The sequence below is a fragment of the Loxodonta africana genome, chromosome 23 (assembly GCF_030014295.1).
Source record: "Loxodonta africana isolate mLoxAfr1 chromosome 23, mLoxAfr1.hap2, whole genome shotgun sequence".
In the NCBI taxonomy this organism is placed as follows: domain Eukaryota; kingdom Metazoa; phylum Chordata; class Mammalia; order Proboscidea; family Elephantidae; genus Loxodonta; species Loxodonta africana.
This window is the reverse complement of record NC_087364.1, coordinates 46860024-46932112: the sequence shown is the minus strand read 5'-3', so window position 1 is coordinate 46932112 and position 72089 is coordinate 46860024. Positions and strand designations below refer to the sequence as shown.

Sequence of the window (72089 nt, the reverse complement as noted above, 5' to 3'; positions counted from 1 at the left end):
GCTTGAGCCCATTGTTGCAGCCACTGGATCAATCCATCTCATTGAGGGTCTTCCTCTTTTTTGCTGACCCTCTACCAAGCATGATGTCCTTCTCCAGGGACTGGTCCCTCCTGATAACATGTCCAAAGTATGTGAGAGGTAGTCTCACCATCCTTGCTTCTAAGAAGTATTCTGGTTGTACTTCTTCCAAGACAGATTTATTTGTTCCTTTGGCAGTCCATGGTATGTTCACTACTCTTTGCCAACACCACAATTCAAAGGCGTCAATTCTTCTTCAGTCTTCTTTATTCATCATCCAGCTTTTGCATGAGGCAACTGAAATCACCATGGCTTCAACATTTTAAAGAGGTCTTTTGCAGCAGATTTGCCCAATGCAATACGTCGTTTGATTACTTGACTGTTGCTTCCATGGGCATTGATTGTGGATCCAAGTAAAATGAAATGCTTTACAACTTCAATTTTTTTTCTCCATTTATCATGATTTTGCTTATTGGTTCAGTTGTAAGGATTTTTGTTTCTTTTTATGATAAAAGTAATCCATACTGAAGGCTGCAGTTTTGATCTTCATCAGTAAGTGCTTCAAGTCCTCTTCATTTTCAGCAAGAAAGATTGTGTCATCTGCATAATGCAGGTTGTTAATGAGTCTTCCTCCAATCCTGACGTCCTGTTCTTCTTCATATACTCTGGCTTCTTGGATTATTTGCTCAGCATACAGATTGAATAAGTATGGTGAAAAGATACAGCCCTCACCCACACCTTATCTGATTTTAAACCAGTATCCCCTTGTTCTGTTTGAACCACTGCTTCTTGGTCTGTTTACAGGTTCCGTAGGAGCACAGTTGATTGTTCTGGAATCCCCATTCTTTGCAAGCTGTCCATAATATGTAATGATCCACACAGTCAAGTGCCTTTAAATAGTCAACAAAACACAGGTAAACATCTTTCTGGCATTCTCTGCTTTCAACCAAGACCCATCTGAGGTCAGCAATGATATTCCTTGTTCCATGTCCTCTTCTGAATCCAGCTTGAATTTCTGACAGTTTCCTGTCAATGTACCGCTGCAACTGTTTTTGAATTACCTTCAGTAAAATTTTACTTGTGTGTGATATTAATGGTGTCATTTGATAATTTCCACACTCTGTTGGATCACCTTTCTTTGGAATGGGCACAAATACGGATCTCTTCCAATAGATTGGCCAGATAGCTGTCTTCCAAATTTCTTGGCATAGACACGTGAGCATATCCAGCGCTGCATCTGCTTGTTGAAACATCTCAATTAGTATTCCATCAGTTCCTGGAGCCTTGTTTATCACCAATGGCTTCAGTGCAGCTTGGACTTCTCCCTTCAGTACAACTGGTTCTTGATCATATGCTACCCCTTGAGATGCTTGGATATCGACCAGTTCTTTTTGGTAAAGTGACTCTGTGTATTCCTTCCATCTACTTTTGATGCTTCCTGTGTCGTTTAATATTTTCCCCATAGAATCCTTCAATATTGCAACTTGAGGCTGGAATTTTTTCCGCAGTTCTTTCAGTTTGAGAAATGTCAAAGCTGTCCTTCCCTTTCGGTTTTCTAACTCCAGGTCTCTGCACATTTCATTATAATACTTTGTCTTCTCGAGCTGCCCTTTGAACTCTTCTGTTCAGCTTTTTTACTTCATCATTTCTTCCATTCACTTTAGAGTCTCTTCTGGCATCCATTTTTGTCGTTTCTTTCTTTCCTGTCTTTTTAATAACCTTTTGCTTTCTTCATGTGTTACATCCTTCATGTCATCCCACAGCTCTTCTGGTCTCCTATCATTAGTCAAATCAATGCGTGGGATTATCTCTAAATTCAGGTGTGATATACTCAAGGTCGTATTTTGGTTCCTGTGGACTTGTTTTGATTTTCTTCAGCTTCAACTTCAGCTTGCATCTGAGAAATTGATGGTCTGTTCCGCAGTTGGCTCCTGGCCTTGTTCTGACTGATGATATAGAGCTTTTCCATTGTCTATTTCCAAAGGTGTAGTCTATTTAATTCCTGTGTTTTCCCTCTGGTGAGGTTCACGTGTATAGTCATCATTTATGTTGTTGAAAAAAGGTATTTGCTATGAATAAATCTTTCGTCTTGCAAAATTCTGTCTTGCAATCTCTGGCATTGTTTCTATCACCAAGGCCATATTTTCCAACTACAGATCAGTCTTTGTTTCCAAGTTTTGAATTCCAGTAAACAGTAATTCTCGATGCATCTTTTTTTTTTTTTCCTCCATGCTGTATTTTTGGGTTTCTTTATTATAGCAGCTTAGCTATGATAAAATATCTAATACTTATTTTTTTAATGGGCTATCATCATTTACTTATTTATTTTTATTGTGCTTTAGGCAAAAGTTTATAGACCAAGTTAATTTCTAATTAAACACTTAACATACAAATTATTTTGTGACATTGGTTTCCAACGCAAGGATGTGTCAACACTGTCCCCTTCTCTACCCAGGTTCCCTGTTTCCATTCGTTCAGTTTTCCTATCCCTTCGTGCCTTCTTGTCTTTGCTTGTGGGCTGGTGTGCCCATTCGTCTTGTATGCATGATTGAACTATGAAGCATGACTGTCACGTGTGTTATTGTTGTCCCTATAGACCAATCTAATCTTTGGCTGAAGGGTGAACCTCAGGAGTGACTTCAGTACCGCATTAAAATGGTGTCCAGGGGCCATATTATTGGGGTTTTTCCAGTCTCTGTTAGACGAGCAAGCCTTGTGTTTGTATATGTGTGTGTGTGAATTTGAATTTTATTCTATGTTTTTCTCCCTCTCTGTTCAGAACCCTCTATTGTGATCCCTGCCAGAGCAGTCAGTGGTGGTAACCAGGCACCATCTAATTGTTCTGGGTTCAGTCTGGTGGAGGCTGTGGTAGTTGTGGTCCATTAGTCCTTTGGACTAATCTTTCCCTGTGTCTTTGGTTGTCTTCATCCTCCTTTGCTCCAGCCGGGATGGAACCAGTAGATGCATCTTAGATGGCCACTCGAAGGCTTTTAAGATCCCAGATCCTACTCACCACAGTCAAATGTAGAACATTTTCTTTATAGACTATGCTATGCCAGTTGAGCTAGCTGTCCCCCAAGACCATGGTCGCCAGCCCTCAGCGCAGTAGCTCTGTCCCTCAGGGCTTTTGGTCATGTCTGTGAAGCTTCTATGACTTTGCCCTGGTCAAGTTGTGCTGACTTTCCAAGTTTTGTGTACTGTCTTACGCTTTACCAAAGTTACCTCTTATCTAGTGTCTAGTTAGTGTTTTTCCCTGCCTACTCCTCCCCTCACTCATAACTATCAAAGATTGTTTCTTTCTGTGTGGAAACATTTTCATGTGTTTTTATAATAGTGGTCTCATACAGTAATTGTCCTTTTGTGACTAACTTATTTCATTCAGCATAACGCCCTCCAGATTCATCCATGTTGTGAGATGTTTCGCAGATTCATCATTGTTCTTTATCGTTGTGAAGTATTTCACTGTGTGTATGTACATAGTTTATCCATTAATCTATTGATGGACATTTAGGTTGTTTCCATCTTTTTGCTATTGTGAATAATGCTGCAATGAACATGGGTGTGCTTATGTCTCTTTGTGTGGTGGCTCTTACTTCTCTTGGAGTGGGATTGCTGGATCATATGGTATTTCTATTTCTAGCTTTCTAAGGAAGCGCCATATCGTTTTTCAAAATGGTTTTATCTTATTGCATTCCTACCAGCAGTGCATAAGAGTTCCAGTCTCCCCACAACCTCTTCACCATTTGTTATTTTCTGTTTTTTTTTTCATTTGTGCCAGTAACGTTGGGGTGAGATGGTAACTCAATGCATTTTGACTTGCATTTCTCTAATGGTTAGCAATCACAAGCATTTCCTCATTTGTCTGTTAGCTGCCTGAATATCTGCTTTGGTGAAGTGTCTGTTCATATTCTTTGCCCATTTTTTAATTGGGTTATTTGTCTTTTTGTTGTAGGGGTGTTGGATTTCCCTACAGATTTTAGAGGTTAGACCTTTGTCGGATTTGTCATAGCTAATTTTTTTTTCCCAGTCTGTAGGTTCTCTTTTCACTCTTTTGGTAAAGTCCTTTGATGAGCATAAGTGTTTAATTTTTAGAAGATCCCAGTTATCTAGCTTACCTTCTGGTGTTTGTGTACTGTTAGTTATGGTTTATAACCTATTTATGCCATGTATTAGGGTCCCTAATATATTAGGAGAGCTGGTGGCACAGTGGTTGAGAGCAATGGCTGCTAGCCAAAGGTCAGCAGTTCAAATCTGACAGCCACTTCTTGGAAACCCTGTGGGTCACTTCTACCCTGTCCTATAGGGTCACTATGAGTTGGAATTGACAGCACCAGTTTTTTGTTTTTTTTTTTTACTAGGACCCCTAGCATTGACCCTGTTTTTTCTTTGGTTTTATATTTAGGTCTTTGATCCATTTTGAATTAGTTTTTGTGTATAGTGTGAGGTATGGGTCCTGTTTCCTTTTTTTAAAGATAGATATCCAGTCTTGTCGGCCCCATTTGTCAAAAAGACTGCCTTTCCCCACTTAATAGACTTTGGGCCTTTGTCAAAGATCAGGTGGCTGTAGGTAGGTAGATTTACATCTGGGTTCTTGATTCCGTTCCATTTGTCAGTGTGTCTGTCATTTACCAGTACCAGGATATTTTGGCTACCGTAGCTGTATAATTCTGAGATCAGGTAGTGCAAGGCCTCCTATTTTGCCATTCTTCTTCAATAATGCCTTGTTTATCTGGGACCTCTCGTCTTTCCATATAAAGTTAAAGATTCTTTTTACCACCTGGTTAAAGAATGCTGTTGGCATTTGGATTTGGGTATCAATGCATCTCAATTGCACGTTTGATCAATTTCAGACTGCAGAAGTTGGTAAAAATCTTCAATTTCTTCATCTTTGGCATTAGTGGTTGGGGTGTAAATTTGAATATTAACTGGTCTTCCTTGTAGGTATATAGATATTATCCTGTCACTGCCAGTGTTGTACTTCAGGATATATCTTGAAATGTTCTTTTCATTTCAAGGCGTCAATGCATGTGATGCCATTCCTCTTCAATTTGTCATTCCTGGCATAGTAGACCATATGATTGTATGATTCAAAATGGCCAATACCAGCACATTTCAGCTCACTAATGCCTAGGATATCAGTCTTTAAGTGCTCCATTTCATTTTTGACAGTTTCCAATTTCCTAGATTCATACTTCATGCATTCCACATTCCGATTATTAATGGATTTTGGAGTTGTTTCTTCTCATTTTGAGTTGTGCCACATAAGCAAATAAAGGTCCTGAAAGCTTGACTCCATCCACGTCATTAAGGTCGACTCTACTTTGAGGAGGCAGCTCTTCCCCAGTCACATTTTGAGTGCCTTCCAACCTGAGGGGCTCATCTTTCAACAATGTATCAGACAATGTCCCGCTGCTATTCATGAGGTTTTCACTTCTAATATTTTGAGAAGTAGACCACCAGGTCCTACTTTCTAGTATGTCTTAGTCTGGAAGCTCTGCTGAAACCTGTCCACCATGGGTGGCCCTGCTGGTATTTGGAACATTGGTGGCATAGCTTTCAGTATCACAACACACAAGCCACCAAAGTACAACAAACTGACAGATGAGTCAACTGGAGAATAAGAATCCTTGAAAAAGATGAGGAGTGAAGGGAAAGACACTTTATCTCAAGATACTTGAGAAAAGAGCAAGATGAATGAAATTAGTTCTTGGAAAAGAGAAGTTCGAGCACATTTGTAGGCTAATGGACAGAAACCAGTGGAAGAAGCCACTGGAGTACATTCTTCCCTCACCATGACATTTAAGGTATCCTGAGATACGATTCCCGCATGGCTTTCTAGATTCAATTCCTAATATTCCCTATGATTAAGCCAACCAGGACACTTACTATTTCCCACAAAACACCCATTGTCTGCTTTTCCTTTCTCTATTCTTTTTTTTAAACTCATGATATAGGCTTGGACTGGAAGATTTTCATACATCATCCTATTCATCCCACTGGTCCTCCAAAGGCTCAAACACCATCTTAAAGCCTTTTACTGATCCCTCATGTGGGCATGATTTCCTCTGACTTCATAATATCCAAAGCACCTCGTATCTTTCTTACCATCTCTAATCAGATTGTGCCTTGAATTATAGTTGCTTGTATACTGGTCTTACTCTCTCTCTTTTAAATGTGAGCTCCTTGATGGCTGGAGTTGTCTTCCCTGCAACGCTCACACAACACAAGGATTTGCACACAGGAATTGCTCAGCAAATACTAGTTGAATTCCCAGTGAAAAGAACAGAAAAAGTTTAATAAGGTTTGAAGTACAATGATCAGAGAATTCACTGGAAATTATTCTTCTAACAAGAAATACACCCTCAGTGGATAATGGTGGCTGTTTATCCAATGCTGGATTATGAAGCAGCACTTGGAGCCCCATCTCTGGGACACCTCATTCATCTGTGTAGTTCTCTCACCCAACCAGAATGCGATTAATCATCTGTGCAAAGAAAATGAAGGAATGACTGCTGCACACACTATGGATCTTACAATGTTGAGAGAAAGAAGCTGGACACAAAAGAGTATATGATATGATTCCATTCACATGAAGTTCAAAAACAGGCAAAACGAATCCATGTTGTCATAGATGAGGATAGAGGAGAGGGGAAGAATCAGGTGGCTGAGAGGGGGCCCGAGAGGTTTCTAGGTGTTGGTGTGAGTTATGGCTCCGTGAGTGTGTTCATTTTGTGACAGATAATTCATTGACTCTGACACTTATGATTTATACACTTTCCTGTGGGTATGTTACACTTTATTTCAAAAAATTCACTGTGCATGTGTCATGCCCTAAACAGACTGTTGTTGGCCCCTGACTCATGGTGACCCCATGATGCCCAGTCCTGTGCCATCCCCATGATTGGTTGGGGATTGAATGGTTGTGATCCATGTAGTTGCCACTGGCTGGTTTTGGGAAGTAGTTCACCAGGCCTTTCTTCCTCATTCATTTTAGCCTGGAAGCTCCACTGAAACTCGTTCAGCATCATAGCAACATGAAAGCCTCCACTGATGGATGGGTGATGGTTGCATGTGAGGTCCAGTAGTTGGGAATCAAACCCATATCTTCCACATGGAAGGCACGAATTCTACCACTGAACCACCACTGTCCCCAAACAGACTGCAACGGAGGACAAAAATCAATTAGGTGTTCCATATTCTTAACTTTGAGCTTTAGTAAATGTTTTAATGAAACAAAATCAGCAGCATGTATATTTCTTAATTAGTTATTCAATTAAGCTGTACTAGTAGCAGAATGGAAACCCTGGTGGCGTAGTGGTTAAGAGCTACAGCTGCTAACCATAAAGGTTGGCAGTTTGAATCCACCAGGTGCTCTTTGGAAACCCTATGGGGCAGTTCTACTCTGCCCTGTAGGGTCACTATGAGTCAGAATTGACTCCATGGCAGTGAGTTTTAGAGAGTGAGTAGTAGAATATTAAAAGGCAACAGGAAGTTGGTCACACACAATGTTAAAGCAAACCACTCTCTAGCTGCACAGTTCCTAGCTGCCTTGATCTGCAGGGAGCTTACTGTTGCTACAGGAGGGACTGAGCTTATAGCAAAAATTTGTCTGGAAGTAAGAACTACACGTTGTATCAAGGAAAAGCAGCCAACAGGAAGGACATGGAATTGTTCTCAGCAGCATAGAACAATGTCTTGTTGCTTCCTTTTTGTAATGTGCCAGGTAGGGTTAGGATAAACAAAACGAACATTTATTTTATTTTATTGTGCTTTAGGTGAAAGTTTACAATGCAGTTAGTTTCTCATTCAAAAATTTATACACAAATTGTTTTGTGACATTGGTTGCAATCCCTACAATGTGTCAGCACTCTCCCTCTTTCCCTTTCCACGCTGGGTTCCCCATGTCTATTCCTCCAGTTTTCCTGTCCCTTCCTGCCTTCTCATATTTGCTTTGGGGAGGTGTTGCCCATTTGGCGTTGTATACTCGATTGAACTAAGAAGCACGTTCCTCACATGTGTTATTGTTTGTTTTATAGGTCTGTCTAATCTTTGGCTGAAAGGTGGACTTGGGAGTGGCTTCAGTTCTGAGTTCACAGTGTCTGGACAAAATGAGCATCTTGTTGAATTTTATTTTAAGAAGGCTTAACTTTAACCATTGTAAGCACAAAATAGTACTAAGCCTCGTGTTTGTAAAAGCGCTATGGCTTAGTTGGTTAAAAGTCTTGGAAACCCTGGTGGTGTAGTGGTTAAGTGCTATGGCTGCTAACCAGGAGGTTGGCAGTTCGAATCTGCCAAGCACTCCTTGGTAACTCTATGGGGCAGTTCTACCCTGTCCTATGGGGTTGCTGTGAGTCGGAATCAACTCGATGGCAGTGGGTTCTGGTTTGGTTTAAGCACAAAATACTTAAGAGATAAATAGAATGTTTATTTGAGATTGTCCCAGATGTTACGGCTGTGCGCTGGAAGCCTCTATAACAAAAGGGCCCAAGGGGTTTACTCTTCTTTTTTCCTTTCTGCTCTAAGTTTGTGGTTATTTTTCACTTGGATTTTTAAACTCCTACAGGGAAATTTCCCCTGTTTTGGAAAGTACCTGTTCATGATAAAAAGGAAACAGGGAATAAGAGGGGATGGCTGTAAAATCCCCGTTTGTTAGGCAAGTGCTATCTTATCAGTCTTCTTTTGCCTCCCCACTCTCCTCTTCATATCTCTTTCTCTAAGCTCCACAGCACTTGGTTTATATCTCTATGGCACTTATGTTCTGCTTTGTACTTTCTTATCCCCAGGCAGGCTGGAAGCTTTTAGATGGCAGAGATTGTAGCTTGTGCAATAGAAGATGGATCTCTTCCTGCATTATGTTTATGTGTGGGCACACAGTAGTTGCTTGCTCATTCCCTAGACTGTGAGCTACTTGGGGGCAGGGACTGTGGGCTCCTTATCTTTGTATTCTAATTGTTTGGAACACAGAAGGGCTCAGTAAATTGTTGCTAAATGAAGAAAAGGGAGTGGTGGTGGATCAGGCCTCCCAGTTTCAAGGCTCTTCAGGTTGCCTGCCTCCTGAGTGGATGCAGAAAACTGTAACTGCCTCCTGAAAAAGCTGTCTGTATTGGGAGTCAGGAGCCTGGATGGCACAAGTGGTTTGTGATCGGCTTTGGACCTAAAGGTTGGTGATTTTAACCCACCCAGTGGCTCCGTGGAAGAAAGGCCTGACAAACTGCTTCTATAGAGATGATAGCTAAGAAAATTATATGGAGCAGTTCTACTCTGTAACACACAGTGTTGCCTGTGAGTCGGGGGCCAACTCCGCAGCAGCTAACAACAACTGGGAATTTAAATACAGCCTTTCTGTCCCTACTGATCACTGCACTCCCCAATCTATACACCCTGTTCCCCTGTTGCCATCAAGTTGATCCCAACTTATAGTGACACTACAGGGCAGAGTAAAACTACCCCATAGGGCTTCCAAGGGGTGGCTGGTGGATTCAAACTGCCAACATTTTGGTTAGCCACCATACCTCTTAACCACTATGCCACCAGGGCAGAATAAAGAATATGAAGTGACAATGAGGCTGAAAATTTGAGCTCATTTCCCAGGAGTTGGTTCCCTTATTAAGGGGAAATTATCTCTGTGTAGTTGTAGCTTGGCATTGATGGAATCTTTAAAACAAACATCCTGGCCCCCTTCTAATAGTGTTATTTATAACTTTGGTTGGAGGTTGAGGGAAACACTAGATAGTTTCAGATTCCTTGCAGGTTTTTTTTTTTTTTTAATTTTTATTGTGCTTTAAGTGAAAGTTTACAAATCGTCAGTCTCCCATACAAAAATTTATATACACCTTGCTATATATTCCTAGTTGCTCTCCCCCTAATGAGACAGCACGCTCCTCACCACCCTCTATTTCCATGTTCAGACAGCCAGCTTCTGTCCCTGTCTTCTCATCTCTCCTCCAGACAGGAGCTGCCCACATAGTCTCATGTGTCTACTTGATCCAAGAAGCTCGCTCCTCACCGGTATCCCTTTCTATCCTATGATCCAGTCCAATCCCTGTCTGAAGAGTTGGCTGTGGGAATGGTTCCTGTCTTGGGCTAACAGAAGCTCTGGGGACCATGACCTCCGGGGTCCTTCTAGTCTCAGTCAGACCATTAAGTCTCATTTCCCTCAGGGGTTCTCTGTTGTATTCCCTGCCAGGGCAGTCATTGGTTGTAGCCGGGCACTATCCAGTTCTTCTGGTCTCAGGCCGATGTAGTCTCTGGTTCATGTGGCCCTTTCTGTCTCTTGGGCTCATAATTACCTTGTGTCCTTGGTGTTCTTCATTCTCATTTGATCCAGGTGGGCTGAGACCAATTGATGCATCTTAGATGGCTGCTTGCTAGCATTTAAGACCCCAGACGCCACTCTTCAAAGTGGGATGCAGAATGTTTTCTTAATAGATTTTATTATGCCAGTTGACCTGGATGTCCCCTGAAACCATGGTCCCCAAACTCCCCTGGCCCTGCTACCCTGGCCTTTGAAGCATTCGGTTTATTTAGGAAACTTCTTTGCTTTTGGCTTAGTCCAGTTGTGCTGACCTCTTCTGTATTGTGTGTTGTCTTTCCCTTCACCTAAAATAGTTCTTGTCTACTACCTAATTCGTGAATGCCCCTCTCCCTCCCTCCCCCCGCCACTCTTGTAACAATAAAAGAATACTTTCTTCTGTGTTTAAACTATTTCTTGAGTTCTTATAATAGTGGTCTCATACAATATTTGTCCTTTTGCAACTGACTAATTTCACTCAGCATAATGCCTTCCAGATTCCTCCATGTTATGAAATGTTTCACAGATTCATCATTGTTCTTTATCGATGCATAGTATTCAAAATACTCCTGTTGTATACTGGGTGACTAGAAGACCTGTTCAGAGGCCTTCTGGTTTCTATGTTCTCTATGCTCCCTTCTTTTTCCAGTGAACTTACATTCTTCTTCTCTCAGAGTGAGACAGGGCATACTGTGAGTGATTTCCATGGATGAAGTACACTCGAATGTCTGCAAGGCACTGAGAGAACAGAAGCAAATATTAAGGATTCTAGACCTTTGCTCATGTCCTTATTCCCTCTCTGTCAAGCAAGTTTTTCTCCAGTGTACATTTTATGTACTTTATGAAACTTATTGTGACGATTTCAACCCACAGAATACTGTTTATTCTGGGGACAGCTTTTACATTTTTGCATTCCATTGTTATTTAAATTTCCTGTGCTTCTCTGTTAAATTCATATTGTAAAATGCCTCTTTGGTGTTCGGCCACAAAGTTTTGGTTGTGAAGTCCGATAGCCATTATAAGGACTCTATATAAATATAGATCAGTTTCTACATACTTCATTGCTCATTCTCAGTTATAGACTAATTTGGTTAAAAATTAGCTTTACTTTTTCTTTCCAGTGCAAAGCGGCACTAACTGTAAGAGGTGAAGATGTATATTCGAAGATGTGCGGATGTTAATCACGAAATCCTTGTCTTCTAACCCCCTCCACATTGATACACCAAATACGCTATCAGGTGAAATACGTAGGCTATAACATGCATTTGGCATATATTCAGTCCAAGGTTAACATGAGTTCACATTTCAAAGCTTGGAGCTGATGAGCAGAAATACAATTTAAAATCATAAGCTGGTCAATGATTTGTTCTTTGGGGAAAATGTTGTCTTTGGTTTTACAACATGTCCTTTTTCCAGATCATCAATTTCTGCATATTTTACATGCAAGCTGTGTACAGCATAATCCTTTTTTATACATCTTCCCACCTCAATAAATACACAGGTACACGTCACACACGTAAGGGTTTATTTGGAAGGATGTATAAGTTTTACCAGTAGTTGTCTCTATAGGGTAAGTTTTGGGGTTTTTTGTTTCCTTATTTTTGCTTGTATTTTCTGAGTTTTCAGTAACAATAAAACATTTAAAAAGTTATTTTAAAAGAGGGGAGCTGTGGTTGGAAAGTGTATATCTAAGATTAGAAATTTCATAAGAATTTGATGATTACTCCAATAGCCATTGTTCTCTCTCCCTCTAGACATGCCCCTCACCAACCTGTTTTCCACAGTGTCCTCTAAGTAGCAAATTTGATTGTAACTTCCCCACTCTAAGTCAATATCCTCCAAAGGTATTCTGCGTACTGTTCATACTTATTATCATGTAAACCAGTTATCTTTCATTTCCAAGTGAAGAAACCTAACTCAGAATAGCTTAAGCAAAAAATGAGGAATTTCTGGCTCACATGCGTAACTGAAAAGTCTAAGGGTGGCTTTAGGCACGGCTAGATCTAGGAGCTCAAAGATGGCATCAAGGCCTTGTTTTTCATGGTCCACTCCTTGGCTGTTTTCTTCCTGTTGATTTTATTTTTAGGCAGTCTCCACCCACATGGAGGCAACATAGCCAATGGAATCTCCAGGCCCACATGGTCCTTAGAACTCTAGATCCCTGAGGAAGTGAGATGACTTAGGCCTGGCTTGGGTCACATGCCCTTCCTAGGGGTCAGTCACCCTAGAATGGGATGAGGAGTTCTACAGTCACCCTAGAATGGGATGAGGTGTTCCCCAAAGAAAGGGATTTTAGGCAAATGATGACCTGTGTCCCGTATCCCTCTCCAGACTCGTTTCTGCTCTAGCTAGACCTGAACTATTTTCATTCAGGAACATGGCAAGCCCACTCCATTGTCTCTTACTCTGTACAACTTGCTCCACTGACCCAGAATGTTGTTAGGTGCCGTCGAGTCAGTTCCAACTCATAGCGACCCTACGTACTACAGAATGAAACACTGCCTGGTCCTGCACCATGCTCACAATCGTTGCTATGCTTGAGACTATTGTTGCAGCCACTGTGTGAATCTACCTCTTTGAGGGTCTTCCTCTTCTTCACTGACCCTGTACTTTATCAAGCATGATGTCCTTCTCCAGGGACTGATCCCTCCTGAGAGCATGTGCAAAGTACTACCCAGAGTAGCATTCCTCTGTTCTTTTCCTGGCTAGCAATTTACCCTTCAAGATCTAGCTCATGATACTTCTACAGGATGCCTTTCCTGACCCTCCCAATGTGGGCTGGCATTCATTTCTGTGATACCATAAGCATGCCATATTCTTGACATAACACTTAACACTCTATTGCAACTGTACTTCTTGTCTCCCCTCAGTAAACTACAGCTCCTTGAGTTCAGTGATTGCACAATGCTTGGCACATAGTAATCGCCCCACAAATGTTTGCTGACTAAAAGATAACCTCCATATGGATAAGATCCCTCCCTCATGCCATTTTAAAAAATGGTGCAAAATATCTTGGATTTTTTTTTTAGGAGTAAGATATAATCTTAACACTCACACATGTGATTTGCTAAATTTGTGCTAATGAAAATGTAAACATTAAATGCTAAGTTATCACTGATCCTTAAATATAATCTTATAGTCCTATTTGAAATATTGGCAGATCTAACTAGCTAGGTCAGGGTTTTTTAACTTGGAATCCACAGGCCTCTAAGGAATTCAAGGATAAAATTTAGAGGACACATGAACTTGTGGGGAAAAAAAATTTTTTTTCACTAGACTATAACTGAAAATATTTCCTTCAATTATAAATGCAGACAATCCATAGTTGTATTAGCTATAACTGTGATTAAGTATTTTTGTTACACTACACTTGTTGTAAAGATCTCAATATATTGTTTATGCTACTTCAACGTCATAGCAATTACTAGACCCCCAGCTAGACCTGGTTATGTGATGCACACATATATTACCATATCACAAATGTTTGATAACTTGTACTTCAACATAATTGGCTTCCTTTGTAATCCCATGTATTTTCTTCACTTGAACTCTGAGTTGGCACGAAGAAGTCGAAGTGATCTAGGCATTTGCTTAAAATGAGGTAATGGACCAAGTGTGACAACTGACCTCACCCCAGGAAAACTTAGCCTACCCTGCCCTCTCATTCTAGTGTCATGCTAACAGTAGAGACCATGAGCCTTTTGGACAACTCTAACACTACAACTAAAGAATGTCTTAAGGTGAAAATTTCATCCAGGCGGAAAAGACAGAGAGGTTAGGCAGGAAAAGTGGAGTAAATGCATTTGCATCTATTTAGAAAACTCACAACTAAATGCTGGTTTGGGGCTCGTCAAACAAATTTAATTTCCTCTCATAATTATCAGCATACACATCTACCAGAACAAGATATTCTGGTTATCGAAACTCTTGAGAGGCTGTAACTGAAAGTTATTGAAGGTTGTAGAATCCTTCCTAATGTTTGGTGAGAAGAGCCTGTTGAAGAGTTAAGTTCCTCACTGGAATTCCTGTTCACCTAGAAATTTCTCCTTAGTTTATCAGTCTGGGTTCTAATAACAAACAGGTGGTCCTGACTTTGAGATGCTATACAAAGGTGTGTGTGTAGGGGAACCACGGAGGAAAGCACAGTAGCTTCAGCAACTCAAGTCTAATAGTAGTTGAGCAGACATCATCAGCCTCGGCCAGAAAGGAACAGAGCAGAGAATGGTAATTTTAAGGAGAGTGGTGAAGGGCAGTTTGGGAGCCGTAGTGACTACTAAAGGGCAGCCAAGAGAATAAACACCCTGAGGGTCCTCAGATCTTTGGCCAGGACACTCCTTGGCCAAACTGACCTAGAAGCCAGAAGGCAAAGGAGCCTGCTGCTGTGGTCCATTCAGGTCGGTCTCGTGGGAGAGAGTGGATCTGGAGGGGTAAATGAGAGACATCCAGCACGTTTGGCAAATCCCTACTATAGCACCGTTCCATGCTCCAAGAAGGCAGAACTGTTTTTTAATTCACACCTATGCCTTGTAAAATTCTGGCACATGTAAGTGCTCACTAATATGGAATGAATAAGCAGGTATGATTGAGTCAACAAAGAGATGAAATATTGCTGAAACGAAGAATAAAAGCAAATTATCTAGGATACACCATTAGGAACTAAGTACTCTCAGACAGAATGGATATTTAAAATGTTACTCAAATACTGGATCATCATTCAGTAATGAATTCTATCCTGTAGATAAGGTATATATGAGCTTTATAATACAGTAAAATATTTGCTCTTTTCCAGTTCCTAATGGTAAGAAGATTCAAAAAGGAAAATTCAATTTACAAATAGATGATTCTCCCATAGTCACTGGTTAACTAGAAAAAGGGGGAAGACACCAACCCATCAGCACTACATAATTTCAGTTTAATATCATTTATTACTTTCTGATTAGCATTCTTCTCAATATGGATTTTCAGTTAAAGTTTAGAAAAGGCCTTATAACTTGAAAATTAAAAACTCAGGGAAAGAGAAAAGGAAAGACATTCTATTTAAGACACTGATTTAAGGAACACCCACATAAGCTTTAGTCTTACCGTCTGGACTCAACCTCTGGTTACTCCAATCTTAGTTAGGCCGCTTATACCCACTTCACAATAAGGCCTACATCATCCAAAAGCATCATGCTTCTCCTTACAGTAGCAGGGCAAACCTTAAGTTTTTAAAATCACTATGCCATTGAAACTAGTGTACGCAATTCCTGTGCTAGCACAAGAGTATTTAATGTCAGCCGACAAAAACTGCTGCCTCTTCTTCTGAGGGCTGTGATAGTGGCAGCCTTTTGATTTTTATGTATTTGTTTAAAGTATACAGCCGTGAATAGTAAAACAGGCACTGAGCTCTCTCATTTTCTTCCCATAGTAATAGTGACATTTCCTCCCCCAGGAATCACCAAATGTACTAACCCTCTGTAACAATCTACAAACATCAGTAAGAAGCTGACTATCCTGACTGCCATGCTCCAAATGACTAGACACAGTACATACATTATAAAGAGCTTAAGGTAAATATTGGATACCTGGGTATTATCATAGTAGCAAAGGTTTACTAAGCCATTTATGAAAAACGCTTCTGGTACCATTTTCGTACCCCAAAATAGCTATTGTTACTGGTGATTAGGCTCACAAGCTATAAATGCACACGTCTTTACTGTGGAAATCAGCAACAGTGCTCTATAAACGTGAGGGGAAAACACCCAGTCACTTGATTCAATAAACATTTGCCAAGGGGAAATCTCTTAAAATCACTGACTATATCCTTGATAAAGTTGTACTGACATTGAATAGCCACATTTCTGTCCACTTACAAGGAATACTATAAAGAAGCAATTAAGCCACATTTAATAAAATGTGTTAATTTACAGAAAATGCATTTTTTCACAATTAGAAAAATCATAACATCTTTAGTCAAAGCACTTTGATGGGAAACAGCCTAAACAAAAATAAAAACCTACACACACCACCTATTTCAACTACAAAGCAAAATACTCACTGTGACTGAAGGAAGAAGATAACTTTATATTCATTATTTCAGTTCATAAGAATGTAACTCCAAGGAATGATTTTAGAATGTTCATAAGTAAACACAAGATTAAAAAAAAAAAACTTATAATTAAGGTATACAAGACATAAAATTGAACTGCAAAACTAGTTCAAAGCAATTAGAATCCAATGGTTCTCTGGTAGCCTTTATTTTAAATTGATATTTTAGAACAGTAAATTATCTTTCACAGCAGTGCCTCCTGGTCTGATAATACAGTACTCCATTTCTGAATGTAGAGATTTGAGATAAAATGAACATTAAGGCGTACAAACAGCTACTTTAAGTCTGCTCTTTTTTTAATAAGGATCAGTTTTTACTCATTGAAATACATGGAATGTTGGCACAAAACTGAAGCTGCTGTAGAAAGATCGATCACAGATATTCTGCGGGTTATCGAAACTTGCATTTCTCTAAAAACATACCCTTACATGGTTTTAATCTTACAAATTTAAGTGTTGAGAAAATGTCTAAATAATAAGTAACAATTAAAATAAAATGTTTATTTGTAAATTATGTACAGAATACATTTTATGTTACGACAAGGAAATGGGGAAGGCGGGGAAGAGTCACTGCAATGTCGGTTGGAGATGACCATTTCCTCTGAATCAGATGTACAAACCAGTTTGGATTTCCTAAGTTGGAAAAGGAGAATTTGTAGCTAACCTAAAAGTGTTGCATTATTACTAGTTGGCATGTTTCCACAAAACGCTTTTGAACTCTGCTAAATCAGAATCTTAAGAGAAATTTCCTGGTTACTTTTATAACATTAAAAACAAAAGTTTATCAAGAGAACAATGAGTTGAGTATTTCATCTTACAGAAAACAGACAAATGGCTACATAACTATGCATAATCTGAAATGCTGGTCTTTATCCTTTTTATTCTGATTAGTCTAACAGTAAAAAGCCATACAACTATCAAAAATGCCATTAATCTAAATGTCATCGTGGAAACTGCATCATTGATAACTATCAAAAGGAATGAGTCCTGCGTACTGTAAAATTATCATCAAACAGATAAAACTTAGGTTTTGATGGCTTTAGACTGTACCAGTAATACCAGTCTGTAACATGAAGGACTGAATAGAACTGTGTGGATGTCAAGCTCATTTCAGCAAATGGATTAAAAGGATGCTACAAACGCCAAGTGTACATTTTGATGATCAGCCAACAGAGAAAATCCAACTTCTTGCACTTATTCAGTCCCAAAATTACATTAAGTTTATGATTTTTCATGTGAAGGTTTAGTTGTCTCTCCGTCATTGTCTTCCTCTTCCTCCTCCTCATCACAATCCCCATCTGTCTGCTGCTCTAGTTCCTCTTTCGTGATCATTTCAAAATCGTTCCCGTTTCCACTACTGTGCTGGGATCGGTCATCTTCCCTCCTGTCACTGTCCGTGTCCGAGTGTCGTTCTCCACCTGAACCTTCCGTCCCATTATTTCCTGGTCCTACTTTCCCCTCCTCATCTTCCTTTTTCTCACTGTCTGATTTCTCCTCACTGTCGGACTTCTGGTGCTTTTTGGCTTCAGATTTCTCATCTTTCTTTAAGTCTGCTTTTGGTCCTTTGTATTCATGTGTGTACAGAGGCCTGAAGGAGTCAATGAAGCCGACGTCAGCAGTAAGATTTGGCAAGAACCAAAAGTGATGCCTTCCTCCAGTTATCAGCCAAATGATGAGAAACAGAATGCAACGAGCTGTGGGGAGAAAAGTTTCTCTAACTGAATGATTCAAGCACTGAGCCAGATAGGGAATAATTGTTAATTAGGAAAAAACCTGTGAAAACATTTAGTTTATTATCTGCATGTTACATACACCTTGAATATGAACACTTAAATCCTAACTCGTTTAACAGGGATCACAGTATTCTAGGGAAAGAGCATCCTCTAAACCTGAGGGCACAATGCTATGCTACTCTCAAAAACTACCTTTAAACACTATAAATTTCCTCCGTGGATATACACTTCAGGATCTTGCTATGTTACACTTCAGAAACCAGCAATCAATCAGTTGGAAGAAAATATTCATGGGCACTTAGTATTAAAAAAATAATAAATGTGAGTAACGGATGAAGGCTATCTTATGAAATAAACCCTTAAAAAGCAGGGCTTCATTATGAATTTCTTAGGCCCTACGTACTTCGCCCTACGTAATCCCCTTCTCTCCATTAAAAGAAAAAAGAATTGTACCTTTAATACATTTGGTATAAAGTCAACTATAACCCAGCCTAGGCTCATTATCATGTATACATTAATATCATAATTTTTTTCCTTCTGATTTTAAAAGAAAGAAAAACATTTCAATGGGTCCCTGAAAGTATTATGAGCCTGAAGCACTGTGTCAAAAGGCGAAATTGGTGCTGAGACAAAGGATGCCAGTATTGGTGAGTTTCCATGTTCATCTTCTAGTAAAAACACATCTGAATAATAAGAAAACATTTCCTGAAGTGACAATCCTGTTAATATGGTAATTATAGTACTCGTTTATTTAAGAACCAGCCCTCACCTGTTATCAGGAAACAATACAACACTAACGAAAGCCAAATCCCTTAAACACATAAGGTTTATGAGGTTACTCTTTTTGAACAATATATTATGACAAAATTGTGCGATAATGGAAGAATTAAGTAGGCTGAAATTAAGTTTGTTGTAATGGGTTTCCACGAGATTCCATATAGTTTTCTCTTTAATTTGCCATTGTGTAGAGGTGAACACTTTTTAAGATCATAGTGATTAGGTGAATGTTATGGCTTCTATTTTGTCTTTAAAGACAATTATGTCAGTGTTTTTATATAAAGATTGAAAAAAGCTCATCTATATTTCTTCCATGGACAAATTTCAAGGAAATGGCTATGACTGCCTTGACTTTTTTTTATATAAAGTAGCTATTTTTATTTTCACAAGAGAATATAAATATCTTGAAATACTCTCATACATTAGAATCCAGTGGTTGAAACAGAAAAGGCAAATATATTTTAAATTGATTAAATACCTCACGTCATTATTTTAATTTTACTGATTTTTTTTAGTAATGAGCACTCTTCATACATTCAAAAGTCATTTCATTTTTATTTCCTCTTCTGAATTGGGTCTTCACGTCTTTGTAATTCAACCTTAGGGACCTATGGTTTCTCTTATCAATGGGTATGAACCCAGTGCCGTCGAAGTCAATTCTGACTCTAGCGACCCTATAGGACAGAGTAGAACTGCCCCATAGAGTTTCCAAGGAGTGCCTGGTGGATTCGAACTGCCGACCCTTTGGTTGGCAGCCGTATCGATGGGTATGAGGAAATGGGAAAGTTAATCTTCAGCCAGTGCTGTGAGTCTGAAGCTCACCTTTTAATATTGTTTTTTATTCTTATGTGATCAAATCTATTTACCTTTTGGTTATGAAACACCTCAATCATCCTAAAATGTGAAAACATTCACTTACATTTTGTCGCTTGATGTTTATAAACCACTCAAGTCCTTAACTGTTCTAAAACTAGTTTCATTTGCCTTAAGTCAAAACGTAAAGATGTTTTACCAATGACTTCTATAAAAGCAAAACAGCCAATATTTTTAAGTCTTTGCCACTGTTAAAGTACATCTACGTGCATTAGATTATGATTAAATCCTTTGTCTTTAGATCATAGCCAATCAAGCACATATACTCATTCCTTCAGCCTGCATTATTTTTTGGGGATTTGTACAAAAAGGTCCATATATTTAGTGTAACTTCTTGACTGGCCCACAATTTTGCTATAAAGCTTTACTGAAGCTCCAGATCAGTATTACAAATTTGAATTTACAGAGTCCAAACTGCTCAATACCTACCTTACTGAGGTCAATTTTACTAATAACAACACTTACCAACAGCAAGAAGAAGAATGCTGGCTACGAAACAGCCTGCGCCCACACTGAGGTAATAAACACCCACTCTCATTTCTGCTGGCCAAAGAGGGAAGAGAGTTGCGGCTATCACTGCAATCACTGGAACAACAAATGACAAAGTTACAGTTACAATACCACTAACACGTTCCTAGGGAAAAAACTCTGAAATACTAGGTTGAAACATAAAACAGCCACTTTCATAGGAAAAAAGAAAAAGGTCAGTTACCAGCAATTTATACAGTTCAACCTAATGTGTAGGTATGCCTGACTCAAGTCATGATATTTTCAATTGCCTCATATCCATGTGAAAGCTGGACAATGAATAAGGAAGATCAAAGAATTCAATTATGGTGTTGGTGAAGAATACCGAATATACCATGGGCTGCCAGAAGAACAAACAAATCTGTCCTGGAAAATGTACAGCCAGAATGCTCCTTAGAAATGAGGACGGTGAGACTTTGTCTCACTTACTTTGGACACGCTATCAGGAAGGATTAGTCGCTAGAGGAGGACCTCATGCTTGGTAAAGTAGAGGGTCAGTGAGAAAGAGGAAGACCCTCAGCGAGATGGACTGACACAGTGGCTGCAACAATGGGCTCAAGCACAGCAGTAACTGTTAGGACGGCACAGAAGCAGACAGCATTTTGTTCTATCGTACACAGGGTCGCTGAGTCGGAGCTGACTTGACTGAACCTAACAACAACAACATTGTTCTTAAATTAGGTTAGGATTTTTGTGGTATAAATTACTCCTTAACGTGTTAAATTATCTCCTTAAATTATCAACTGCAGCTGTTTTCATGCGATGTCCACCTTATGTTTTGTATAATAAAACATCCGTCTTTTGAATTAGAAGAGTGAAATAACAGGATTCAGGGAACTTCCCTTCATTTCAAAATTGTGCTTTCTTCTATTATTACTGAGTCTGCTAAGTATTACTCCAGGACATCGTTCATGACCTAATATAAAAGCCAAACCACACAGGACAAGTTATATAAATTACTTTTTAAAAGAACAAAAGCAAGATATTAGATTGACGAATTACAAACAATTCAGATTTCAAAGGGCATTTTTAAATAATATTTTTGATCAAAGATTGTCCAACTTTTTTTTTTCCAATCAAGGTGGGGCCACAATGAATAATTATTACCAATAATTCATGTAAGGAGCATAAATGCACAGAAACTAGAAGCATGGTTATTACGTCTTTGGTGTTAAGTGAGACCAGGATTCAAATTAGAAGCTGAGTTACTTGGGCAAGTTACTTAACCCCTCTGAAGCTAAGTTACCTTGTATTTAATAAGTGGGTAATAATAAAAAGCTGTTGGGAGGATGAAATGAAACACATGTAAGATTTAGCAAAGGGATTAACACACAGTGATGGACAGATATTAGCTATTTGGGTTGGGTTTAATTAAGATACAAATAGTTTTAACTCTATTAAAGTTAACCCTACTTCTTCAAAAGATATTTGGCATTCCACGGTACAGCTGTACTATCATTTATTTCACCATTCTATTGAGGACCTTCAACTGTTGCCAGTTTTATCCTTTTATAGACAATACTGCAATAAACACCCCCTGCAACCTGCAACAAACAAGACTATCTGTGCAACTATGTGAGTATGGCATAGGAAAATTCCTGGACTGAAACTGTTAGGCCAAAGGGATGTTGTTGTTGTTAGTTGCCCAGGTGATTCTAACTCATGGAGAATCCATGTGTGTCAGAGGAGAACTGTGCTCCATAGCGTTTTCAAAGCTGTGACCTTTCAGGGGCACGCTGCAATGTGCCGAGGTGCCTCTGCGTAGATTTGAACTGCCAACCTTTTGGCTAGTAGTTGAGCTCCTACCAATTTGTGCCACCCAGGGACTCCAGATCAAAGGTATAGGCATTTAAGAATTTTAAGATATTTGCTAAATTACTCTCCTGAATATATTCTACTGAGGGATTCGCGATTTTCCAATATGTCAATGTGCACTCTTCAACAGATGCTTCGTGTAACTGTATGAGAATACCAATGGGCTCAATTTCTAGAAGTAGACTTGCTGGGTCAAAGAACACACACACAGAGACAGACGCCGGCAGACGCGGGCAGACACACATGGAGTACACCCACTCCTCACTTACATGGTTAGGTGCCAAAGACCAGATCATTATGCAAAAATTGGCTTTACGTGAAAATGGAGGGTTTTGTTTTTAGACCATCCATTTTCCCAATTTTATTTAGAAAATACGTTCACAGAAATAATAACACCTAAGATTTACTGATGTGCTCATCACTGTGATGAGTCCAGTTGTGGATTATTCCTCTGGGGAAGAGGCTTGGGGGAGACAAAGCTGGATAAAGCTGGGCTGTGTGACTAGAGGGCCTACAGCTTAACCATGTCACCTTCCTCCTGTGCTGGGTCAAAGCTTCCCTTGGAGAGTCACCTCCAGGCCTCCACTCCTACCCCTCTGCCCTCCAGGCGTGGCGAGTCACCAAGGCTCAGGGCTTCCTGTGAGAGTACTGGGAGCCTGGTCAAGCACCCAGCTCCATCAAGGTAGAGGCTTCAGGCCCAGTTCGGCTCACTCTGGGACATCGTTAAACCCACACACATTTCTGTCAAACGCCTTCCTTGATGCCTCTTTCTTTCCTTCCTTCTCACCCCACAGCAATTGTGAGCTGCAGGGCTTCAGGCCACATACCCAAAACCAGTGCCCTCAAGTCGATTCCGACTCATAGGAGCTGGGAAGTCAGAACAGGTGCCTGCTGGCTTGGTGCTGCCTGGGCATCCAACCAGAGACTAGGGCCACGGAGGAGGCAGGTCCCAAGCAGCAGCTGGACGCAGGAGGGAGTGGGGGGCAACCCAGCTTCCTGGGGGCTGCCTGGAGACCCTTCTAAAGGGAGGGGGCATTCCACTGCCATTGCCACCATGCCCACTGCCTTGTTAATGTGCTAAACAGTGGGATAATAGATTTTTTACTGTTGTAGTAAATGTGAAATGTCGGCTAATGAGACAGTCGACAAGTTAGTAGGTATAAATGCATTTGATATTTGAAATAAATTTTCAAACTGCCCTCCATAAAAACAAAGTGGATGTGTTATCCACACCTAGCAATCCATCAATTGTTAGAGTCCTGATTTTTCCCAAAGACTGGTTACTACCAAATTTTACAATCTTCTTAATCATTGTTGTTTTAACTTATATTTAGTGTGCATGAGATTAAGTATCCTTTATGATTATTAGTCACTATTTCTTTATGACTTGAGAGTGCTGGGCACCTTTATTTCCCTCTCTAAATTTCTGAGATTGTACTTTAAAGATACACCCTGTTACTTACCAAGAATTAATCCCATGACAAATGTCTTGAAGTGAACTGGGTCATAGATCCACACAAATACCTAAAAGAATCAAGAAGCCTAAGTGCTTAAAAGTTCTACGGCCACATGAGAAAATTAAGCTTAATTCTGTATTTCAGATCCTCTATAGGAGTCCCTTCTAACCTCTTAAGCGGCAGAGATTGATAGGTGACCCATCAATCACTCTGCCCTTCTTTCTTGGATGGTAACAGAAATCCTACATTTTACTTGTGTACATGACCGCCTGGTTTATAAAGTACCATTTCTAAGCCTTCACTGCAGGTAGGCATGACTATGCGACCAGGTTCTTTCCAACGGAATCCAAGCAGAAATGAAAACTGTCAACCCTTTGTAAAGTGTCCTTAAAGAGGCATGTCCTGTAGTCTCCCTCCCTCCTTTGGATGCAGATATAAGGCTGGCAGTCATTTTGGACTATGGGGTAATCTTTGCTTCTAGATTCACAAAGAGGAAAAAAATAAAAGCAGCCCCGGTCTCCTGACACCATGGAGCTGCCATACCTGAACATGAGAGAAACAAGCACTTTTGTTAAAACCACTGTTATTTCAGGTTTCCTATCACTCACAGTTGAACCTGACTCTGACTGACACAGAATCTTTTTTTTAAAATCTAAATTCAGAGGAAATATTGGTTTTTAAAAGTAAAGTAGCTTTTATATACTTAAGTGCAGGGTTAGATTTATATAAACTATCTTCCTTAGTGACATAGAAAACATAATCCTTAAACCTACTGAAATCTGGATTCTAATCATAGGCTATCTACACTCACCTCATTTCCATCCAGAAAAACTTGATCATCATGTGGTTCAAGCTTGAATTTTTTCTTAGTTTCCTTCTTTTTGGGAGTTCCTGGAGTTTCTTCCTATGAAAACAAACATGATTTTATGCAAAGGAAAAACACAAACAAGCAAAAAATGATACACATACAGTCAAGAAGGTCTGACATATGTGACACAGAAATAATAATTCTCAACCATGGCTTTTATAATAATCCTAAATACGGATCATTTATATGTAATGACTTTTGATTCTTACTTAATTTTAGTTGAGCTCACCTTTTTGGTTTCTTCCTTTTCGCCATCTTTCTTTTTCTCTTTTTCCTTCTTCATCTTTTCTTCCTTTATATTTTCTTTCTTGCTCTTTTTATCATCTTCTTTTCCACTTTCGGCTTTTCCTTTCTCTTTTTCTTTCTTTATGTCTTTATCATATTTCATTTTCATCACTTTTAGTGCTCGATGAAAGAACTGCTTCTTTAACAGCCTTGGAAACAAAAGATAAATGACGTTCTACTCCCTACCCATTTTACAGATATAGACTAAAATATGTCCACACACCAATAAAATGAGCAAAGGAAGACAAACTGGCAACTTACAAGAGAAATTACTAACATTAAGTCCATGGAAAAATATTCAACCTTACTACAACTTTAAATAAGACTTTCTTTTTTTTCCTGAAAACACACACACACTCCTGATGCTAATCAGATTAGTATGAAACTGACTCTCCTACACATTTGCTGCTATCAACATCAACTGTCACTTTCCTACAGAAGTGCTTATATGCATAAGGTTTAAGGATGTTTACACTTAACTTTAAGTAACTCCAATTTTTGAATTAGAAGGAAAAATCAAAATATGGTTATTGAAAACATACACTAAGACACAAAAGGACACGAATTTACAGAACAATAAGAATTCTAAATACATTAAAAAGATGCCTACGAAAAGATGGAAAGGACCTGCTCAGAATGACTGTGCTAACAGATCAGTATCGGGACTATGTTAGGGTGACAGTACATGGGTTCTTCTTTCCGCAGTCATAACGATGTGCATAATGGTTTTATTCCTTTTATAAAATAAAAAGTTAGAACCTCTGGAATTTATGTCTATTGATCATAATCTATACTATAAAATCTAGTACCCAATCGGTTTATTTACCTATATTTATAGTAACTCATAGCTTTAAGAAACATTTTGAATGCATTATTGCCAATGTCTATTGAAACCTGATTTCACTCTACCTATCCTGGGACTTTTGTCCATACCAATAAGAATAAAATATATCACTAGATTCTTTCCTGCTCATCCCTGAAACTTAGTTTCATCAAATATAGGATGGAAAAGAGAAGTGATCAGGCTCCTCACTATTCAGATTTCAAAGCTAGTATCATATCCCTCATCCTTTCCTTCTGCTTCCTTCAGAAGTAGAATAGGAAGCATTTCCTATACAACTTCTTAGGGGGGAAAAAGCCTCCTCTCTCCTGAGTAGAGAGGTATAGAATGGCACAGCCCCAGCAGGACCATTTGCTTCTGTCATTCCTCCTGCACAGCTGCCCCACCTCCAGTAAAGAAAAGGCGACGTTAAACTTTCACATTCAGGAAGGGTCAAATACTACCTCTACCACTTAACTAGCTGTGTGATGCTGCTTAAGTTACTTAATCTCTAAAATGGGGTTACTAATGGCATCTAGCTCATAGGGGCTGTTTGCAGAATATGTGCCTGGCGTGTTAGCCATTATTATTATTGCTAAATAACAACATCTTCTGAATTTCATTAATAGTTACAGAATACACACACACACGGGTTCAAAATAATTAAAGCATCATTCCATTCTGTATTAAACAGAATCATTGGCTTATTCCTTGATTGGTCTTTAGAGAGACTATCTGGTTCATTTTAGGCCTACAAAAGGGAAATCAACATTATTTAACATTCGTAATAAAATCAGAGCCCCATTTGGCTTTAAATGCATGATACTCAAATCACTTACACAAAGCTCTCTGACATTTTCATACAGCAACTCACACTACTCAGTATGCTCTGCGTCTTTTGCCTTGAATGCATCTCCTGTCTCCCCGTCTGCTGATTTGTTTCAAAAACTGATTATAACATTTTCTCTGTGAAGCTATTCTTGACAGGTTCTCCATCTATGTCCTTCCTTAATATAACTCCTTACAGACCTTATACCACTTCATTGTAATTAGTTATGTATCTCCTTCCCCAATAGACTGGAATGAGCTTTGCGGCAGGGACCAAGCTACAGCCATCCTGTATTCCTGATGTCTGGAATATAGGAGGTATTCAATTTCATTGTTGAATTAGTAAATTGAAAAACAGCTTGTTAAGCCATTGAATTATATCTATACTTTTCCCTCATCTCAATTTTTTATTTCTGGTTTTAGAAACATTTACTGAATGCCAGACGAGTGTCAGGGACTCCACTACGTGGCAATGGTGAGTTTCTATTAAGTGTCCACATTATGCTAATTGCATGAAGTTACAATAAAGTACAAAACAGTCCTACAACAGTCTTCAGATTTAGCTGGAAAAAATTAATTTAGGCAGAACAACTCTAAAACAGGTAAAGGTAAAACTGTGGGAGAACTTGAGATACAAAGATTAACGTGGGCTGGAGGACCAGGTAGAGGTGGGACTTGAGGGATGTACTTGTTAATATTTAGAGACAGGCAGGATAGAAGAGGGAGAACCATTCAGGGGAAGTGGCAGGTTATGATCAAAGAAAGACCAGACAAGAGAATGGGCGTGGCATACATGAGTGAGAAAGACATTACTGGACTGGGGGTTGATGACGTGAAGACACAGGGAGCTAGGACGGTTAAGATTAAAGGTTGAAGAATCTGTACAGTAAACATTTGTTTCTAGACACATTAGAAAATAGTTTTGTGTGTGATCCTACATCTTCTTGTTTTCCCTCAAACTCCGTCAAGCCCACTTCGCAGTTTAAGAAAATGGCTGTGGTTGGGCAGGAACGCAGGAGGGCTAGCCACCATAGGATATCTGTGGTTGTCTTAGAAGCTACTCTTATGACTTATGCTTCTCTCTTCTATTTTAATGCAGAAAGAACACAAAGCAGATTAACCTGACATGAAGACAGTATAGTGCAGTGGTTAAGAGCACGGACTATGAAGCCAGACTGCTGGATTTAGAATCCTGGCTCTGCCGCTTACTTCCTCTGTGATCTGGGCACAGGCTGCGGGCAAGCTACCTAACTTCTCTGGGCCTCAGTTTCTGCCTTTGTAGCATCTCCTAATTTTTGCACGATACATAAAAATAAATCTATTTTGAGGCAAGCAGAGAGCAGGAAGTTTGTACTTTGGTTAATTCTAATTATACAAACCGCTGTAAAGGAAAGGCAAACGTGAACTATACCACTGCTGGTTCATCCCTACTCCTAACAATGAAACTTATGTTCTGAAAGGTCCATTTGTGATTCCAGTCTTTGGTAACTAATAACTTTAAGAAACACCTGATAATTAATTTCATAGTTTAAGAAAACAGGTTGTGAAACAGTGACTTTGAGAGGGTTCTATCATGTGGCTGAGATATTTTAATGCCATTAAACAAAATACAGTAAATACTATGTGCACCTACCTAGCGAACACAGAAGATAACCTAAAATCTCAATTCCCATTGAATTTAAGCTTTAGCGTCATGAAAGCAAAACTCAGTCAATATCTATTAATAAATATATTTAATTATTTAAGTATTTAATATATTTATTTAAGCAAATCAAGAGAAAAAAAAAAATCAGCACACTTTTTTCCAAGAAAGAAGACAGTGATTTTTGTTTTTTACGTACACAGCTTACCATAGATTTTTTCAAAGGACAGGACCTGTTATGAAAGCCATGTTTACTGAACTGTCTCTACTTCCTCTTAGAATCCTCAAGATAAGACAATGTAAATGATGCAGTTGTCTTGATTTTACAACGAGGTACTGTATTAGCAATCATTAAACAAGCAAACAGAGAAACAAGTCCGGCTTATAGCTCGGGGAATAGGCACTAAAAAACCAGGAACAACAGTTGCTAGGAATTCCTGCTAAAGGTTTGGGGAAAGAGACCTCCCTCTACAACCATCTGCTCTAGAAAAGAACTTTTTTGATGTAGGCACTGGTGTATGATTTTACGGCTTACCCTTCAGGGAATTCTACATGGTTTCTGTCAGCCTGGCAAATGTACAAACGGAATGGAATGGAAAAAATAAAAATTATAGTTAAAAACTATAATACTCATACATAAAAATAAAAAAATATCTCCAGAGGTACTGAATAAATACAGGTTACACGTAAAAGCTATGCTTGAGCTATACTGCAATACTGCTACATTTAATGATGAGAATAGTTAAGAAGCTTCAATATGCATAACATATTTTAAAATTACTACTTATGTTATTCTTTGCTAAGAAATAAACACTACCTGTTGCAGTAGTCAACCACAGATTCCCGAGTTGTAAATAAAGCTTCCTCTCCTTTCTTGGCCTTTGCCCACTTTGAGTCCAGAAGGCAATCCACTGCTTTTGAAGCTAAAAATACATTATTTTACATTTAGTATACCTGGGAATTCACGCCTATGAAGGTCAAATTACATAAAGCACATTACAACACTCTGGCAACAGAAAATAAATAGCGGCCCCATGTGTCAGGGCAGAACTGCCCCCACAGGATTCTCTAGGCTGTAATATTTTTGGGAGCAAATCACCATGTCTTTCTCCTGAGGAACCAGGCTGGGTGGGTCCTGACTATAAACCTTGAGTTAGCAGCTGGGTACTTAACTACTGAGCCACCAGGGCTCTTTACTGCTGCTGCTACTAGAGATAGCTAAATATGTTAGATCTGAAGGGAGTGGCATGTGTACTTTTCTTTTTTTAGTGAATAGCAAAATCAATTGTAACACTAGAGAGAAGATAAAAGAATTTCTTTTCTGTAATGGCATTTCAATTTTAATTGGTGAAATAGGCAAATTTAACCACTATTTAAGCTATGTGCTCTATTACAGATGAGTTCAACTTATAATGAGGTTATCTGGATAATGTGAAGAACCGAAGCTCCTGAGTTGGTTCCAACAGACTGAAGTGTAGTTTCACACTGAATTCTACTCCAGAGTTTTATAAAGATTAACCTTAAGTACACATACTACCTGAACAAAGGTAGTATAACAGTGGAAATAAATCCCATTTAAAAATTTTCCAACAAATATTTGTTACTGGAAAGCACTTTTACCTTATTATAGGAATTTTCAATCATTTTAAAAAAGAATAATAAATCTCCACAAACCCATTACCCAGCTTCAACAATTACACTTAGAGAGTATTAAAAGAACTTCCAAAAATCCCAAGTATCTTCATAAGATATACACAAATGGTTTTACTGCTATAAATAATCCTACCAATAAAGTAATCAACCCGGTGACCCATCATATTGGTGGACTTTGTTGGACAGTTGAATCGAAGATACTTGGCTACAGCCTTTTCTTCTTTAGATGGTTCACCAACTTCCTGCAAAATAAGAGTATTAATTTAGTGTAATTGTTTATTTAAGAAATTCATGCACTGAAGAAAAATTTATAGGTCTGTTCCATAAATCTTTTCAAGTACTGGCAGTCCCCAGATTATGAACCAGATCATTCCTGAGTCTGCTTTTAAGCCAGAATTTGTAGGTAAGTTGGAGCAGGTGCACACAGTCCTTATTTAGCCTTACTTTAAGCGCAAGATAAGGCTCAAAGCCTTCTCAATGATTTAAAAAGCTGCACATGCAGCAAAGGAAGGTGAGAGTGATGAAGAATTTGTTTAGAGTAGGGGTTGGTTCAATTGTTTCAAAGTCAAGGCAAATTCACCTAACGTTAATGAGCAAGGTGAAGTTGTCCATAAATCGGACTTTCATTTGTAACCTAGGGACTTACTGTATAGGCCTTGCTGTCAAGCTGTCTCTGGAGCAGGCCTAGTATTATATACACAAGAAAGAACTGAGATTTAATTAAACTGTATGTTTTTCAAACACAAGTTAATAGGGCCAAAGCCTGCCTGCCTCTTGCCCTCAGCTAGACGACATTTATTTTCAGTTGTTTTTCCAGTAACTACTTTGTACCAGTTCACCTTCACTCTTGTCAAAGCTATCATTAAAAAGATAAGAGGTTGCCAACAGTGACTGCCCAAACATCCAAGAAGCAGGTGCCATAAATAAATGTTAAACAACAACATCTAAAGCTAAGCTATGCACCCCGAAAAATGGGCAACAGACCATAGGAGGAGTTTCAAAAGAGCCAAATACAGCTACCATAGCATGATAGCCATAAGAACTAGTACCCCAGACGCTGAAGTTTTATTATTCCCTTTCCTCTCCCCTTGTGGTTACAAATCTCAAGATACTACCTGAGACTCCTTCCTGACTTTTTTTTTTTTTTTAAAACTAATGAGGCAAAAAGAAAAAATATAATAGGCAGAGAAATTACAATCTCAGTTGAAGAACTAATTAATGGAAGTGAATTAAAATAAACAGTAATTTTAGAAAGGCTGCTTTAACCCTTGTTTCATTTCTCCCAACCATTCCTTTTCCCTATTACTTTCTTCACTGAGTGCATCAACCCCCATATTCACATCTTCTTTTACTTGCATTTATTCCCTTTCATTCTGAACTTCATCGATCTGACAATTCCTCCTGTGTAGTCTTCCCCACCCATGCAAGTACTCAAGGAAAGCAAGACAGTCCACATCTGTATACACCTGATGTACATACTTTCAAAAGTTGCCTTATTGCGCCATGCTGTTGAAGCGCAAGTATTCTTTAGTTTTGTAAGCATGTGCAAATTGTTAGCTGCTGTTGGCCCCTGGCCCAACTCATGCGACCCCATGCACAAGGGAACAAAATGCTACGTGGTCCTGCGCCATGGGACTAAAGAGCCTTCAGAGCAGGCTGAGAAATTTCAATTTTACCCTGTAAGTAGCAGAAAGACCACTAGGAAATTAGTTACAAGACTACTACTGTAGTTCCAAATAAGATGTGTTATAATACATGTTAGGAATAGTAACAAGAAGGAAATGTGGATATTTGAAATATTTCAAAGGCAGAACATATAGGACTCAATGAAAAAGGATGAATGAAATAGATAAGTAAATGATGCCAAATTTCTAATTTGGTGGATCGAAAGAAAGGTTTTAATAACAGGAAATTTGGGAGAGAAGTGATTCTGAGGAAAAAGCAATCACATCAACTTCAGGCATGACATTTTACACTTTTACTAACAAACCCTTTACTAAAAACAGGCATAAAGGTAGTTATCTACCATATTAATTGCTGACAGAAGCATCATATGTAAAATCTGATTAAAAATTAGAATACATAAAAAACTGCAAGTCGATTATACAGTAGGGAAACTGATACTACATGAACTCACAGAAGTTTTACATCTCACTTTAACAATTAACAAGTTCACCAAACTCTTTCCTAGAACTTAGTAAAGGCGCTACTAAACAACAAAGAACAGAGAAGACCCGGAAAACACGGAATTGGATAATCTCTCCCAAATAGATCTAGACTTACCTATCCCCCTAATACTTTCCTGAGGTATCACTAAGCTCCCCTGAAACTGGGACTACAAAATGAGGAGCAGTAAATTCTATCAAGATACTGGTATAAGAACTGAAACTTCTCTTGCTCCTTCAAGTTTTTTCCCTTGTGAAATATTAAGAAACACTTAACGTAACTACCACACTGTAGACTGATGGTGATGAAGATTACAAAATTTGTGCATTTGCTAGGGTTTGGGGGCCATGAAGATTGTTTTAGTGTAGCAAAAACATGACCAGGGGAAGCTGGTTTTATAGGAAACCCTGCCGTGAGTCTTCACTCTCACTGCTCCCCTGAAGCAGCCTGATCATGAGGCTATAAACAGTCTTACCTTCTTCCTGTTTAGACTATACTGCCTCCCCTCTTTGTTCACTTTTGATGTGAACAGGCCTTCAGAATGTTTTCATAGTTCTAGAAGCCTTCTGGAGCCCTGGTGGCACAGTGGTTAAGACCTTGGCTGCTAACCAAAAAGGCTGGCAGTTTGAATCCACCAATCGCTTCTTGGAAACCCTATGGGACAGTCCTACTTTGTCCTATAGGGTCGTTATGAGTTGGAATCAACTCCACAGCATGGATTGTGTGCTGAGAAGCCTTCTAACAAGTGAAGGCCTTTTGGGAACAGTAGCACCTACTAATAAAAGAGAAACCAGCCAAACAATGCTCAAAGGAAGAAAACTTGTTTTAGCTCAATGAATGAGCTCAACTGTCTTAGATGGAAGAAGCTTAAGAAGAGTCAGTAAGTTGTGAAGCTAGGTTACCTTTCTTTATACTCAAATCTCAAGATTTTTGCTGCTGCAACTCACAATCCAAAATTACTTGAAAGTTTGGTTAGCAGAAGAACTAGATGGTGCCTGTCTATAACCAATCACTGCCCTGACAGGGAACACAACAGAGAATCTCTGATGGAACAGTAGAACACTGGGATGCAGGTGTCAAATCCTCATAAAAAGACCAGGCTTAATGGTCTGACTGACACTGGAAGAACCCTGACGGTCATGCTCTCTGCACCGTTTGTTAGCCCAAGGTTGGAACCACTCCCGATGCCAACTCTCCAGACATGCATTGGACTGGACTGTAAGACAGACATTGATACTGGTAAGGAGTGAGCTTCTTGGCTCAAGTAGACACAAGAAACTATGTGGGCAACTCCTATCTGGTGGCAAGATGAGGAGGAGAGAGGGACAGGAGCTGGATGAATGGACACGGGGAATACACGCTGGAGAGGAGGAATGTGCTGTCTCATTAGGAGAGCAGCTAGGAGTACATAGCAAGGTGTGTATAACTTTTTGTATGAGAGACTGACTTGATTTGTAAACTTTCACCTAAAGCATAATAAAAAAAATAAAAAGAAAAAAAGTTTGGTTAGAACACTGCTAAAATTATTTAACAAATACTATTTTTACTACACAACGATCATATACTATAATGAAACGGGAGTTACCATTTCCTACAGAATTTCTGGTTTAGAGGAATTCTTACTCTATCCAGTCTTTACTCAGGAGGAAACTGAGTTTGTTAATGGTGGTGGAATAATTTGGAAATGGAAGAGGTGAGAACTGTACAACCTGATGAACACGACTGTCACTGAATTATATATTTTATGACTATAAAAAAGTAAAAAAAAAAAAAAAAATTCAATACATATTTGAAGATTCTTTTCAAATATAAAATTTCATAACAGGATTCTAAATCAAGCCTTCCAGGAAGCAACACTTCGTTAACCTATATACAGTTACTGTATGTTCTTAAAGTTACAAAATTGCAGTTCTTAAAAAATTCTTTATTTTTAAATTTTTCATTTATTTGGATTGGGATTACTCTCAATTTGAGAACCTCAATCATGAAAATTATATGATGTCAGTAAACATGCAGCTCACTTCTGGTTTTCAGGGGCCAGTAAAGTGAACCCAAGAAGGGAATGTGACAAAATACTCCTTACTTCCAACTTTGATGGGTATTTTAGTCATCTAGTGCTGCTACAACAGAAATATCACAAGTGGATGGCTTTAACAAAGAGAACTTTATTCTCTCACATTCCATTAGGCTAGAAGTTCGAATTCAGGGTCAGCTCCAGGGTAAGGCTTTCTCTCTCTGTTGGCTCTGGAGGAAGGTCCTTGTGATGCGGCAGTCTTCTGTTGGCCTGGGAGCATCTCAGCACAGGAACCTCAGGTCCAAAGGACTCGCTCTGCTCCTGGCACTGCCTTCTTGGTGGTATGAGGTTCCCCATATCTCTCTGCTCGCTTCTCAAAGAGACTGGCTTTAGACACTACTGAATCTCACAGACCTCATCAATGTAAGTGCCGCTAATCCATTTTATTACATCACAGTGATAGGATTTACAACATATAGGGAAATCACATCAGAAGATAAAATGGTAGACAATCATACAATCATACAAGGAAATCATGACCTAGCCAAGCTGACAGATATTTTGGGGGGATAATTCAACCCATGACAATGGGACACCAATATCTGAAATTATGCTTCACTAGAAAAAGCGGAAGAATTAGCTGCTTTTTTAACCCTGAACTTGTTTGCTTCAAGCATTTTCCCCTTCAAAGTACAAATATAATTCAAGGTCAATTCAAATCTGTTAAACAAAAATCTTTTCTAAACATGAAACATCAAGTAACAAATGACAGAAAATTCAGTTTATATTGCAGACCTTTCTGTCTACAAGTCTTTACAATAGAATCCTTTCTGTAACTCAAAAAACTCTGAACTTCTAATGGACTACATCTACCATAGCCTCCATCAGACTGAGTGCAGTACAACTAGATGGTGCCCAGCTACCATCACTGACTGCTCTGACAGGGATCACAATAGAGTGTCAAGGACAGAGCTGGAGAAAAACGTAGAACAAAATTCTAACTCAAAAAGAAAGACCAGACTTGCTGGCCTGACAGACTGGAGAAACCCTGAGAGTACAGCCCATGAATACCCTTTCAGCTCAGTAATGAAGTCACCCCGAGGTTCACCCTGCAGCCAAAGACTGAACAGACCCATGGAACAAAACAAGGCTAAAGGGGCTCACCAGCCCTGGAGCAGGACTAGAAGGCAGAAGGAACAGGAAAGCTGGTAACAGGGAACCCAGGGTTGAGAAGGGAGAGTGTTGACATGTCATGGGGTTGTTAACCAATGTCACAGAACAAAGTGTGTAATGTTTGATGAGAAAACTAGTTTGTTCTATAAATCTTATCTAAAGTACAATTAAAAAAAAAACTCTGAACTTTGTCATTACACTTGATTTCTTGTCTTAGAAAAATTAATAAAACCCAATCCACTGCGGTCGAGCTAATTCCTACTCATACCAACCCTAAAGGACAGAGTAGAACTGCCCCATAGAGTTTCCAAGGAGCAGCTGGTGGATTCAAACTACCAACCTTTTGGTTAGGAGGCGAGCTGTTAACCCCAAGGTGCCAAGCGATGTCAATATTAGAGTTTCTGATTCTGTGAGGGGTGAGGGAACAGCAAGAAACTAATTTTATAGGGTACTGTTTATCTTTATGAATTTATCAGACTGCAGACGTAGAGCTGAAAGTTGCAATCTTTAAAGTTTTTTAAAACATTACATAATAAATTTGAAAATATTTCCCACTACAACAGCAATTAATATTTACCTCTCATTGGCCTTCTCTGATGATAAACTTATAGGCATTATTCCTTCAAAACTGCAATTATTGTGTATGTTTGATTTTATGTTCCTTGGCTTTTCCTTTAACATGAATCTGTCTTTAAAAACAGTATAGGCCCAGCGCAATACAAACTGTGCTCCAAAATTTCCTATAACGTTTTTCTATACAGCCACGTAGAACTTCTAGGATGAGGAAATAAATGCCACATGTATTTTCATTCAGCAGTATGTCAAGCTGATTTTTAACAATCAGGTCCTCACATGTTTACCGGATCCTCAAATATTCAAAAAAACAGTTATAAGTAAATAGCTTATGTAACCCATTACCTAGTGGTTCATTTACTGCACAGATAGCTGTTAATCTTTCTTTCAGCATATCAGAGTGTTTAAAAAAACAAAACAGCAATCCATCCCAAACCCTTCCTCCTTGGGAAAGAGGAAAAGGTATCTGCCAAGCATAACTCACTTTTTCAAAACCCTATGAGGTAAAGATCCTTTTTACAACTCCTTTCTTACAATTTCTACTCAGGTAAGGTAATTTGCCCAAAGTTGCACAGCTAATAATTGCTGGAGCTGGAGAACAAGCTGGCCCAGTCTGGCTCAAGCTCTCAGCCACTGCCACTACATAAAAAAAAAAGAAAAACTAATTCTGTGTTATTGTTGCTATTGTTGTTAGGTGCTGTTGAATTGGTTCCAACTTAGTCCTATAAAGGAAACACTACCTGGTCCTGCGCCGACCTCACAATTATTGCTATGTTTGAGCTCACTGTTGCAGCCACTGTGTACATCTATCTCATTGAGGGTCTTCCTCTTCTTCACTGACCCTCTACCAAGCATGATGTCCTTTTCCAAGGACTGGTCCTCCTGATAACATGTCCAAAGTACGTAAGACGACGTCTTCCATCTTCCCCTCTAAGGAGCACTCTGGCTATACTTCTTCGAAGACAGATTTGTTTGTTCTTCTGGCAGTTCACAGTAGTCAATAATCTTCACCAACACATAACGCAAAGGCATCAATGCCTCTTCTCTGGAGCCCTAGTGCTGTAGTGAACAAGAGCTTGGCAGCTAACCAAAACGTTATGCAGTTCAAATCCACCAGCCGCTCCTTGGGAACAACACTATGGGGCAGTTCTACTCCATCCTACAGGGTTGCTACGAGTTGGAATCCACAGCATTTAACGACACCACAATTCTTCTTTGGTCTTCCTTTTTCATTGTCCAGCTTTCACACGTACATGAAAAACCAAAACCAAACCCACTGCCGTCGAGTCGATTCTGACTCAGAGCGACCCTACAGGACAGAAGAGAACTGCCTCATAGTTCCCAAGGAGCACCTGGCGGATTCAAACTGCTGACCTCTTGGTTAACAGTCAGAGCATTTAACCACTATGCCACCAGGATTTCCACATGTACATGAGGCAACTGAAAATACCACGGCTTGGGTCAGGCACACCTTAGTCCTCAAAGTGACATCTTTGCTTTGTAATACTTTGAAGAGGTCTTTTACAGATTTGCCCAATGCAATACATCATTTGATTTCTTGACTGCTACTTCCATATGCATTAATTGTTGGTCCAAGTAAAATTAAATCCTTGACAACTTCAATATTTTCTCCATTTATCATAATGACACTTACTGGTTCAGTTGTGAGGATTTCTGTTTTCTTTATGTTGAGGTGTAATCCATACTGAAGGCTGTAGTCTTGGATCTTCATCAGTAAGTGCTTCAGGTTCTCTTCATTTTCAGCAAGCAAGGTTGTGTCATCTGCATAACGCAGGTTGTTAAATGTTCCTCCAATCCTGATGACATGTTCTTCTTCATATAGTTCAGCTTTTCAGGTTATTTGCTCAGTGTACAGATTGAATAAATGTGGTAAAAGGATACAACCCGGATGTACACCTTTCCTGACTTTAAACCACACAGTATCCGCTTGTCCTGTTCGAAGAGGCTCTTGGTCTGTGTACAGGTTCCACGTGAGCACAATTACGTTTTCTGGAATTCCCATTATTCCCTATGGTATCATAATTTGTTATGCTCTACAAAGTTGAATGCCCTGCACAGTCAATAAATACAGGTAAACATCTTTCTGGTATTCTCTGCTTTGAGCCAAGATCCAACTGATATTATCAATAATATCCCTCATTCCACGTCCTCTTCTGAATCCAGCTTCAATTTCTGGCTGTTCTCTGTCCATGTACTGTTGTAATCATTTTTCAATTATCTTCAGCAAAATTCTACTTGCCAGTGATACTAATGATACTGTATTCAGAAGAGACTCTGAAACTTGCTCTTGAATGTAGAGTAGCTAAAGCGAACGGAAGAAATGATGAAGTAAAAGAGCTGAACATAAGATTGCAAAGGATGGCTTGAAAAGACAAAGTATTATAATGGAATGTGCAAAGACCTGGAGTTAGAGAACAAAAGGAAGAACATGCTTGGCATTTCTCAAGCTGAAAGAATCGAAGAAAAAATTCTAGCCCCCGGTTATAATACTGAAGGATTCCATGGGCAAAATAGTGAATGAGTCAGGAAAACATCAAATGAAGATGGAAGGAATACAGAGTCACTGTACCAAAAAGAACTGGTCGACAATCAACCATTGCAGGAGGTAGCACATGATCAATAACCAGTGGTATTAAAGGAAGAAGTCCAATCTGCACTGGAAGAATTGGTGAAAAACAAGGCTCCAGGAACTGATGGAATACCAACTGAGGTGTTTCAACAAATGCATGCAACACTGGAAGCGCTCACTGGTCCATACCAAGAAATTTGGAAGACAGCCATCTGGCCAACTGACTAAAACAGATCCATATATGTGCCCATTCCAAAGAAAGGTGATCCAACAGAATATGAAAACAGTACTATACAGACTTTTTAACCTACCTTTCTGTTTAATCTGTAAGGTCCCAACTGAAATAATAGTAGTTATTCAAAAAGTGTATTAGATTACCTTTATAACAAGAACACTGAATTGAAATTGTAAAACAAAGTCTATTCAAGGACATAAAGTTGTACCATAGAGTCAGAAAGTAAAAATTTGACTTCAATATAAATTGTAATTAAAATTTCGGACACCACCTCTAATCCACAGCACTAAATCTACTAAGACTAACCAAAACCAAACCAACTGCCATCGAGTCTATTGCGACTCATAGCGACCTTAAAGGACAAAGTAGACCTGCCCCACAGGGTATTCAAGGCTGTAATCTTTGCAGAAGCAGACTGCCACATCTTTCTCCAGTGGAGCGGCTGGTGGGTTTGACCTGCCTACAGTTAAGGTGGAGCGGCTGGTGGGTTTGACCTGCCCACCTTTTAGTAAAGAGCCATGGCTCTTAGCCACTGTGCTACCAGGGCTCCTCTAGTTTAAGACTAGAAATAGTAAACTTAGAAACTTTCTCCACACCGACCTTAAGCCCTGGTTTCATGACCTGCCTTAATCTGCCAAATTCCAAATTTTGATCACTGACATTTTTCCTAGTACTTCAAAGATTTCCTGATAATATTAATACGCATAGCTCGGACTACATGTGCTTTAGGTCAACAAATTAATTAACAAAATTAAAAAAAATTGACTAATAAAACAGATGACATTACAAAATCATTCTAAACAGTAAAATAGTAATGAGCAGAAAGACAGCCAGTGTATAAATTTGTGATCAACGTACTACCAATTTACAACATGCTATCAATTTATGATGCCATATGCTGCTTTTTTTTTTTTTTTATCAATTTATGATGCCATATGCTTCTAGGCACATTAGCTGATGATGAGACAACCACTAATAAACACCGCGTGGAAGATGATTCACATATTTAATCCTCTTGATGAGACCCAACGACAACGGGGGAGCGGGGTGGCAATACAGGGAGGAATGCACATGCATGTGGAATGAGGGAGCGATTATTATGTAGGTTATGAAGCTGACAAACTGGCATATGAAAGGTTCCGGGGCGCCACCAGCTCGTTGCAGCACCAACGAGGTTGTGTTTATTTACACTGTGTAGCTTGGAAGAAAGCCGGCAAGCTTCAGGTAGGCTCTTAAGTTAATAATAATGAGGAGAAAGGAAGGCAAATGAACACCTGTGGGTAGGCAGATTGACGCCTGGGCCCCAATAGGCAGCTGACCAAGCACAGATCAATCTCCCTTCTACGGTCGTTTTCTATTTACGCACAAAGAACAGGCTGCTTTGGGTCAGTCCTCTGCCTCCTTTCACCCTAATTACCGTGGCCTTGATTTTAGGCTAGCTAAGGAGAAAGAATGGAGTGGGTGGAGGGAGAGGAGAAAGGGTCTCGGGGAGGGTCTGTGTCTGCGCTCCCGAAAGGGCAGACCTCCCAACACAGGCCCGGGTCGGCACGGCCACAGGTTCCTGTGGAGACAGGCCGAGCAGCCGGGCCTCCACGTCCGGATTGCGAGCGCGGCGCCTCCTTCCTTCTCCCGTGGCCCCGCCACCTCCGTCTCGGTCTCCGCCGTCGCCACCACCACCCCCCACTCGGGCCCCTCACAACGACACACCCTACAGCCCGCGGCCTCGCGGCAGAATAACACCCCACCTCGCCCTCGGTTTTGTTCGCCCTTCAAGGGGGCTTTTCCTACTTGTTTCACTTCTGAGCACCCTGAAGCCCCCTACCCAGGACACTGCTTTGCTACCTGGATCCGCTTCTTGTGTCGCCTGCGTTCCGCCATGTTGGCCGCTCCGCCCGCTTCCTTTTTTCGTGGAGAAGGAGGGGGCGGTGTAAACCTCGCGAGATTGCGCCTCGCGGTCCGTTATGTAACTCACCGGCTGGGGCCCGGGAAAGGGGGAGGCCCGGCGACGCCCGGATCCAGGCAGGTGGTGCGCTCGTTGGCGGGGGCCTTTTCTCGTGTCTTCTCTCGGCATCTGTTGTTGCGGAAATTGAAGAGCTCTGGGTCCAGGGAGAAGTCGAGAAGTGGGTCCGAGAACGAGAGGGCTGGCAAGAACTCTTGGTTCTCTAACCTGGCAGAGCGTCTGAATCACCTGGGAAGCGCCTAAAATACGGATTACCGGGCCCCACCCCCTCAGAGTTGGATTCAGTTTGTTTTGGGTGGGGCCTTTCACAGAAGGAATTTATTGAGACCGATCAAGTCGTAGGTGTTTTACCTATGGTAGCTCCTGTAATCTTCACAAAGAGCCCACCCCACCCTTCACCACATGTACCTTTATTAACCCCATATTAAAGATGGGAAAACCGAGACAGCTGGGGATTAGAGATACGAGCTGACTTATTTCAGGTTCCGCAGCTGGTAAGTGGCAGAGCCAAGCCCTAAGTCAGTTGTTTTTCCCCCTACGATGTTCTCGTAGTGTGGCTGATCGAAAACAAATTGGATTCTCTATTCCATTCTCCACCTTGCTTCTTGAAACTCACCTTTGGAACCCAGGAGGTAGAACCCAGGGAAGTCCAAGTAAGATGAATCGGAAAAAGATTCTAAGAAGTTGAGAAGGTGACAGGCTGTAGGCTATTTTCAAGTCTGGTGAATAACTATTGTAACTATTGTTTTTTTTTAGAGCCACTTAGACCCAAAAAAAGGGCTAAAATTGTTAAGAAGTGCTTAGGTGGAAATTCCCATAACATTAATGGAGATTTTTAAGCATTCTTTTTTAATTGTAGAAATTTGGGAAAATACAAAGAAGTATAGGAAAATAAGAATTCAAAATTCCACCACCAAGGGATATAAGCCAAAAAACCAAACCAACTGCTCTGTAGTGGATTCTGAGTCATAGTGACCCTGTAGGGCAGAGTAGAACAGCCCCACAGGGTTTCCAAGGCTGTAATCTTTAGGGAATCAGACTGCATTTTCTTTCTCCTGAAGAGCAGTGGGTTGGTTCCAACCCCTGATTGCTTTGTTAGCCAGCCCAGCCTTAACCTTAACCACCGTGCCACTAGGGCTCCTACCAAGGCGTATCACCAAAAACACAAACCCATTGCCGTTAAATCAATTCTGACTCAGAGTGATCCTAGGGTTTCCAAAGAGCAACTGGTAGATTCGAACAGATGACCTTTTGGTTAGCCGCCAAGGTCTTAACCACTGTACCACCAGGGCTCCAGCAAGAGATATAGCTACTGTTAAAAATTTTAGTTTATTTTCTTCTAGTATTTATTTTCTATATTTATACATTTTCTCTCCCAAATGGAGATCATTCTGTATATGCAATATGGTTGCCTGCTTTTTTCATTTAATATTATATTGTATATAATATAATATATTGTGTGTAATATAATGTTTATATTATATTTAGTATTGTAAGCATTTCTTATGTTGTGAAATCCTTCAGGTTTCCCATATTACGTATGTAACCTAATAGAAATTAAATATGCAGTTAAGGCAGACTGTGGTATCTTGGTGCCACTTGTCTTTTGGATTATGCAATTCTGGCCTCAGGGTACAGGATCACAGTGGTGTCACTACAAGGGTGCACAGGGTGCTGACCATGTGGGGTGGCACCAAAATGACTATAAAATTTTTGTGCAGTGTTTCAGCAGAAATTTACTATTTTTTATAAAAATATCCCTGTAGTTAGTTATAGTTATAACAACAAAAGCATTTTTCGTAAGCCCAGCTTACATGTATCAATATACGTAGAAGGCAAAAACTCTATGCTAATAATAACTCTAACTAATAATGCACTCCAGTTAGAGCTGTCATTATTACCCCATTACAGTGATGCTTCAAATCGCGTGGTTCTGTCTGCATGTGCTACAAGCACACACTGTTGTTTCATTTCTGCCGGTGTTTTTAAAATTGCTGATTTTGTCAAAATTTCTTGTGTTTTAGCTATAATATTGTGGCAGTTAGCATGGGGAGTGATACCATGAGTTACTGTGCTGGGTGACACCAACCCTAGTGATGCCACTGCAGAGTCAGCAAGCCATTTGGCTCCTTTCTCTTCTATAATCTGTAACTAGTGTGTGTGTGGGAGAGGAGGGGGTGAGAAAAGTGACGATTCTTAGAAATTAACCCAAAACATAACCTTATAATTTAGATTAGAAATGTCTTTACTTCCTCAGTCCATCTCCCCACCCAACATGATGATCCATCTGTTTTGTGTTGTTTTATTCGGAGAACACAGACTGTTCTCAGAGGACAGCTGGTATATAAATGATATATTATTGCAGTTGATAGATGCTGAGTGTCTGATTTCGACTCATAGTGACCCCATATGACAGAGTAGACTGCCCTGTAGGGTTTTTTTTTTTTTTTTTTTTTTTTTGACTTAAAGCACAAATTTGTTATCTTACAGTTCTGGAGGTAAGAAGTCCAACATGAATCATATAAGGCTAAAATCAAGGCGTTAGCAGGGCTGTGTTCCTTGTGGATGCTCTAGGGGACAATCTGTTCCCTTGCCTTTAAAAAAATTTTTTTTTTTTGATGGTAGTATACACAACCAAACATACATCCGCTCACAATTTCTACATGAACAGTTCAATAATATTGGTTACATACCTCACTTTGTGTCACCTTTCTCACTATCTCTACCCATATTGTTTCATTACCATTAATTTAGGCTCTCTACCCCTTAAAGTTCTCATCTGTGCTTTAGATCAACTGTTATCAGTTCAAGCTCATATAGATAATTCTTCATCAGAGCGCTGTGTTCAAGGCAAACATTCTTTATGAATTAGGCTAAATTGTTGTCAGTTTAACAATGGCTTCCTGGGATCATTCCAGTTCAGGGTTTAAAGATTGTTTCCAGGCATTAGATTCAGGAAGGAGCCCTGGTGGTGCAGTAGTTAAGTGTTCTGCTAACCAAAAGTTGGTGGTTCAAACCCACCAGCTGCTCTGTGGGAGAAAATGTGGCAGTCTGTTTCTGTAAGGATTACAGACTTGAAAACCCTGTGCAAAACAGTTCTCCTCCACCCTATGGGGTTGCTATGAGTAGGAACTGAAGCAACACAATGGCAATGGGTAGATTCAAGGGTTCTCCCAGTCTCAATGGATCTAGTAAGTCTGGTTTCCATGTGCGTTTGAAGGTCTGTTCCACACCTTCCCTCCTTTTGATCAGAATCCATCTGTTGAGTCCTTGATCAAAACGCTCAGTAATGGTAGCCAGACACCATTCATGTTTCCTTGCCTTTTCCAGATTCTAGAGGCCACCCGCCTTCCTTGACTTGTGGCCTCTTCCTTATCTCCAAAGCCAGCAGCATAGCATCTTCCAATATCTCTGTCTGTCTCTGACCCTCCTGCCTCCTTCTCGTAAGGTTTTGGACTTCTGGCCTCCAAAACTGCCAAGGATAAACGTGTGTGTGTGTATGTGTTTTAAATGATATTTATTGTGTTTTGGTGAAAGTTTACAGAGCAAATTAGGTTCCCATTTAACAATTACCAAAGAAATTGTTCAGAGACATTGTTACATTTTTCACAGTGTTTTAACATTCTCGTTAATTCCCTTCTGGATGTTTTGGTGGTGGCACAGTGGTTAAGAGCTCAGCTGCTAACCAAAAAGGTCAGCAGTTTGAATCCACCAGTTGCTTCTTGGAAACCTATGAGACAGTTCTGCTTTCTTCTGCAGAGCCACTGGGTAGGTTTGAACTGGCAGCCTTTTGTTTAGGAGCCTGTCTGAGCACTTAACCATTGTGTCACCAGGGCTAGATACAAAACATTAGGCTAAGACTATAGTGGGAACAAAAATCCTTTGCGGACAATGCGTCCCTCTCAATCTAATGCCCTACCATCTTCTTCACACCTCCAAACGTCTTGAGAAAAGTTTTAATTTACTGCCCCCATGCCCTCACTACCATTCACGCCTTACCAAACCTGTTGCCACCGAGTTGATTCAGACTCATAGCATCCCTATAGGGCAGAGTAGAACCGCCCCATAGGATTTCCAAGGTTGTGATCGTTACGAAAGCAAATTGCCATATCTTTCTGCCAAGGAGTGGCTGGTGGTTTGGAACCGCCAACGTTTCAGTTAGCAGCCTAGCACTTATGCCATCGGGGTTCCTTATTCATTCCTTAAAAATCAAAAACAAAACCCACTGCTGTTGGGTCGATTCCAACTCATAGTGACCCAATAGGACAGAGTAGAACTGCCCCAGGGGGTTCCAAGGAGCAGCTGGTGGATTCAAACTGCCAACCTTTTGGTTAGCAGCCAAACGCTTAACCACTGTACCACCAGGGCTCCATTCACTCCTTAGCTGACAACAATTTGGCTTCTACCTCTACCATTCATTGATAATTCTCAAATCCAATGGCTTCTTTTCTGATTTGACTTTTTAGTACCATTTAACAATTTTGATTGTTCACTTCCTGACTTATTTTCCTTTTTCAGCATTTATGACATCAGGTTCTTCCTTTGGATTTCTCTTTGGCCTCTCTCCATTTAACTAGCTCTTAAATGCTCCTAGCTGCCATGCGTCTATGCTTAGCCTCTTCTGTTCTGCCTATTCATCTGGGGGATCTTATTCATGCACACAGCTTGATTCCAAAATACTACAGAAATTTTGATTTCCAGCTGTGTTCTGGATATCTCCACTGGATGTCCAACTAGAAATCACGATTTTCTCCTATAAAATCTGCCCTTTTTCCTGTATTTCTATACACTGGTAATTTAACTGGAAACCGTGGTGATGTAGTGATTAAGAGCTACAGTTGCTAACCAAAAAGTTCAGCAGTTCGAATCCACCAGACGCTCCTTGGAAACTCTATGGGGCAGTTGCAGTCTGTCCTGTAGGGTCGCTGTGAGTTGGAATTGACTCAATGGCAATGGATTTGGTTTTGGTTTGGTAATTTAACTACATCATTATTCACCCAGTTACTCAAGTTAGAATCCTTGGAGGTATTTCTACCATGCCTTTCTTTCAGTCAATCTCCAGATCCTATTGATGTTTGGAATTTTTCCCTTCTTCCATCATTTCTACTGCCATTGCCTTGGTAGCACCTTTATCATTACCTACCTGAATTATGGAAACCTTTTTTGCGGGGTAGTGTAGTGGTTAAGAGCTATGGCTGCTCACCAAAAGGTTGGCTGTTCAGATCCGCCAGGCGCTCCTTGGAAACTGTGGGGCAGTTCTGCTGTGCCCTGTAGAGTCACTATGAGTTGGAATCGACTCGACAGCAACAGGTTTGGTATTTTTTTTCTTTTTACCTGAATTATTATTACTAAAAAATTATTGTTACTAGAGCCTATTTGTTCTCCACATTCCAAGTGATCTTCTGTTAGTTTTAAAACAAGTGGTTCCCCATTGTTTATAGCAGCATGAATGATGGGCAATGTTAGTATGTACAATCCAAGTGTCAACATTCTGGGCTCCCTTTCCATTTATATAAAAATAGCTTAACCCTCTTCCCAGCAGCTATTTATATCTCTGGTGGAGGCATGGGGAGTTCCTCTCGGCAACTTCTTGCTCTGATTCCCATGTGAATATTATGCACTGCCGTTTTTTTTTTTTTTTTGCTGGCTTTCCCAGTATTGTGTACTGTCTTACCCTTCGCCAAAGCCGTCTTTCTTTTGTCAAAACGGAAGTATTACATATAAGAGACTTGACTGGAACTTTTGGGAAAGAGAGGAGAGTTACGTTTATTCATTCAGTTTTTTTAAAAAAAAAACAACAAAAACCAAAGCTGTTGCTGTCAAGTCAATTTCGTCTCATGCATTTATTAAAGATTTACTATGTACCAGTCCCTGTTCTTTGCACTGGGGATAGACTAGTGAGCAAGAGACAAAAATCCCTGCCCTCATGAAGTTTATGTTTTAGGGAGGAGAGGACAGTAAAAAAGGTAATTATAGTCAGCAAAGCGTATACTACAGGTATTCCTGACTTATAATGTATTCAAGTTACAATGAAGCACACCTATGACTCCCTGGGTTATTTTTTGTACATCTTGGTAATAATGTATGGAGCCTTGGTGACGCTTGATTAAGAGTTATGGCTGTAACCAAAAGGCCGGCAGTTCAGATCCACCAGCTGCTCCTTGGAAACCCTATAGGGCAGTTCTGCTCTGTCCTATATGGTTACTATGAGTTGAAATAGATTCAATGGCAATCAGTTTAGTAATATGTACGACATACAATGTTGCAGTGCATAATTTGCTAATGTTGTCATTCTCAGATGTTCACTTGAAGATTTTCAAAGATAGGATTCATAAAGATACTGATAATAAAAGGCAATAATAATGAAAACTAGAAAAAAAGAGGTATTTGACTTAAGTCAGAACCTACCTATGACTGAGTCATCAGAATGGAGCCCTGTCATTAAGTCAGGGACTACCCATATATGAAAAGACTTAGAAAAAATACATAGAGTCTGGGAGTGGGACTCTAACTTGTTGCATCCAGTCGATTCTGACTCATAGGACAAAGTAGAATTGCCCCCTATGGTTTCCGAGGAGCGGCTGGTGGATTCTAACTGCTGACTTTTTGGTTAGCAGCCAAGTTCTTAACCATTGTGCCACCAGGGCTCCGTACATATTACTCTTCAGTGGCTGAAGAGATTAAAAAGAAGATGGTAGAAGGAGATAGATTCAGAGAGGAAATGGCTGTAGATTGTTTAGGGCTCTGTAAGCCTTTGTAATGACTTTGGCTTTCATTCTGAGGGTAGGAGGAATACTGGAGGGTATGTCAGAGGGGACTAGCAGCAGAGGAGTGACATGGTATAGCTTCTACTTTTAAAGGACCATTCTGGTTGCTGTATTGGGAATAGACAGTGGGAGGAGGGTGCAGGGATAGAAGTGGGTTTGGGGTTTGTTATTAGAATACAGCAGTAACCAGGTCAGAGATGTTGGCAGCTTGGACTTGGGTGGTGGCTATGGAGGTGGTTGGATACCTGATATATTTTGAAGGACTAGTTAATGGGACTCTGGATATGAGGGAAAGAGATGAGTCAAGGATGACTCCAAGATTTTTGGCAGGACCAGTTGGTAGAATTAAGTTGCCATTTATTAAAATAAGGAAAAGAAGATGTTTGGTGTGGGGAAGATTAGGAATTCATTGGAATGGTAAATTTGAGATGCCTAATGGCCATCCACGGAGTCCTGGTGGTGTAACGGTTAAGCACTTAGCTGCTAACAGCAAGGTTGGCTGTTTAAACCCACCTAGTTAAAAAAAAAAAAAAAATTTTTTTTAGTTGCTCTGTGGAAGAAAAACCTGGAGATCTGCTTCTGTAAAGAATACAGTCAAGAAAAGCCTATGGGGCAGTTCTTCTCTGTTACATAGGGTTCTTACAGTCAGAATCAACTTGATGACACCCAGCAACAACAACAGACCTCCAAGGGATAGGCAGAATGCACAGATGGTTATATGAGAATTGGAGTTCAGGGGAGAGGTCCAGGCTGCAAATACAAATATGGGAGTCATCAGCATGTAGATGGTATTTAAGTCCTCCTTGAGTGACTGCCAGAATCCTGAAAAACTGACCAGCCAGGGGAACCTCTACCTTTGGGGAGTGAGGACACAACCGAGTTCAAGAAACTACTAGAGTAGTTGTGATTCAGTGGACAGGAAGCCAGTACTGTTGAAACCACCTCTTAACACCGATGAAGATGAAGACTGGACACTGAAGCTCTACTGTGCAAAGACCCCATGTCTTGACTTTGCTTGCCAGCAGAGTAAAGCAAGAAGATGGCCTCCTCATCACTTTTGTTTTCCTGATATCCCATCAGTACATCTAATGAAATTCAGAACTCTAGCCACAAGGGCGTCTGGGAAACCCTTGACTTATCTCTTTCCCTCACATTCAGGTAACACGTCACTTCTACCTGGAGCCCTAGTGGCACGGTGGTCAAGAGTTCGGCTGTTAACGAAAAGGTCAGCAGTTTGAATCCACTAGCTGCTCCTTGGAAACCCTATGGGGCAGTTCTATTCTGTCCTATAGGGTTGCTATGAATCAGAATCGACTCGACGACAGTAACGGGTTTTACAGGTTCTGGTCACAACCACAGTAAAACTTGCTGTGAGTTCTTCCTTCAGAAGTCATGGATTGAGTTTATGGGAGAATGGGTGAATGAGGGCAAAATTCCCTTCTGGAAATGTCACAAGATTTGCACAGTTTGGGGGCACTGTGGCAGAATTGTTTAATTTCATCATTTCCACGCGTTATTTGCGGAAAATATATTGTCCTCGATGGAATTTAAAGGAATCCAATTTAACAATAAACTTTCCTAGATTTTGTTGAGGAAGCACTTCCCTGTGCAATAAGAACAATTCTAGGAATCAGTCATTTTACTTGGTTTCCTCTAAGTTTAGTCTTACCCTGAGAACAAAGACATGAAAAATCTGCCTTTTCAATCCACCTCCAACCCAGCAATTTGAGAGGAAATACAGGGTTTGGTAAAGCTAAATCTCTAAAATGGAAACTTCTTAGACATGGAAAGTCAGCTAAACCTCATAGGTTATTAGTATGCCTAGAACTTCCTTTCTGTGTAAAACCAAAAACTCACTGCCATTGAGTCAATTCCAACTCATGGTGACCCTATCGGACAGAGTAGAACTAACCCATAGAATTTCCAAGGAATCCCTGGTGGATTCGAACTGCCGACGTTTTGGTTAGCAGCTGTAGCACTTAACTGCTACACCACCGGGGTCTCCTTTCTGTGTAAACTCAACATCAATTAAGGTGGCAAGAGGAGAGAATGGTGGCAGGAGTAAAGAATGAAGCCTCAGCTGGCAAAAAGAATTCACGAAACTGAAGTCAGGAGGACCAAGGAAATCGGGGCTCCTAGACCTGGACCTCACGTGGAGCTTGGGAAAAAAATCCACCCTAGCATTCTTTCCTCCTTAGATTGGCTAAATTTTAAAATTGCTAATTTTCTGACAGCTCTTGTACTCAAGTACAGTTCAGTAATGCAGATGTCTCTAAAAGGAAAAGAACAATAGATAAACCTTATGGGTTGGGTATTCTAACTTTCAGATGGTTATCTAAATCATTTGGTGGAAGCTGTTATAACTGGTGATTGTGGATCTATCCCTAAGGAATGGAGCCCTGGTGGTGCAGTGGTTAAGTGTTCGGCTGCTAACCAGAAGACCATTCCGTGGAAGAAAGATGTGGCGGTCTGCTTCTGTAAAGATTTACAGCCTTCGTAATCCTATGGTGGCAGTTCTACTCTGTCCTGTGGAGTCACCATGAGTCAGAATTGACTCAACGCCAATGGGTTTGGCTTTCTGGTTTATCCCTAAGGGCAGCTAGTTATTCAATTATTTTTGCTTGTATATCTGTATTTGTTGTCATCAGTTGCCGTCGAGTCTCCTCTGACTCATGGTGACCCCATGTGCAACAGAATGAAACATTCTGCACCATCTTTATAATTTTTGGTGTGCTTGAGTTCATTGTTGTGTCCAATGTGTACTCTGAGTATCTGCCAACATAGGGAGCTCATCTCCCAGCACCATATCAGACAATAACCTGTTGAGATCCACAGGGTTTTTGTTGGCTAACTTTTAGAATTAGATCACCAAGCCTTTTTTCCTAGTCTTTTTTAGTCTGGAAGCTCTGCTGAAACCTGTCCACTATAGATATCCCTGCTAGAATTTGACATACTGGTGACATAGCTTCCAGCATCATAGCCATGTGCAAGCCGCCACCGTAAGACAAACTGACAGACAGGTGGTGGTAATATCTTCATTACTACCCAGTGCCGTCGAGTCTAGAAACTACTAAAATAGGAGACTTGTGTGATATGTAAAATGTTCTGCTTCCTATGGCTCCAGTTACTTTTGTTTTTTAATTTGTAAATGTGTCTTTCAGAAATAAAACTCACTGCATTTGAAGTGCCATATTTCAGATCAAACAGTAAAAAAAAATGTACTAGATTCCTTTCCTAAGCCATACTTTCTAAAGAAAGGGGTTTGAGGTCTTGATTTTTCATCTACCAAATGGAAATTTTTCTTCATTTACCCACCTTCCACTGAGGAATTGATGTGAAGACCAGTGTATTCAGTGGTTAACTGTCACAATAACACAGTTCCCAGCAGAGGTCTACTCATATCACTGAAGGGTAGATGAGGGTCGCTTCAGCACTTTCACATGCAATTGCCATTCTGACTTTCAACTTTTGGTGATTAAATAAATGTTGAAAGTTTAGAGTGTGCTGTTAAGAAATGCCTGAATAATCCTACACGTGACTAATCAAAGGAGAAGTTTGCTTATCTAGTCTTAAATTTAAGAGGGAAGATATCTCTTCTAATTAGTATGTATTTTCACTCCATCCATAAAACAATATTGTAATAAGTGAATTATAGTCAACCATAGTTTTTAAAAGTTTTATTTTATTTTTTTGAACTTTTCATTGTGAAATATTTTCAGATTTAGGAGAAATTTGCAAAATTATGAAGAATCCTTATATACTCTACACCCAGCTTCTCCAAATATTAACGTCTTATATAACCACAGTACAATTTTCAAAATGGAAAATTAACATTGACACAGTACTATTAAGTAACCTACAGGTTTTATTCAAATTTTATTAATTGTCCTGTTGATTTTCCTTTTCTGCTCAGGATCTAATCCAAAATCTCACATTGCTTGTAGTTTTCATGGTTCGTTGTTGTTGTTGTTAGGTGCTGTCAGTTCTGACTAATTGCATGACTCTACAGTTTCCAAGGAATGGCTGGTGGTTTTGGACTGCTGCCCTTTTGGTTAGCAGCTGAGTTCTTAACCACTATGCCACAAAGACTCCACAGTTCCTTAATCTCCTTTAATCTGGGACAGGTCCTCAGTTTTTCTTTGTCTTCAATGACTTTGACTCTTTGAAGAGTACTGCCAGTTATCTTGTAGAATGTTGCTCAGTTCGAGTTTGTCTGATGTTTCCTCATGTTTAAATTTAGGTCATGCAGTTTTCGCAAGAATATGGCAGAAGTGACATTGTGCCCTTTTTGGTGCATCCTATCAAGAGGTACATGTAGTTAATGTGTTTCATCAGTGGTAATGCTAACTTTGATCACTGCGCTAAGGTGGTATCTGCCAGCGTTCACCACTGTGTAGAGTTACAATTTTTCCCTTTGAAATTAATAACCATCTTATGGGGTGGATACTTTTTTTTTAATTGTACTATAGGTGAAGGTTTACAGGACAAACTAGCTTCTTATTAAACAATACACATATTGTTGTATGACATTGATTACCAACACCATGACATGTCAACACTCTGCCTTCTCGACCTTGGGTTCCTTATTACCAGCTTTCCTGTCCTCCTGACTTCTTGTCCTTGTCCCTGGGCTGGTGTGCCCTTTTAGTCTTGTTTTGTTTTATGGGTCTGTCTAATCTTTGGCTGAAGGGTGAACCTCAGGAGTGACTTCACTACTGAGCTAAAAGAGTGTCCAGAGGCCATACTCTCAGGGTTTCTCTAGTCTCTGTCAAGCTAGTAAGCCTGGTATTTTTTTCTGAGTTAGAATTTTGTTCTAAATTTTTCTCCAGCTCTGTCTGGAACCTGTATTGTGATCCCTGTCAGAGAAGCTGGTAGTGGTAGCTGGGCAACATCTAACTGTACTGGACTCAGTCTGGTAAAAGCCATGGTAGTTGTGGTCCATTAGTCCGTTGGAGGGGATACTTTGAAACTATGTAAATATTCTCTTTTTCATCATAATTTTGCCCACTAATTTTAGCATCCATTAATGATCCCTGCCTGAAGTAATTATTATTGTGGTGTTTGTCAAATTCTATTTCCATATTCCCTTTACGTTTTTTAATTGGAATAGTACCGTAAGGAAGAGTTTATTCATTCATTTTTATTCATTCAATTATCTACATATATTAATATCGACTCATGGATTTTTTTCATTCTGTATGTTATAATTCTCAAAAATGTTATAATTCATTACTATCATTATCTATTTTGCTCAGCTGTGTTTTGAATAAATAGCCTTAAGGAAATTTATTGTCTAAAAGGAAAGTGGGGGCAAAGGAAATAGTATTCACCAGCTTAACTTTCTGCCTAGAACTCATTGCCAAAGAGTCAAATCTGTCTCAAAATGACTCCATAGGATAGAGTAGAACTGCCTTGTAGGGTTTTTAAGGCTGTAATCCTTGAAGAAGCAGACTACCACGTCTTTCTCCCGTGGAGTGGCTGGTGGCTTCGAACCACTGATGTTTTGGTTAGCAGCCTAGAGCTTAACCACTGCACCACCAGGGCTCCTTCTCTACCTAGAAGGGCATTGATTATTGATGTTACCCTAACATCAACAGCTCTATATCCATTTGGCTTGGTCCTCTAGAACTGTCACTCAGGAATGGTTTGGGGATGAGAGCCACTGTGGTGACCTTAGGGCACTGCCCACTCCCACACCTCCACCCACAGAACTACTCCCTTTTGTGACATCTGTTTGTGTGGAAAGGAGCTCATCTGGTTTCTGTGGAAAGGACCTAGGAAGTATCTCTCTGCTGTGAATTTGTGTGTATCCACAATTTGTGGAGCTGAACATCTTTCCAAGAAGAAAATCTGAACTCTGTTAAGGCATATACAGCATGCCTGACACACTGGTGTGGTACTTATGGAGGACAGATTTTTTCAGGAGGAACAGTTGGGGGCTTGAGAGCAATGGGAGCAGAGCACCTGATGAGGGAAGAAGGAGCCTAGCCTGGCAACAGACGTGGAAACTGAGGACGAGCTTCAGAGGAGTTAGAGATTTTAGACCACCACTGTAGAACTTACCTCAGCGAGACTTCTGGCAGCAGGTGTGTCCCTTGGCAAAAGTTTCTTAGTGCATCAATTCAAAGAACTGTGAGACTAAATGCTCTAATATTTTGAGCAATCTTGCTGTGAGACCCTGCACTAAGCGTCCTGCTCACTTTGTAAGGTGGACTTTTTAGACCTCTACGACTCGATGGCACTGGTTTGAGTCTTAGCCTCAAAGACAACATTTTCGTTCTAACTCCACTAGCACAGCTGCGTGACTCTAGCTCAGTGACACTGGATGGAGCTCGAGGCATTGATGAGTCCCCACACCACCAGGACTCTGGAGCAGGCCATGGGCACAGGAGCAGTCGCAGCTTTGAGTGCTGCTTCTGTGGAACCGTCTGGATCTAAGGCTGTGGAATCTTAGTCCAGTTTACCGGAATGGCAAATAATGACATGGCAGACTCATGAGCCCATGTAAGATATCTGAGGATTCTAGCAAATTTCAGGAAATGGGGATATTGTTAAAAACTGGACCTCTAACATACAGTTGAGCAAGTAGGGCTGAGGCACTATCGAAATTTAGATGTTAATATCAGTGGGGCTTTGTTTATACCCATTGTCTTGAGATGGTCAGACATCAGGTTTCTAGAGGTAAAACAATAATTCATCCCAGCCTACTTGCTGTCCAGAGCACACACTTCAGCTACTTACAACCTGTGAAGTAACTGGCTTTTCATGAAACATTGTCTCCTTGTTGCAAATGATAATAACGCGTCTTCCTTATTCAGGACTTTTTCTTCCACGTGACTCAAACTGTGCTAATAATTTGTGTCCAAGATTCAGATGATGACCTTGTAAGAATTTACAAGAAACCCAGAGGCAGTTATGGTTGCTGTGCAGCTGAGTGTCCATCTACCTGAAAATCTCTAGTAAGGGAAAGCATGGGCAGGCATGTTTGAAAGCCTTAGGGCCATTAGCCTGATTTTTCAGGAGCTTGGAAAGTTCAGGATTGAAAGTAAAGAGTTGGAGGGAACAAATTCCTAAAGGAACCTGGGGTTTGGTTTTGGGGTTTCTGTGGGCATGCTGAGTGTCTTTATTTGCCTCTGAAGGTGCCTTCTCCACTCTTTTGCACCTGATTTCTGATCTGGAGGCTGACCTGTAGGGACTGCATCAATGAACTCCCTTGCCCTCTGGGTTTTGGTTAGGTTTGGTCAATGGAGAGCCCCAGCAAGTGATTGGAGGACGGGAGGAGAGGTCTGGTCATTTAGTCAGCTGGCTCCCTTCCCTGCTGGGAGTCGGTGATCTGGCTGTACCCCTCAGCTAAAAGTCACAGCTACAGCTAAACTTCATTCTCCACACAGCTCGCTCAGCTGGGTTTCTGGAAACGGTTTATTCGCTTTGCCCTTTAGGCTTAGGTGTGTCAGAAGGCTCCAGCTGCTGCTAGCCTGGAATTTTTCCACCTGTAAAGTAAGTGGCTCTTCATGAAATATGATCTTGTTGCAGATGGTAGTTACGCTTTGTCCGTATTCAGGACTTTTTTCCCATGTGTCTCTAACTGTGCTAATAAATTGTGTCCAAGTTTATGGACAAAAGATCTGGTTTGGACTTATCCCTATACTGAACCCCTGTTCCACGCACACATACACACACTGTGGAGGGCAGGGTTTCCACAGAGGTTTTTCACTGTATGCCCTCCTGAGTCATGTAACCATAGTGCCTAATTTTGTTTTCATTTATAGAATTTAAATTTAAAGATCAAGAGAAGGAGCTGCAGCAGCCACCACTGCTACTGGAGAAAGAGGACTCCTTTACTGGCCCAAGGGGAAGCGGCAGTCACCCTCCCTGACTTCAGGAACAGGAGCGGCCCAGGTGCGAAGGGCACGGTCCATCTGGTGGCCATGGCAGTGACAGCTGAGTCAGTGAGGCCTGGCCTAGATCCAGGAGGGAAAGACAACACCTCCAGCTAGGTCCAGCACTTCGGTGCCACTAGCATAGGGGCAAAATGACCCAAGCTAAAGGAAATGAATAAGAATTGGGTACATTTCACCCACAGGGTGATTGGTCATTTGGAAAAAGCAGACACTCTGAGGGTGGTGAAGTCTGAGCTGTGGTGCACAGGAGTGGGCAAACTTCCTGCCCCCCCGCCATGCTTACCCTACCCGCCGCTTCCGCGAGGTGAAGAGGCAAGTGCAGGAAAGAGACCTCGGTATAAGCCAGATCATGATGGAAACATTGTCTCTTCTTGAATACTTTCAGGAAACTGGACGTGGGGTTTAAAAAGCGCCTCTAGCCCGATGGAAAGGGACAGATGGGCTATGATAGTTAATGCTCCCTTACCACTCAGACATTTGAGTTACTAGTCATTTTCTTGTGTCAGACTGTTTTTTGTTTTTAAATTAATTTTTGTCATGCTTTAAGTGAAAGTTTACAAATCCAGGTGAGTCTCTCATACAGAAATTTACGTACACCTTGCCATACACTCCTAATTGCTCTCGCTCTAATGAGAAAGCACAGTACTTCCCTCCACTCTCTCTCCTCGTGTCCATTCAGGCAGCTTCTTTCCCCCCCTGCCCTCTCATCTCCCCTCCAGACAGGAGATGCCAACATAGTCTCATGTGTCCACTTGATCCAAGGAGCTCGTTCTTCCCCAGTATCATTTTCCATCCTCTATTCCAGTCCAATCCCTGTCTGAAGAGTTGGCTTTGGGAATGGTTCCTGTCTTGGGCTAACAGAAGGTCTGGGGACCATGCCGTCCAGGGTCCCTCCAGTCCCAGTCTGACCATTATGTCTGGTCTTTTTACGAGGATTCGGGGTCTGCATGCCACTGCTCTCCTGCTCCCTCAGGGTTTCTCTGTTGCGTTCTCTGTCAGGGTAGTCATCGGTTATGGCCTGGCACCATCTAGGTCTTCTGGTCTCAGACTGATGCAGTCTCTGGTTTATGTGGTCCTTTCTGTCTCTTAAGCTCATAATTACCTTGTGTCTTTGGTGTTCTTCATTCTTCCTTGCTCCAGGTGGGTTGAGACCAATTGATGCATCTTAGATGGCCACTTGCTAGCGTTGTGTCAAACTGTTTTGATGTTAGGATTTCTTTTGCTGAGTTTTAAGTTTTCTTACCAAACAGAGCTCATTGTTCTCAGATGAGTGAAGAGCTGTTCTCTGTTTATAACCTCGGAAATTGGGGAGTATTTAGGAAATGGCACAACACAGTGTAAAGCCATCAAACAGGAAAGGAGCCTCAGATTAGAACAATAATCTGAGAATCTGACTGAGAATTAACAAAAGCCACACATAGAAGAGTGTTATGATTTTTCTGTTGTTCTTTGTTGGGTTTCCTGCTTTCAATTTTGCCAGCCTAGCTTCAGAAAGTGCTTATATGGATGGAACACATGTTGGCTGGATTTCCTATAAGACTTTCAGTTTTTAGAAAACAAACAGCCCAAATCAGATTTTGTCATATTAGCACCTTAAAGTATAGATCCTGGCTCCTTTCCTCACTGATAAATAAAAAACAGACAGAGAGACCAGACTAAACTAAACCCACTGCCTTCAGGTCTATTCCAATTCTTGGGGACCCTGTACCGTCCAGTAGAACTGCCCTATAGGGTTTCCGAGGCTGTAAATCTTTCCTGAAGCAGACGGCCATATCTTCCTCCCAGGCAGAGAGAGACGAGCATATATTACAGAGTGTAAACCACTAGGCTTGTGTGTTGCTATGACACTGAACAGGATCCAGCAGATCTTGTAGAATAGGGTGGACAAGGGAGAAGGGCCTGGAGATTATTTTAGAAAAGCAGCCAGTAAGACCCTGTGGATCACAACAGTCTGGTCCACAACAGATCATGGGGATGGCGCAGGACCAGGCAGCGTTTCGTTGTGCATGGGGTCGTCATGAGTCAGGGGGTTGACTCAATGACAACAAACAACAACAACAGCGATGACCACGAAGACATCAAGGGATCTTATAGGTCGTAGGTCATTGCTTTCGTTTTACAGATTAGAAATCAGAGATTTAAAGAAGTAAAATGACCCAGTTGGAATTCAAACCTGGGTCTTCTAGCTCTAAGTTAAGGGCTCTTTAACTTTTAGAGTGCTGCCAAAAGGCTTGTGTAGGTATACTCATTTAAAGGAGGGGTTTACCTGTGCAGCTAGTTAATGGTAGAAGATAAGCCTTGGACATGGTATTCCTTTGGCAGGCACATAAGGGCAGAGTGGCAGCAGTTGCTATATGTATTGTCTCAGCAGCACATGAAAAGAAAAAAAAAAAGACCTGATTTGGACTCATCCTTTTACTGAACACCGACTCTGTGGGGGACTGTATTGGGTTCCAAGGAATGAAAGATGAATAAAATGAGTGATGTGAAAAGATGCTCGAAAGAGAGAGGGGGAGAGAGAGTGAGCCTGAAGAATATACACAAAAATGCTAGCCACGGTTACTTCTAAAGGGTGAAATTAAGAGCTATCCATCTCTCTCTCTCTCCTTTGTTAATCTTACATTTCTACATTTGTATAATAAACATGCAGTACTTGTGGAGTAAGACAAAAAGTTACTTTTAATTTTAAAAATTGACTAAGATATACTCTATGCTTAGGTCCTTCAGAGAGCCAAGCCGGCCGTGCTCAGGTATTTTCAAGCCTGAGGCCAAACTGTCCTTGATGGTCTCTAATCTCCCCCAAAGCTGTGGCTTCAAGGAAGCCCTGGCTGGTTGGGAGCATGGGCTTGGAGGGAACTGCCCCTGTATCCGCGTGGCACTATCTTTTGCGCTAATTCTTTTGTTTGTTACACCTGTCCATGCTACAATAAGGAACAAACTACTGACATTGGCATAGCCTGGAACAACAGAAAGGAGCCCTGGTGGCACCACGGTTAAGCACTCAGCTGCAAACAGAAAGATTAGTGGTTCAAACTCACCACGTGTTGGCAGGAGAAAGAGGTGGCATTAGCCTTGGAAACCCTATGGGGCAGTTCTACTCTGTCCTGTAGTGTGGCTATGAGTTGGAAACAACTTGATGGCAATGGGTTTGGTTTTGGAACAACAGAGACATACTCATTGGATACCTAAACAAAAGATAAATGAGGGAGTCAGAAACACTTAAAAATCTTTTTCCAACTTAAAAGTGGAAAAGATGAACTTTTTTTTTTTGAGAGGAGAGTCAGCTGTGTCTTAAAACTCATGGAAGTATTTAGTTTAACGGGGCAGTTGTTCATTGTTCGCAGAGAGAAACAGTTCAGAATACTAGAAACAATAGAAAGATTTTAGCCAGACTTTATGTCACCTTCTTCTTTAACTTTGGCATTATAGTGTTAGTAGAAACGTTGTGTGCACGGTGAAAATCTTTCAATTTCAAATCCCCAGAAGTGGTGGATGTTTTGCGGTCTGTCTTCCTCAGTGTCTCCATTATATGAATTCGGCAGGAGGAGGCAGCAAGCAGATAGGAACAGAGGTACAGCGGTTGCTATACATCTCCCGTATCACATGAAAGAAAAGAGCTAGCTTGGACTTTGCATCATCCATCCATTTGCTCAACACCAACCCTGTGCATGATGGTGGTAGGTACTGTGAGGAATAAAAGTTAATGACATTAATGATATATAAAGATGTAAATACTTAACTGATTATTTATTTGCTCCTTTAGTTTCTGTATAATTCTGTAGAGTTCATTTTTGCGTTTTACATCTGAAAGTTCTCATTTGTTTCAAATGTTTTCAGAATGCTCTGATAGGATTCTGCCACAACTGGGCCAGTAAAACTACATTCCTCATTCTTTAGTATCCTTAACTGAAAATTGGAGGCGAGACTACTTCCCCTCCACCCTTCCTGTATGGAAATTTAACTACAGGTAGTCCCCTATTTACGTTGTGGAGTTAGCAGGAACTGCACTTAACCACCGAGTCTGGGTTTTCTTCTCACATTTTAGCGTTAGGAATACAGGTAATCCCCGCTTTTCGAAAGTTCGCTTTACTCCGCTTTTACGAAAGACCTGCATTAGTACTTGTTTTCACTAACTGAAAGAAATTCACTGAGAATTTTCCCTTTTACGAAAAAGTGAAAATAGTGTTCAGTTTTTGTTTTGCAGCCAGCCGTGAAAGAGGCAGTGCATACCGGAGCAGCGACAATGGCGTCGCCAAGTTCCTTCCCCAGGGACTACGCTCAGCTTTTACTGTATGTTAGTGTTATTTTAGGTTTTGTGTGTTATTTGGTATGATCTGGTGGTTATTTTTTGGATCTGGGAACACTCAAATTTTTTTTTTCATATAAATTAATGGTAATTGCGTCTTCGTTTTATGCCACTGGGTTTTTGTTTTTTTTTTTTTAATGCCATGGTGGCTTACAGAAGGTTTCACGGCAATACTCTACTTTTGAATATCGGGGGAAACCTGTATATACTTCTTACAATGTTAAAATACATCTGTAAATTTATATGTAATGTTTCCAACCCCCCAAAACAAATAAATATCAGATTTATAAAGATACTGATAATAAAAGCAATAACAAGAACTAAAAAAAAAGAGAGAGAGACGTTGAACTATGTTAGCGCCAACTTACAACAGAGCCGTCGGAATGCAACCCTGTCCTAAGTCGCGGACTACTTGTGTGTTATAATCAGGGCAACAACTTGATTAATAAAGTCTCTTCCAGTTCTCATAGCTTTGATGACGTCATCTGAGGCACTGCACTTAGTATGACCTGAAGCTAGACACCTATCCTTTTCAGTTACATGGTTCAATAAATTCTACTTAAAATTTAAGCCGGTGTGAGTTGAGTTTTCTAATAGTCTGTGTGGATGAGTCAGGGTCTTGGCAGGACACAAATGTCATTCTTAAGGTAGTTGAGGAGAGTTTAAGGAAGAATCATTTGCACAAGTATGGGTGGGGTTAAGGGGAACCAACAAGAGCTAGGAATAGCAGGGAGGCTTTGTTGTTCTTTGGCCTGAAATGACAAGGGGAGGGACTGGTTAGAATATGAGAAGAGCCTAGCTGTAGCAGAGAGGAACGCAGCCTGGCACGGAGGACACTGAAGGAATAAACGCTCTTAATAAGTACTCTGACCTGTCTTTCCTCCCATCCCTTGCTCTCCTGTTGGTGGTTCCCCTTGGCTGACCCCAAATTGGAGCTAGAGGGAAGGAAGCCTGTTGAAGTCAACCCCTTGGGGCACTGAGCAGGATGGAGTGAGTGGAGAGGAATCCGTAAGGGTGATGGAGGGCGTTCATCATCCTGTGAGTCTAATACTGTATATGTTTTACAAAGTACCTTGAGATAGTAGAGATCAGTTTATGAATCAGTGACTGTTACGATCATCACAATATATAACAATCACATTAAATTATTCTGGCATTCATCCCCATTTATTGAGCTTTCGTTGTTTGGCTGTTTTGAAACAGGATAGAAATTAAAAGTCATACTTTATTTTATAAGGGATTAACAACCGAAAGAATTAGATGGGATATTACAATATGAAAAACAAAATCATAGGGCTAAACAGCATTAAAAATTCAGGCTGCAGGGTTGAGCCGATCAGTGTATCCTACCCTCCTGGCCACCATGATTGGGCATGTGAGCCCAAGAAGCCAATGAGACAGAGTGACTCCCAGGACTTTGTGTAAGTCTACAGAAAGAGATATATGCTCTTCCTTTCTGCCCTGTGATTGAGAACGTAAAGTCCGGACTGCTATGGTCATTTCACTACCCTGAGAGGAGGGCCTGGAGCTACTTGAAAGCCGCTTCTGTAGAGCCAGACGACGAAGTCGACAGAGAGAAACTGGATCCTTGGCGACATCATTTCCATCACAGGATTAAGCTTTGCTTGAAGCCAGGCAACTAGACTTTTTGTTACAAGATCCACTAAGTTCTGTTTACGGTTTAAGCTGGTTTGAATTTTTTTTTTTTTTTGGTCATTTGTGCCACAAAGCATCCAAATTGATACATCATCCCAAAACAATTGAAACAAACTACTGTTTTTAGATAAAATACCTTAATGTTCGTAAAAGTGTTGGAGTCATCACAAGAATTCTTCCATTTTGTACATCTTGTTTTTCATAGGATCTACTCAGTTAACCCTTTCACATACTGATACCCTTAGGTTTTTTTTTAAAAAAAAAAAAAGGCTCCTACGGTTATCCTCCACCTTAAATTTTTAAATAAAGTCCTGATTTATGAATTAGCAAACATTTCAGTGATAGTCATAACAAGAAGTAACCCACTTTGGAAAGCTCTCTGTTAGGGAAACAGTGCTTAGAATCCATATGGTAGATGTTTACTTAGAGAGTCAGTGAGTATAGACAAAGCCTGGTGAATAATGTTTTATGCCCGTGGCATGCAAATAGACATCAGATTGGTCATTTAGAGTCACTGATACTGCTCTCGCAACTATACAGTCTGTACCATCAGATGTTGGGTGACTCATTCTGATTCCAGTGACGTGAATATTTATTTACTTACTTTGCTTGCTCAATTAAATGAGTGGTTTTAGTGACAAACCCCTGGTGTTAATACAAAGCACAAAGAGGCAAGTGGCTTATTTAGGAAAAACTGAGTGATTAAAGGAATCTAAATCAACTGTTAGACTCTGACAGTAACTCCAATCTCATATAACAACTAACCATCTGATCATCACCTAATTCATAAAAACAACTAACATGGATAAACATTCTTTCTGCTGCTTTGAAGGAAGTTATTTCTATTTATTCAGTGTTCAGGGACCTAAATATGTGCCGGTAAAGAAAATATTGGTATTGTAGAGGACTGTGATTGAGGTCTTGAAAATATCAGGGAACCATTTTCAACTATTATTTATCAAACTGTACCAATGCTTTCTGTAAACACTGTAATCTCTGTTTTGTAGGTGAGGGAAAACTGCAGCAGAGTCCTGTTATCAAGGTAAAGCACAGCACTGCATTTGAAATGACTCCAGCAAGTATTGTGCTTCCTGCTCAGAACTGGTTAAATTACTTATACAAATGTCAAAGAGCAGGTTGACAGTTTAGCAAGTTATCCACCTGGCCCATATAGGAAGCACTGATATTTCTACAGTTTGCACAGAACATTTTATAGTGTTCAGAGAACAGTTGAATGGCATTTCTATTCTACAATTCAAGGTAGCTGGCAACACAGCCTACCTTAGGAGGGAAACAGGCTTTGATTTATAACACAGGCCTAAACTTTGCCTTGTAGATACTGTGCAACGTGTCCTGTGGACTGAAACTCATAAAATAGCTTTATAACAGTATGGAATAAAGAGTTAGAAATGCTTAAGACAGAGAATTTGAGGACCCAGATAAGTCAGAGAGAAGAGGTAGGATGGATTGCAAACATAGGGAAAAAGGCTATTTCAATGCCATACTATAAGTAGCTCATAGATCCTGCATCCTAGTTTGTGTCACTGAAGAGGCCTCTGCCCTTGAGGAAAGGGGAGGTCATGACCCTGTCCCCCAGGGATCATTGACATAAATTCCCTGGAACCTTGGCACACTCAAGGGGAGGCTTGTTGAGATATCCACTGTAAGAAAATTGAACAATTTAGAAGAAAGAACAGATGTTTTACTATTATAGGTAGTGCTTAGGAGGTGAAATACTCTGAATTAGAATAGGTGCTTTAGTGGCCTAAGGAATTGAAATCAAGAGGTAGGACAATGGATGAAGAAGATACATCTGCTGTCAAGCTGGTCACTAGGACAGGGAGGAATACCCCTCAACAGGGTGAGATGGGTAAGAGTTCTGAGAAGAGAAATATTGTTATGGTGGGCAAAATTTTTTGGGTGAATGCATTTGTCTGGGAAAGGTATAGGGAGAACTAGGAGCCCTAATTTAAGAGACCTGCAAGATGGTTTCAACGGGAGGAAGTGGCTGGTAAAGGGGAGGGGCCATGAGCAATAAATGGACAACCATTGGAAAGGCTCCCTCCTGTGGGCGTTCATCTTCCCTGGCAGTGTGAAAATTAAAGCCTGTTGTCTTAGTCATCTAGTGCTGTTGTAAGAGAAATATCACAAGTGGATGATTTTAACAAAGAGAAGTTCATTTTCTCACAGCCTACGGGGGGCTAAAAGTCCAAATTCAGGGCACCAGCTCCAGGGGAAGGCTTTCTTTGTCGGCTCTGGAGGAAGGTCCTTGTCATCTGTCTTTCCTTGTTCTGGGAACTTCTCCACGCAGGAACCCCGGGTCCCCCACTCTCCATTCACTTCCCCTTCCATTTATTTCTTGGGAGGTAGAAGGTGGTGCAGGCCATACCACAGAGAAACTCCCTTTACATTGGATCAGGGATATGACCTTAGTAAGGGTCTTACAATTCCACCCTAAAACTCTTTAACACAATCTAATCTTGCCTTGTTAACCATAGGCAGAGGTTAGGATTTACAACACATAGGAAAATTACAATCACAAAATGGAGGACAATCACACGATACCGGGGATCATGGCATAGCCAAGTTGAAAGATATTTTTGAGGGATACAATTCAATCTATGCCATCTGTTGTGTTCCCTTACCCTCTACCTGGGACACAATCAGAAAATTTCCTCTTTTTCTATGAGCCAGGGTAGAGAGTCTGGCCAAGAATGGTATACGTGTGAGGGGTAAATCTGCGTTATTTTTCCCTTTGGGAGTTTGTTGTTGTTAGTTGCCCTCAAGTTGTCTTTGTTCATGGGGCCCCATCCACAATGGGGACAGGATATTGCTGGGTCCTGTGCCTTGCCCATGATCAGTTGCAGATTGGACCGTTGTGATTGGTTGATTTTTGGAGGTAGATTGCCAGGCCTTTCTTCCTAGTTGGTCTTAGTCTGGAAGCATCACTGAAATTTGTTCAGCATCATAGCAACTCACAAGCCTTCACTGATAGACTTGCAGTGGCTGCACAGGAGGTGTACTTGCTAGGAGTAGAATCTGGCTCTTCCCAGGGCGGGTGAGAGTCCTCCTACTGGACCACCAATGGGTGAAAGATGATTCTAATTATTTTTTCTTTGGCGGTTGGAATTAGCTTAAAATATAGGTGCGTCAGGATACTAGGTAACATAATTTCAATAGCTATGTTGCTTCTACAGGTGGTCAGAAGCTGGAAAGTAGCCTGGGGCTGCATCTTCTGCCTTCATTCACCTCCTGGTTCTCCTTCTTCCTCCTCTTTCCCAGCTCTCTCCCCTAAATACCTCCCCCCACCCCGCACCACAAGGACTAAGGGCTAATCTATATTGAGACAATATTTTTTTCTTTTTTTACAGCAACAAGGTATTTTAGGCCCTTGCTTTTACATTTTGTTTGATGAGAATATCCTTCTAGCACTGTGAAAGAAATAACCATTTAATTCGACAATCAGTTTTGTAAACTTTTTTGTAGTTACAGCTATCAAAATAAAATAATCTATTAAGGAATGAGCCAAAGGTGGAGATGAAATATATTAGAAATCAAGTTTAAAAAAAAATTTGTGCAGAGCCTAAAAACATTCAAAATTTTTTTTTTTTCAAAATGGTGCCCAGTGATGTCAAAGCTAACTATTGTCTTTCCTGGGGAGATTAACTTTTCACAGCTGCACAATGACATCTCATGGCTAATATCAGGCACATCAAATACCTCAGACCTTGTGTTGTGGTTTAGATAAAGTACAGAGGGATTCAGGTTTCAGAGAATAATATAAAAGTGTAAGATAGGCTGGATAAGTATAGTCAGGGGACTATAACTCTCTATAGAACAGCCCTTTTATGTATCTGTAATAAAATAACAATATAAATATTTACCATAATGAAGAATTGGATTTTTCCAAGTACATTTTTAGTAATAATGGCCAGAATAATATATTCCATGTGATTCATGTAACAAATATGTATTTTTAAATATTTTATTTTGTTAAAAAATGTTGGACCCACATATAGTATATAACTCTTTAGTAAACAGATTTTTTTTATTATTTTTTTAAAATAATTTTTATTGTGCTTTAAGTGAAAGTTTACAAATCAAGTCAGTCTGTCACATATAAGCTTATATACACCTTACTCCATACTCCCACTTACTCTCCCCCTAATGAGTCAGCCCGCTCCCTCCTTCCAGTCTCTCCTTTCGTGACAATTTTACCAGTTTCTAACCCTCTCTACCCTCCTATCTCCCCTCCAGACAGGAGATGCCAACACAGTCTCAAGTGTCCACCGGATACAAGTAGCTCACTCTTCGTCAGCATCTCTCTCCAACGCATTGTCCAGTCCCTTCCATGTCTGATGAGTTGTCTTCGGGAATGGTTCATGTCCTGGGCCAACAGAAGGTTTGGGGACCATGACCGCCGGGATTCCTCTAGTCTCAGTCAGACCATTAAGTCTGGTCTTTTTATGAGAATTTGGGGTCTGCATCCCACTGATTTCTTGCTTCCTCAGGGGTTCTCTGTTGTGCTCCCTGTCAGGGCAGTCATCGGTTGTGGCTGGGCACCATCTAGTTCTTCTGGTCTCAGGATGATGTAAGTCTGTGGTTCACGTGGCCCTTTCTGTCTCTTGGGCTCATAGTTATCGTGTGACCTTGGTGTTTTTCATTCTCCTTTGATCCAGGTGGGTTGAGACCAATTGATGCATCTTAGAGGGCCGCTTGTTAGCATTTAAGACCCCAGAAGCCACATTTCAAAGTGGGATGCAGAATGTTTTCATAATAGAATTATTTTGCCAATTGACTTAGAAGTCCCCTTAAGCCATAGTCCCCAAACCCTGCCCTTGCTCCGCTGACCTTTGAAGCATTCAGTTTATCCCGGAAACTTCTTTGCTTTTGGTCCAGTCCAGTTGAGCTGACCTTCCCTGTATTGAGTATTGTCCTTCCCTTCACCTAAAGTAGTTCTTATCTACTAACTAATCAGTAAATAACCCTCTCTCACCCTCCCTCCCTCCCCCGCTTGTAACCACAAAAGTATGTGTTCTTCTCAGTTTATACTGTTCCTCAAGATCTTGTAATAGTGGTCTTATACAATATTTGTCCTTTTGCCTCTGACTAATTTCACTCAGCATAATGCCTTCCGGGTTCCTCCATGTTATGAAATGTTTCACAGATTCATCACTGTTCTTTATCGATGCATAGTATTCCATTGTGTGAATATACCACAATTTATTTAACCATTCATCCGTTGATGGACACCTTGGTTGCTTCCAGCTTTTTGCTATTGTAAACAGAGCTGCAATAAACATGGGTGTGCATATATCTGTTAGTGTGAAGGCTCTTATTTCTCTAGGGTATATTCCGAGGAGTGGGATTTCTGGGTTGTATGGTAGTTCTATTTCTAACTTTTTAAGAAAACGCCAGATAAATTTCCAAAGTGTTTGTACCATTTTACATTCCCAACAGCAATGTACAAGAGTTCCAATCTCTCTGCAGCCTCTCCAACATTTACTATTTTGTGTTTTTGGATTAATGCCAGCCTCGTTGGAGTGAGATGGAATCTTATCGTAGTTTTAATTTGCATTTCTCTAATGGCTAATGATCGAGAGCATTTTCTCATGTATCTGTTAGCTGCCTGAATATCTTCTTTAGTGAAGTACGTGTTCATATCCTTTGCCCACTTTTTGATTGGATTGTCTGTCTTTTTGTGGTTGAGTTTTAACAGAATCGTATAGATTTTAGAGATCAGGCGCTGGTCAGAGATGTCATAGCTGCAAATTCTTTCCCAATCTGTAGGTGGTGTTTTTACTCTTTTGGTGAAGTCTTTAGATGAGCATAGGTGTTTGATTTTTAGGAGTTCCCATTTATCTGGTTTCTCTTTGTCATTTTTGGTAATGTTTTGTATTCTGTTTGTGCCTTGTATTAGGGCTCCTAAGGTTGTCCCTATTTTTTCTTCCATGATCTTTATCGTTTTAGTCTTTATGTTTAGGTCTTTGATCCACTTGGAGTTAGTTTTTGTGCATGGTGTGAGGTATGGGTCCTGTTTCATTTTTTTGCAAATGGATATCCAGTTATGCCAGCACCATTTGTTAAAAAGACTATCTTTTCCCGAATTAACTGACACTGGGCCTTTGTCAAATATCAGCTGCTCGTATGTGGATGGATTTATATCTGGGTTCTCAGTTCTGTTCCATTGGTCTATGTGCCTGTTGTTATACCAGTACCAGGCTGTTTTGACTACTGTGGCTGTATAATAGGTTCTGAAATCAGGTAGAGTGAGGCCTCCCACTTTCTTCTTCTTTTTCAGTAATGCTTTACTTATCCGGGGCTTCTTTCCCTTCCATATGAAGTTGGTGATTTGTTTCTCCATCACATTAAAAAATGTCATTGGGATTTGGATTGGAAGTGCATTGTATGTATAGATGGCTTTTGGTAGGATAGACATTTTTACTATGTTAAGTCTTCCTATCCATGAGCGAGGTATGTTTTTCCACTTAAGTAGGTCCTTTTTAGTTTCTTGTAGTAGAGCTTTGTAGTTTTCTTTGTATAGGTCCTAGTAAACAGATTTTTTAAAAAACTTTCATTATGGGAAATTTTAAACATATACAAAGGTAAAATAGATAGTACAGTGAATCTCATGTACTAATAACCTGGCTTCAACAAGTATCACCTAATGGCCAAGCTTGTTCCACCTGTACTTCCACTGACTTACCTACACTCCCCCCCTCAATGGAATTTTTGAAGCAAATCCATGACCTGATATTGCTGGGAGACACGGTCTTTCTTGGGCTTCCTTTGTTCATACCCATTTTACTGGGTGTGCCAAGACTGCAAGGCCATGACTGCTGTTTTACCAGCGTCATTTGTCAGGATTGTTTATGCAGCTGGTAACCCTAAAAAAAAAAAAATGAGCTAACACCACTCCCATTCCCCTGGAAAAAGAAATGGCTTGTTTACTACTTGCTATAAAATTGGTAGATTCCTCAAGCTCAGTGTTCCTCAGCTGTGAAGCAAATCCACTACCTATGCAGGCATCCTATAGGCACCTGACCACAAGGGGAACCAAGGCAAATATGCTGATGTCCTCACCATTTAGTTTCATGAGTAATCAAGTCCTTTGTCTCTGATTCAGGAGTCTCGTGTATTCTGCCACCCTCCATAAAATATAACAGGCTAATTTAATAGATTTTAGGTAGGGTAAAATCAGATCCCACACCCAACATATATCATTCTATCTGTACATATTTCAATACATATTTTTAAAAGATAAGAACTTAAAAAAATAGCCACAATACTAGTACCATATTTTTAAAAATAACGATATTTAATTGAATATCCTCAATTTTTGTTCACATTTCATTGCTTTATAGTTTTTTTTCAATGTCTTTGAATAAGGATCCAAATATGGTCTGTACAGTTTTCTCCTGCTATCTGAAAGTACAGCATTCCTATAAAACCTTTTATTAGCTGAAACAGCATAAAGTGAAGAAGTAATTACCATTAATTTATACGGGAAAATTTTTCCTAGTGTTCCTAGACTCAGAAAATAGCCTACCAAATCGTACCGGATAATACATAAAGCCTACACTAATGCTAACATATGATAAAAGCAGGAATCTGAGTGTTGTTCCAGGGACACCACCCTCGCTGCTTGGGTGTGGGCTGCCTCTTCAACGGCTCACTGCAGAACATGCTGAATGCTATTTCCGCTTTTCACCTTTTTTTGTAAAAGCAAAAATCCTCTTTTATCGAAAAATCTTCAGTTATCGAAAACGGGTCTTTCATAAAAGTGAAGTCGTGTAAAGTGAACTTTCGAAAAGCAGGGGATACCTGTAATTCAGGTGATTTGAATCTTAAACACACACACACAAAAAAAACCCATTGCCCTCTAGTCGATTTCAACTCATAGCAACCCTATAGGACAGAGTAGAACTACCATATAGGGTTTCCAAGGAGCAGCTTGGTGAATTCGAACTCTCAACCTTTTGGTTAGAAGCCATAGCCCTTAACCACTGTACCACCAGGGCTCCATGTCAATCTTAAAGTGTCAGTCTTAAGGATCTTTTAATCTATAGGTTTTCCCTTTCCCTATTTTTCTTTTCAATTTTTTTGTTGAAGAAATTAAGTACTTTCTCTTATACAATTTCTCACAGCCTGGACTTTGCTATTTTCTTAACTGTGGTGATGCTTAACACATTCCTCTGTCCCTTGTTTTTCCTGTAAGTTGGTTTTTGGATCTAGAGTTTTAATTAGATTCAGGTTGTATTTTTTTTGTAAGCTACTTGATAGAAATTTTACAGATGTCCATCAGCCGGCACACGTCTGGTTGTTTTTCTTTTTGTGACATTAGCAGCCACTTTTGATCATTGCCTGGATCTTTTATTTTTTAGGGATATAAAATGGTGATATTCAAATTCTATTATTTCTTCTTAGTAACTGTAGTGCTTTCACAGAGGGAACCGTTGCATAGTGCTCACTCGTAAGGATGTTTCTGCAGTCCAAACAATATTTTGTGTCAGAGATTCCATTTATCAGTGTTTTACTGTGATTGGTTTTCAAACAAAAGAAAGTTTTTTTTTGTTGTTGCAGTTGGTTTTTTTCTTTTTTTAATTCTCACAAAGAATAGAGATCATGTTCAAGACCAAAGTAGCATTTGAGGAAAAGTGAAAATGTTTCTATATGATAACATAATTAAAAATTTCACCCTCGAAAACCATTTCTGTTACTAAAGTATTTTTTTGTTAAAAGGTGCTAGGCATCATTCATCTGAAAAGAAACATTGCCATGGAGAAGCAATCTCAGTCTCCATTTCTTCCAGTGAAGACTAGTAAAACTGGTGAGGGCCTCCTTTATGCGTGTTCTCTGGCTCTTTTTTTATGCGTGGGTCTAAAATTAAGTACAGTGCTTTTTTTGGTGACAGTACAGGCCAGGACGGTATACCAGAATACTTTCCCTAAAGCAACATTGAAACACACCTGTTCAAATGAATCAGTTACCAACTCAATTGACTCATTTAGCAGGACTAAGAAATTCAGAAGTTAAAATCACATAATCTCTTTGCCAACTAAAAATATTAAGCTTTTCATTTTTGAACAAAACAAAAAACCATTGTTACGGAGTCAATTCTGATTCCTGGTGACCTCGTGTGTGTACGGTTAGCAGCCGAGTGTTAACCATTTCCACCATCGAAAGCCAAATCAAACCTGTTGCCATCCAGTCGATTCCATAAAAAAAATAAAAAGTCGATTCCATAGCACCCGTTAAAGCACATCTGGCATTTTGGGAAACTTCTTTGTTGAAATTATAGCAGATGAAAGGTTAAGTGATATAACAGTCTTCAGTATACTGGAGATCAGAAGAATAAAAAGAAGGGGAGAGAGAGCAGAACTTTTTCAACTTATCAAAATATCTTTTTGATAAAAACTCTGAGACATTATTTATCAGCTTATTTTATTTTATACAAAGCATCTTATGCTACTTAAGTATCTTATACAAAATTAATAACATTTTGAAATTTTGGGAGATATTTTTCTTCTCTCTCTTAGAAGAGGGATCAAGAGAGTAAACTAGCAATTCACAAATATATGTCAGAAAAAAACGAAAAGCTGTTGTTTTTCTAGTAAAAATGAAAGAAAGCAAAACTCAACTAAATTAGCACGCCTGGTAGGGAAACAACTCCAAAAAATCTACCTTCTAAATCACAAAGTGAATGTGGGTAGCATGCTATTTGTGTTTATCAAAAGCAATTTATTTGTTTGCGCTATGAAACAAATTACTCCAGTGCTTAGGGGCTGTTTCCGTGGCTCAGGAATCTAGGAGCAGCTTAGCTGGGTGCCCCTGGCTTAGGCTCCCTAGTGAGGGTGCTTTCAAGCTATTGGCTGGAGCTGCAGTCATCCCAAGGCTCCACTGGGGGAGCAGCCACTTCAAATTCCTTCAGGGAATTGTTGGCAGTCCTCAGAAGATCCCTTTCCAAATGCAATTACTTGCGCCTTTCCACAGAGCTGCCTAGAAGCTGGCTTACGCTAGTGTGAGCAATCCAAAGAGAGTAGGCAGAAGCCACAGAGGGACACTGCCTCATGTCTTCTGTACTCCGTTTGCTAGAAAAGAGTCAGTAAGTCTAGTCCACCCTGAGGGGAGAGGATTACACAAGGCATGAATGCCAGCAAGTGGGAAAATTTGGGAGCCATCTTAGAAGCTGCCTACTACAGTTTGTTTATTTGAAATGTACATTTTAAAAATAGAAAATACATTCTCATGGTTAAATATTCAAAATATGCAAGAAGTATTGGAGAATTCTCCCTCACATCCCTGCCAGTTCCCTCCTTCAACAAATTGTACTACTAGATTCTTCCGTATCATTTCAGACTTTCTGTTAAATGTTAACATGAAAGAGTGGGACTCCGTGGGGTGCAGCAGAAAGCCACTTTAACCTTCTCCCCTCCATCTTGTGAGTTCAAAAGTGCTTTGTGGAGATAACTCTTTTCCACCCCTTGGATGAAACCTGAGGTGTGTGCTATGACTTCTCATCTCTCATTTAATAAGGAGTCTTCCAGTCACTTTTAGTCATAAAATAGTTTTCGTTTTAGAAATAAAATGCCTAGTCCTGACTAATAGTCAGACTGTGAACTTAAGGTTAGATCTTCACCCTTTTCCATAGCTTGGGCCTGCTTCAGGCTGGAAACCTACAATGAGAAAAAGTGGAGGCCTTGTCAGCTTCTTCATGTCCCTATTTTGTACTTCTGCCCTTGTCCTCTGCTTCCTTCCGACCCTGCTGGGTTGTCTTTGTATCTTCCAGGGTTGGGAAGGTAAATGAATGAAGAGAAGTTGCCATAGAGTAGATTCTGGCTCATGGTGACCCCAGGTATGTCATAGCAGAACTATGAAGAGAGGTAAGGAGCTCTTTTTTTCAGCATAGGCTGTTCAGGCTTTTCCAGAGATTTCCTCCTGGGATCATCCAACCGTAGCTTTCTTGATGTTTGCAGATTCTCTCCATTATTTAGCATTTGCTTCAAGGATACATCTCCAGCTGTTTTGTGCCAATGTCACTTCAGCCGTGACGGGAAGCCTGATGGGCACCAG

General features: G+C 40.2%; 1 protein-coding gene across 1 annotated transcript; it reads right to left on the bottom strand.

Annotated features, from left to right (window-relative positions):
• Positions 1–16515: 16515 nt before the first annotated feature.
• Positions 16516–40512, bottom strand: SEC62 (SEC62 homolog, preprotein translocation factor). Its single transcript, XM_064275450.1, is given in 9 exon segments — positions 16516–18090; positions 20245–20364; positions 23586–23646; positions 24391–24483; positions 24677–24881; positions 28840–28945; positions 29809–29917; positions 40269–40356; positions 40358–40512. Coding segments are annotated over 9 exon segments (1395 nt in total). The 5' UTR covers positions 40498–40512; the 3' UTR covers positions 16516–17617.
• Positions 40513–72089: the final 31577 nt, after the last annotated feature.